This window comes from Sphaeramia orbicularis, chromosome 9, assembly GCF_902148855.1.
Source record: "Sphaeramia orbicularis chromosome 9, fSphaOr1.1, whole genome shotgun sequence".
Taxonomy (NCBI): domain Eukaryota; kingdom Metazoa; phylum Chordata; class Actinopteri; order Kurtiformes; family Apogonidae; genus Sphaeramia; species Sphaeramia orbicularis.
The window spans coordinates 39,712,224-39,767,827 of NC_043965.1; the positions used below are offsets into that span (position 1 = coordinate 39,712,224).

The 55,604-nt window shown below is 37.3% G+C and overlaps 1 pseudogene; it reads left to right on the forward strand.

The window, feature by feature from the left end:
- The first annotated feature begins 15,500 nt into the window (after positions 1-15,500).
- On the forward strand, positions 15,501-54,938 carry LOC115426223 (putative nuclease HARBI1; annotated as a pseudogene).
- The last annotated feature ends 666 nt before the right edge of the window (positions 54,939-55,604 follow it).

Here is a 55,604-nt window from a genome sequence, read left to right on the forward strand (position 1 = left end):
GCTTAGCATTACCCAGAAAGCATGGGGAATTTTCATGGAAGGAGATGTATGCATGCCACGAGTTGTGAAAAGTTGTATGTGTTTCAAGTTGCCGCACGCAGTAAAAATGAATGCGTATTTTTAAACCGAGAGTCTCGCTTCGTTATTTTTTGGACGTAATTTGGATAATTACAGCATGTATACCGGGTTATTCAAAAAGAATGAACCGATTTCATTTCACAATATTTTAATAAGGAAAAGTAATAGAAAACTCCAGCCAAGTCACAAGTATTCTACTCAATCAGCTTTTATTTCCTGTCTTACAACAGCTCAGTGTGACCACCACCTGCAGCATGGTCATGAATGCGATAAGAGAATTCCTCCTAGACACGTATCAGCATAACACGATCCACTGAGTTGATCGTTTTTGTTATTCGATGTTTAAAGTCATCGAGATTAGTGGGTAACGGTGGAACATAAATGCGATCTTTTACATATTCTTGCAAGAAAAAACAACAAACAAACAAAAAAAAAAATCACACGGTGAGGTTTGGGGATCTCACAGGCCAAGCACAAAGAGCAAGCTCTTGGGCCCCCTTCCAACCAGTCCATCGCCCCTGTGGCGGCCATTCAAAACTTAGAAAACTCCTCTTTCAAATGGTCACTGACTCATTCCATGACGATGCTTGAGAGCTGAAGCAATGCGTCATGAAATCAGTTCAGTCTTTTGGAATAACCCTGTATATTAGTTATAGAACTGAAGAAGTCTCTTGGATAGTGAAACGCTTTCAAAAGAACTAAACCTGTCCAGCTGAACCTAGAAGAACTATGACATGGGCAAATGAGAACCTACACAGACACCCCATTTATACAGTACATAAATAAATACAACAAGAGATGCACAAAAATACTTTAAAACTATTAATTGTATTATCGGGCTCTGTATCAACATACTATCCAAGGAACCAGACCAGAGTTTAGACCAAATCGAAGTGTTTCCTCTATGGATAAAAGTTTTGCTCAGTGAAATGTTTCAATAATGATATAAATGAAACACTTTTTAAATCACTTGGAGTCTGTTTTTTTTATGTGGACATCGTGGTTTGTTTTACAGGTACAGTTTGAGAATACAAAGGTTAGGGGGCAGCAATAGATCTGAGTTCAGCTGTTTTTTATTCTTGTACTGATCGGTTATTTATTTGCAGAACTTATTTTCATAGTATAGAGGTGAACAGCTATTGACTGGAAATACAGTTGGCAACCAGTCCTCTGCTCATGTTCTTCTGGCTCACTGGCAATAACATCAACTAACAATGCAAGAAAAATTGGAGTACACACTGTAGTCTGAGTATAAAACCTACAGCACAGGTGACTGATGCACTAGTTATGTGGGTGGGAAAGGGAACAGAAAGCTCAATGAAACATATTTTATTGTGTTTTATTATAGAGAAGTTTCATGTGACGTATGCACACAGTAAGTCTTGCTGTGCGCACATCTTGGAGGCAGAAGCCACGCCGAGTTCATAGTGTGGCTGCCTCCATATTCCTTTCGCTGACTGAACAAAGCAGTGATTGCCAGTGTGAATAATGCCGTCGTCTTGCTGTGCCATGGGTTGTCAGAATAGAAAGAGCACACAGAAAGATTGAATCTTCTATAGAATTCCTGCTGGTAAACATCCCTTCCACGAAAAAAAAAAAAAAAAAAAAATCGGTGAAAGTTATGGTTGTGTAACGGAGTTAAGGTATGTGGTGTAGGATTCCACTTGCCATTGCAGACTTTTGTTGTGTTAATTACAATTTTATTTTGGGGACATGAACGCCACACCCCTGCAAACTGGGGTTGTGCACCCCGGGACATAGCAGCAGTTTTGCTGTCCTTTTCTCCTGTTGAGTAAACACATGTTGGTCCTATCTTTATTTTACTTTTTTTTTTTTAAATTTTCTTTATGTCATATTTGAATGAGTGTTATGTACTGTTGTGTTAGTGTCATGATTGGCTTTCTGTGGGTTGAGTATGATTTTTTAAAATTGCAATGTTCTTTATGTATGTTCGTGGTATGATTGTGGAGTTAGCTAACTGTGATTTTTTTTTTTATTATTATTATTTTTAGCCTCATAAGATGGACTGCATAATTTTCATGACATATCATTTTTGTGTGTGCCAGATTAAACGGAAAAGGAAGGAAAAAAAAAAAAAGATTGTGTGGAAAGTCTTTCACAACATATATGTACAGCCGCTACAGTTGCAAGCATTATGACGCGAGAACTGGTCTGAGGAGGAAATTAAGAATGCTCATCTGTGCAGTGCACACTTTATATCTGGTAAGTACTTTTTGCCTCCAAGTTTCGTGCGCATCTTAATGACGTCACTGTTGTTCGCAAACATTGAAACTCATCTATTAGTGCTACATATTTCAGTGTTTGGAATCCATTTATTTTTTGGGTGGTTTTTAATCTAAAGCTTCAGTGCTTGACAGTTTTTCAGTGTCAGTATGTTTGACTTTCATAATTACCTTTCAGTTTATTGTAATTCAAGATGACACAAAAAACACCTGAGTCTATTCCTTGCTTGTGTTTTCAGGCTGTAGAAATCAGCTGTGATAATTACATTTCAGCTCATCACAGGAGTATGGGAGATAAAAATGGAATTGACAGCTATAATTACTGATCAGATACAACCTGGATGAGATTATTCGCCCCTCCTTGACTCACAGATGTTTGGTAAAGTGGTTTCACTTTTCTATAACAGTGTCAAACATGTTCATCTGTATTTGTATTTAGACAGAGTTGACAGAGCTGCAGATGGAACGGGCTTTCCCTCCTCATTCTAGCTTCTGCTGCTTTCACTCCTATCCAGGGTCACCATCTTACATTTTTCTGCCAAAGAGGTCAAGAGAAAATATTGTCAACTTTAATTTTGCACTTTAAAATATTTCTTTTTTTTAACATATGGTTAATTTGCGGCAGAAAATCTATATAAATGCAGTGTGTAAATGCAGTTTGGCAAGTATTAACCATAACAGACTCAAACGTTCACCATCAACCAAGACCAATTTAAAATGTTTAATACCTTTTAATCCACTAACCTTATCAATCCATGTAAATAATTGGTGTAAAATACAGTTTGCCATCTTTTAATAGTCATCAGATATGACCCATTTGGACATTCAGAGGCTCCATAGTGAATGTGGAAACAGTCATCTTCTACAACATTGAGTCACCAATAAAACCCTTGGAGTTGGATCAATGACAGTGGATGGAGACTTTTGATTCAGTATTTAGTTAATTATATTTTTGCTAAAAGTGGGATGGGTGGTGGAGAATGGAGGACCCAAATGCTACACACTTCTTCGGGTGTGGAGATTAGCAAACATTATTTGCAAAATAGTTCAGTTACAAATAGGCAGGCAACAGCATGGATAATAATCAAAGTGTTTGATAACTCACTAGGTGCAGAGAATATCTAAGATTGAGTGTAAAGCATGGACTCAAACCTGGGGTTGTAATGTGGGAGACACAAATGCTGCCACTTGGCCAGACTGGAATGCAGAGTCTTTGGCTCACTCTTGACGATGACTGACGTGGGTCTAGGATGATGACTCCTGGCAGAACAAGTGTTCAGGAACAGCGGAGGTTTGGGGAGTCTGAACCACAAGGAGGGTGGGTGGATCTCTCCCCAACCAGGACAAAGCTGGTGAACGATGACACTGGGTTGGCAAACGTCACAGGCAGGCAAAAAGCAGACTATCCAGAAAGCTGATGTTGTGATCACAGAGATAAAGCAGGTGGGGTTACCAGGGCTGAGGTGAGGAGAGGGGGTCAAAACAGACACGGTCAGAAACAGGAACACAGGCATGAGAAAAACACTGGAAAGTCTGGTAGGATCCAAAGACCAGAGCCCTATGAAGAGAGTTATGACACGCTTTGACTTTGTCACTCCAGTGATCATGTGGTTCACATAAGCCTGAATAGGTCCAAACAAACTAAGCAATCCCATGTTATTTAATGGGACAAACAGCAGTGAGCATGATAAATGTGAAAATAAACCACACACAACCGTTGTGTCACTATCGTATGTATTGTGTGTGTTATACTTCTGAGTGGTGGGGTTGACCACTGAAAGGAGTGCATTTATTACTTTGAAAACTTAAATTTTGGGGGGAAAGGTTGGTGTTAGCTTGGATAGGCTACGTACACGAGTGGTGCTAATTTTACAAGTTCATTCATTCTGCAGTTGTACTGTACTCGTAAAGAGATAGACAAATTATCATGTTTAAGTTTTGCCATTATAGGACTGTGGTACAAGCAGAAAACAGTGGTTAGCTGTGAACACTGTGTGTCTGCCAAGCTCTGCTCTGATAACACATACATTAAGGCATTAACCAGTGGAGAGCATAGCGGCTAACTTAGCATGTTAGCATTAGCACAAATGCTAAACTCATTAAAAACTCAACATTAGCAAACTCAACAGAATCCTTATAGGATGAGTTGGATCTTACAAACGCCATGTGACAGAAGTTTTGCTTTCTTTAACTCATGAATAATAACTTTAAGGAACTTTTATTAGCAGAGCTCAGCTCTACACCAACTCTCCTCCTAATTAGCACATGACCTCAGCTGACAAACTGAACCAAACACCACCAGGTTCAGCAAAACAACTCAAATAAAACCCACCGATAACAACATTTGTACTAACATTACCTTATCGTAAAAACTCCATAATTTGTGGTTATAGTGGTTAAATTTCAACAGCTGGACAAGTCACGCCAGCAAACAATAGGGCTACAGCTGAAAATCCAACACCCAAACAGTTGTTTAAGATATAAATTTGTACAAGCTGTAACCCTAACCAAAGACAACTGAATTTACAACATGAATGTCTGCTAATACAGGGTGGGGAAGCAAAATTTACAATGTTTTGAGGCAGGGATTGAAAGACAGTGTATGACCAATTAGTTTATTGAAAGTCATGAGAATTTATTTGCCACAAGAAAATTGACATAATAGAAAATGTTTTTATTCTATGTGTCCTCCTTCTTTCTCAATAACTGCCTTCACACGCTTCCTGAAACTTGCGCAAGTGTTCCTCAAATATTCGGGTGACAACTTCTCCCATTCTTCTTTAATAGTATCTTCCAGACTTTCTCGTAATAGTTTTGCTCATAGTCATTCTCTTCTTTCCATTATAAACAGTCTTTATGGACACTCCAACTATTTTTGAAATCTCCTTTGGTGTGACGAGTGCATTCAGCAAATCACACACTCTTTGACGTTTGCTTTCCTGATTACTCATATGGGCAAAAGTTTCTGAAAAGGTATGGATAATAGTGTTAGGTATGATTATGACATCAATATATGTTTGGTTTCAAAACAATTGACGTAGTGCCTGCTGAGAAAAAACAACTAAATGTTCATTGTAAGTTTTGCTTCCCCACCCTGTACAGAAAATACACTTGATAACTTCAAAGATGAAGATATCTTATTAACTTACCGCTGGAGTTGCTAGATCAGCTGCAATAGAAATGAATGTGTTCTGACAGCGTTACACTCAATGTTTGGAACTACTGGCCCCTCCATGACACGGAAGAAGGTGCATATTTCTTTGACAACAGGAGTCTGTGGAAGTGTCACTACTCTGATATATTGAGAACTCTGCCAAAGACAATCTGGCAATGGGTGGATGACTCTGCCCTGCTTATATTCTGACCAGCTGATTGGGGACAGCTGAGTGCACCAGGTGAAACAGATGTAGTTGATGAGGTGAGGTAAGGTGAGACCACAGCAGGACACACTGTGACACACAGTCACTGTCCTCATGCCTGTCCTGATTTGATCAAGGAAAAAAGAAACGCACCATTTTCATTTTCTCGATTTTTTCAGAAACATGACAGTTATTGCAAAATTGCAAACTACAGTGAGTTCAGTACTATTCTGAGTCAAAATGAAATGATTGTTTTCCTAGTTCCGGTTGATTGATTTTGATTAGCAATAAGAACTGCATTTTTGTATTCCTCACCCATGTCTGCTCATGAGTGAAACTCAAAGATGAATTGGACCTCTCCTCAATTGTGCACAACCATTCCCTATAAAAAGACACCAAAATGGAGCAAAAACACATTTGTCCACAATGCCACGACTACTGCAACCGGAGAGAGATCGAGCCGAAACCTGTCACGGAGATGTGACAGCCGATTGGTACGGTCCTGTGCAGCGGTTGTAACACGCAGTCAACCAGATCTGGGACGGTCGTTGGAGGAGCCGGTGGTGTGGTAACGCTCAGCAAGGCGTCTAACGGTAGAGTGGTGGACTCCAAACACCCTGGCTATGGCCCATCTGCTCCGTCCAGCTTGAAACATGCCAATGGCCCGATCTCTCTCTGGCTGCAGTAGTCGTGACATTGTGGACAAATGCTATTTAAGTTATATTAAATGTGTTTACTTAAATTTTGTCTAAATATGTGTTGTTCCTGGCCTCAGAGCACCGAACAAATTAAACTTCTGGTGACCAGGTCTTGTGGAGGACACTCCCTTTCATAGACAAGTTGGAATTGCTTTTTACCCTCAGCCACAATGGCTGCAGGGTATCGTCATCAGTTGGTTGTCCGCCTGTCTGTCCAAAAACTTTGGCAATGCACTGATAAGTCAAGACACTGGGTGGCAGCAGTGAATCTGATAAGTTTGGCCAAGAGTTTTCAAGTGCATGCACAATATATACTTTTTTTTTCATTGTGTGATTTGGTCATTTTGCCTGGGTTAAGTGACCTTTAGAAATAGACATTTTAACAGCTGCAGAAAATATACATAATTCAAGCATCACAGATATTAATTTCATTTTTCACTCAGAAAACAACAACATCTGGCGGTATTTAGTCACACATTAACCCTTTATCAGGCAAGTGACTGTTTTTGGTAATTTCCGCATACATTACAAGACAGTGACAGCAACAGTTACAGTGAGGACAGTGAGTCAACAATCTCAGGTCCAATGTGGTCTACCAGGGTCTGTAAGGTCCACCTCTGCATGAACAGTGAGTGTACCTGCTTTGTTAGGTACCATGAAGTTATGGTACTAATGTAAGGAATGATGTTCAAAGGATAATGTGGATGTGGAGAGGGGTCTTGATCAGCACTTATGTTGGTCCAATGTTCTAAAAGTGATGTTCTAATGTTCTAAAATACATGTTCCTTTCACCTTACAAGTTTTTTTCGTGTAGTTTTTATTTATACTTCTTGTCTTGTTTTGTTTTTGTTTATAGGTCACTAATGGGTAAGGAAACAAATATGATAACTCCATTAACCTTAATTTTCTACATAACGATACAACATTTCAAAATATTTCACAAAACTAATGAAGTCTTATACCCTCCAATAACACACTAAGGTTGAAATTCTGAATTTCAGAGTATCTCTTTGAGTGACCTATAAAGGGTTAAAAAAGAGACACAATATAAAGTGACTGATATTGTAACATCAAAATTGGGCTCTGCTCAAAACAGTGTGAACAGTTATGAAGGTCAGGAAAGGAACTCACTTCAGATAATACTGAAGGTTATCAAAGTAACAAACCATAGAATTTTTTTTTTTACTGTGTTTTATTATTATTAGAAATATTCCAATTTTGGATCATCACATAACATGGGAATCTATGAAACTATTGGAAAAAACTGAGTGTTGAGTGTTTTTTTTTTTTAATTGCGTGTGTAACTACAGAGCTTTGGTCACATGAAATCATTACACCAGACTCTTCAAAAGAATCATTTTAGACTCTGGAACAGAACAGGCTGGGATAAAAGTCATCAACCTGTAATAATAATGGATTTGATTTCTTTAGTGCTTTCCAAGGCACCCAAAGCGCTTTCCATTATTCATTCGCTCTCACATTCACATTCTGGTAGGCAGCTCCATCTACGCCCTGGGACAGACTGACAGAAGCGTGGCTGCCTATTCACACCAAACGCCCCTTCGACCACCACCAAACATTCACATGCATTCATACACCGTACAACAGCACATGACTAGGACAGAGTGGGATTCGACGACCCACTCTAGTTCCTGACCCACAGCCGCCTGTAGCCAATCAGTGGCTGGAGAGAGCCAGAGCCCTATAAAGAGAGTTACGACACGCTTTGATGTCACTGCTGCGGTGATCATGTGGTTCATGTTAGCCTGAATAGGTCCAAACAAACTAAGCGCTCCCATGTTATTCAATGAGAGAAACAGCAGTGAGCATGGTAAATCTCAAAATAAACCACACACAACCATCGTGTCACTACTGTATGTACTGCTGCATGTGTTATAATTCTGACTGGTGGGGTTGACCACTGAAAGGACTGCATTTAATACTTTGAAACCTAAATTTTGGGGGGAAAGGTCGGTGTTAGCTTGGATAGGGTACTTACGTGAGAGGTGCTAACTTTACAAGTTCATTCATTCTGCAGTTGTACTGTACTCGTAAGCAGATATGACAGTTTATTTTGTTTAAGTTTTGCTATTATAGAACTTTGGTACAAGCAGAAAACAGTGGTTAGCTGTGAACACTGTGTGTCTGCCAAGCTCTGCTCTAATAACACATACAATAAGACATTAACCAGTGGAGAGCATAGCGGCTAACTTAGCATGTTAGCATTAGCTTGGACGCTAAACTCATTAACCCTTTCATGCACGAATTTAGAGAACCTTAATCAAAAATTTTTCCTGAGTGTTTTTATTCCTCTTTAGGCATGAAAAAAATGCAATTGAAAGTTTTCTTCTGAAAAATAAATAAATAAATAAATAAAAAATATTATAATGATTAAAAAAAATTTAAAAATACATTTAAAAAAATAATAATGAAAATAAAAAAAGTGTTATGAACCTATTTTTCATGAAGTTGCAAAAATGTCCACTTAGCTGAAAACCACATGTTTAATTTTTGATGCACAGAAACATGTATTTACAAATAAATTGTGTGAAAACGATGGGGAGGGCTTGTGATTCTGGGGGTTTATGCTCAGGGGAGATTTACATAATGTTACCAGTTCATGTCAGAAAAGATATGTAGTGTCTTAAAACTTTAATGTGTAAACAAAAAAAAAAAAACAAAAAATGAAAAGAACAACAAAATCCGTGAATATACAGGACGGGGAAGCAAAATTTACAATGAACATTTAGTTGTTTTTTCTCAGCAGGCACTACGTCAATTGTTTTGAAACCAAACATATATTGATGTCATAATCATACCTAACACTATTATCCTTACCTTTTCAGAAACTTTTGCCCATATGAGTAATCAGGAAAGCAAACGTCAAAGAGTGTGTGATTTGCTGAATGCACTCGTCACACCAAAGGAGATTTCAAAAATAGTTGGAGTGTCCATAAAGACTGTTTATAATGGAAAGAAGAGAATGACTATGAGCAAAACTATTACGAGAAAGTCTGGAAGATACTATTAAAGAAGAATGGGAGAAGTTGTCACCTGAATATTTGAGGAACATTTGTGCAAGTTTCAGGAAGCGTGTGAAGGCAGTTATTGAGAAAGAAGGAGGACACATAGAATAAAAACATTTTCTATTATGTCAATTTTCTTGTGGCAAATAAATTCTCATGACTTTCAATAAATTAATTGGTCATACACTGTCTTTCAATCCCTGCCTCAAAATATTGTACATTTTGCTTCCCCACCCTGTACAAGGGAACAGCTGTAGAATAGCTGTCCACTCTAGTGACCTGTATGCATGAAAGGGTTAAAAACTCAACATTAGTAAACTCAAACTCAACAGAATCCTTGTAGGATGAGTCAGATCTTACAAATGCCAAGTTACAGAAGTTTTGCTTCCTTTAACTCATGAATAATAACTTTAATGAACTTTTATTGGCAGAGCTCAGCTCTACAGCAATTCTCCTCCTAATTAGCACATTACCTCAGCTGACAAACTGAACCAAACACCACCAGGTTCAGCAAAACAACTAAAATAAAACCCAACGATAAGAACATTTGTACTAACATTGCCTTATTGTTAAAAACTCCATAATTTGTGGTTATAGTGGTTAAATCTCCACAGCTAGACAAGTCATCTAGCAAACTATAGGGCTACAGCTGAAAATGGAACATAACAGTTGTTTAAGATATAACTTTGTACAAACCCTAACCCTAAGCAAAGACAACTGCTTTTACAACGTGAATATTCGCTAATACAGGAAATACACTCAATAATTTGAAAGATGACGTTATCTTATTAACTTACCGCTGGAGTTGCTAGATCAGCTACAATAGAAATGAATGTGTTCTGACGGCGTTACACTCAATGTTTGGAACTACTGGCCCCTCCATGACCCGGAAGAAGGTGTATATTTCTTGGCTACTCTGAAATATATCGAGGACTCTGGAGAAAGCTTGAATATTGAACAACAAAACACAACTATGACAAGCAAAAGGACTGTAAAATGTATAATTTTCTGTGGTGTCAAACAGCTCCTTTAGTTGTCAGGAGCTTCAGTCAAGTGCACAGAGATGCAACAGGTCCAGGTAAAAGGAAGATGCTTTTGAGAATGGAGTGAAAAGGCCTCACGTGTTGAATCACTTGAATGACGATACGACTTGTGTGACTTGTCAGGTTAACGAGTATTGTTGTTGTGGTGTGTGCTGTGATAAACGTCACAGATAAGACACAGGGCTCGAACACTCAAACACTGTCATAGCCGTCAAACCACCCAATCTGACAATAGCTGCACCCTTTGAGAGATGCATCCCCCCACAGACTCTATAATTTATCACTGAAGAGTTCTTCAGAGGGTTGGGGGCGGGGGGGCAGCTGCAGTGCACAGCCTGAGAGCACTTCATGTACGACAAACACAAAAACTAGGGTGCCACTACAGGGAAATGCAAGGGGAATGTGGATCCTCTTAATCCCATCTTAATGTCATGCATGATGCAAAATAATATTGTAACAGATAAATACAAATGTGATGTAAAATTGTACATTGTTGATATTATAAGACCACCCCAAAATTCTACATATCGTTAGAGTCACAGCATAATTGCCTAAGTCACACATTATATGGACAAAAGTACTGGGACACGTTGAATTCAGGTTTTTCTTTTCTAACAGGGGTCTGGGATACAAAACAATGACAAATGTCATAATATAGTTTTATATTGGGATAAATATCATTATATTGCATTGGTTAGTTTGGTTTATATTGTCATCTTTGCTTCCAAAGTGCCTCAGATGGTGTTTATCTCATTTTTCTGAAGTTTTTTTTTTTTTTTTTTTTTTTTTCCATGACTATGATTTTAAATGATCTACCGTCAAATTACAAAAAAAAATGTTCATGTTCTGACTATAAATAATAATTTTCTACCACAACTATCCATCTACTTTTTCATATCTCATTTTGGAAGAAAAATCTCCCATTTAACTTCAAAGAAATACTGTTTATAAACTATATGGACAAAAATATTGGGACACAACATGTCTACAGCTGTAAGATGTCCTGTTCATGATGATTTGATATATAAACATCAATATAAATAATCAATATGATACTGATCACAATATAAAACTATATTATGACACTTGTCATTATTGTTTTCTATCCCAGATCCCTGTTAGAAAAGAAACACCCGAATTAAATGTCTCCCAACACTTTTGTACATATAGTGTATGACCTAGGCAATTATGCTATAAGGCTAATGATATGTAAGATTTTGGGGTGGTCTTATAATATCAACAATATACAATTTTTACATCACATTTCTATTTTTTGTTAGAATATTATTAGCATCATGCATAAAATTTAGATGTTTTGATCTATTATATATGCATGTAATTGATTGGTGATTTAGTAATTCTCTTGAATAAAGATAGTTTTTTATTGATGTTATTACTAATAAGGTAATTAACCCTTTATAGTTCACTCATAGAAATACTCTGAAATTCAAAATATCAAACTTAGTGTGTTATTGGAGGACATAAGAATTTATTACTTTTGTGAAAATTATTATTTTTTTTTAATTTTCATGCAGAAAATCAGGGTCAAGTTACTATATGTAGTTCCTTACCCATAAGTGGCAAAAAAGAAAAAAAAAAAAATTCCAAGAAGTAAATATTAAAATATACAAAAAAAAACACATGTAAGGTGAAAGGTGAACATGTATTGTAGAACATTAGGCCAACATAAGTCCTGATCCAGACACCTGTCCACATCCACATTATCCCTTTCCTTACATTAGTACCATTACTTCATGGTCCCTAACAAAGCAGGTACGCTCACTGTTCATGCAGAGGTATGTGTGTATTTTTATTTAGGTGGGACAGTGCACATTAATGAACACATTTATACATTCCATTTCAGTATAAACATGTAAATATACCGGATATAGCACCAATGCTAATTTTCATTGGCAGTCCCCACTTAATAAATAACAGAGATCTGTGCAATACAAAACAAAAATGAAACAACATAGTGTAATAAGTGCAGTTCAGAGCATGACAGTGCAATACATTGCAAAACAGTACCGTTCAATACACTACAATATAGTACATGTCAAGAACTAAAATAAACATTACTACTTAAAAGACAATACAGTACAATACCTTACATTACAGTACAAAATGACAATGTAAGGTGGACCTTACAGACCCTGTAGACCACACTGGACCTGAGTTTGTTGACTCACTATAACTGTTGCTGTCACTGTCTTGTAATGTATGCAAAAATTACCAAAAATAGTCACTTGTCCAATAAAGGCTTAAAAGTTCTTTACAAATTTATACTTCAGGATTTTTCATAAACTGCTGACTGAATCAGACTGTTTTCAGAAGGAATTACAATGACTGAAAATATCCACAAAGAAAAACACAATTTCCTGGTTAGATACAGAATATCACCCATGAAAAACAGAAAATTATGTATATATATTTTACTGAACACAGGACATTCTGGGAAACACAGAATGGACTACTGGGCTAGAACCGGCAGCTACTTTTCATCTTAAAAAGTGAAAAAAAAACCCAACAGTGTTACAGAAAAGATTACATGTCCTGGATGATGACCAAGACAGTGATGTATTTGGTGTGAAGGTGGATAATTAAGGAGTCTGTTTAGAAGCAGTGTCTGTCAGCAGAAATAACCAACAGACAAGTGCATACAACTATAGTGATTATAAGTGATTACAGGCTACTGACTGCAAAATCAGCTGCTTTGAATCAGTTTGCAGGTGCATGTGGTTCAATGTCCTATATCTGGATCTACACAATAAACACTGCTGTGAGGCATCATAATTACTCTTAGTTCATATCGAGCAGCGTCATAAAGGAAAAAGGGAAAAGGGGAAGAAAACTCACAGTACGTCAAGGACACAAGAGTTATTGTTGGTAAGACCAAAAACAGGTGGAAAATTTCTTCAACTAAACTGAAATGACAAAGAAATCTATTCTGAAAACTTGAAAATGTAGCAGGATTGCAGGAACAATCAGGAAGGTGTACAAGATTGAAATGATTTTGCACAAAGTGAGACCCTGAAATGAAAAAATACCACTAATCGTGATACCTTTCTATCATAGTAAAACTCAAATAAAGTTCAAACTAAACTAATCAGTCCTCAAAATAAAACTAGTTATGAATTTAGAGAAGTATGACTAACTGAAATCTGAAAAAATGAATAAATAACATAAAATGATTGGAAGTTTCTAAATAAAGGTGTGATCATTCATTTGAAAGGGGGTTTAGAGGTTAACACAACAGAGCAGATAGTCCCCTTCAGGTGAGTTTTTCCATGTATAAATGTAATATTAATTGGTTTTTCTGCAAAAGTTAGAAGTATTCATAGCAAGAACACCAATGATAAGGTTTGTTTTAGTCAGAGAAAAATTACAGAGAGAATATAACACAATAAGCCTGGAAAAATAATATTCAACTAGCATACTGACCCATGGGGATCCACGGGTTCTAGATGTGGTAGTTTATATGCTGTTGTGTATTCATGCATGCTGTACCACATTTGTCCAGCAGTCACCGCCAAAGCGCTCGGGCCGTAGCAACATAATTGTGAGGCTATTGTATTCCAAAATGACTAATATCTCCCAAAATATTGATCCTATCAACTTGCTGTTTTCACTGGTCTGTTCTTTGACCAAAAATACATAAATACGCCAAACTGCAGTAGTTATCTCTGTACGGATGTTGTGTGATTCCCGAAACACACACACACACACACACATGCATGCACACAGAGGCAGGATTGGCATTGATGGGTCCAGGGTTGGTCTAGTTCTGGTTCTGGTGGGTGGATGTGCTGCTCTGGCAGTAGGATGACGTGCCAGTGAGTTCATTGTTACCTCCGCCAGGAGGTATTGTGATCGCTTTGCTTTGTGTGTTTGTGTGTTTGTTTGTTTGCATGTTTGTTTGTTTGTTAGCAAGATAACTCAAAAAGTTATGGACGGATTTTCAGGAAATTTTCAGGAAATGTTGATACTGGCACAAGGAAGAAATGATTAAATTTTGGTGGTGATCAGGGAGGGGGCGGGGGGCAGATCTGTCTTGGCGGAGGTCTGCGCTCTCCAAGTGCTTTTCTTGTTCATTTGTGCATCCCCAGTGTGCACATCAATCAGAGGAATGACCTTTTTCACATTATTAACAATTTCCCAGTATCACCTCTAAGTGTCACCAAAGGTTCCAAAGCACTAGAAACGTGTGTATGCCAGCTATGGACTTGGCGTGGAGGACCGTGCTTTTCCACGGTCATTTGACTCTTTATACATCTGAACGTGAGCGTGGAAAAGGGCGTACGCCAGGTTTTTGTGCGTACACACGCTTTATACATGAGGCCCCTGATCTTTTATCCTTGACATGTTCTTAAGGTGATTGTAGGCTGATTTTGTGACTGCCTTGATATGTTTTTCAAAATTTAGGTCTGAGTCCATCACTACACCCAGATTTCTGTCGTGGTTGGTGGTTTTTAGGTCTATAGACTGAAGCTCTGCGGTGACCTGCAGTCGTTTCTCTTTGGCTCCAAAGACAATTACCTCAGTTTTGTTTTTGTTCAGCTGATAGATAGATAGATAGATAGATAGAGAGAGAGAGAGAGAGAGAGAGAGAGAGAGAGAGAGAGAGAGAGAGAGAGAGAGATAGATAGATAGATAGATAGATAGATAGATGTACTTTATTTATCCCAAACTGTCATCTCACGATACTAATTAAACAAATCATTGCATTTGTGATTTAATGGAAAAATCAACATTACACACTTCAGTTTTTTCGATATTTAGTAAATATCGGTAAAGTTTGGCGCAGATGTCCAATGGAAAAGCGACTACTGACTGTCACTCATTCAGATATGATATGAGCAGTGAATGGTCTATTATAGAAGACAATAATAGTGTGAAGTACCGTGACACAGCTGTACTCACATGGAAACTTATCGTTCACTGATTCACTAGTCAAGGGCTATCCCTCCACCAATCAGATTGGTCCGACTGAACGACTGGTAGTGGCCGATTACACATGTTGAATCGGCTGAAAAGACTGGCGACAGCATTATCGATGGCCAATCACTCAGAACACACCAGCCAGATTTATGTCACCGACCTCGCCAGACTGCCCGACGACGTTCGACCGCTGAAAATCAGGTTGGTGTATCTTCGCTGTTACATTCAGTTATTTATATCTTTGCTGAAAAACTCACTTTTTCTTCAGTTTTCTCTGTTTCTGATGTAATAACCCTCAACTTTAATCTGATCTTTCATGAACATCTACATCACAGGTGTCAAACATACGGCCCATGGGCCAAAACCGGCCCGCCAAAGGGTCCTATCCAGCCCACAATATGAATTTGCAAAGTGTAAAACTTACACTAAAGATATTAACAGTCAGTGGTGTCAAACTGGTTTTAGTTTAGGAACTACATACAGACCAATGTGATCTAAAGTAAAATAATAGCATAATAACCTTTAGATAATAACTCCAAATTTTCTTCCAGGTTTAATGTGAAAAAAAAAAAAAATTACATTATACCTTTTTTTTTCTCTTTGTTTTAGTGCAAAAATATAACATTAAAATATGAAAACATTTACATTGACAAACTATCCTTTAACAATAAAATGTCATCAACCTGAACAACCTAAAATGTCTAAAGAACAAAAAAAATAAGTACAATTTTAACAATATTTTTCTTGTTACTAAATGTTGGGTGTCATACACATGTATAAATGATAAGTTGGGGCATAATATTGTTAAAATTGCACTTATTTTTCTTCAGAAATGTCTTTTTTTACCCCTGGTTATTCACATCTTTTTTTGTTTGGATAGTTTGTAAATGTAAATATTTTTATTAATATTTTAGTTATAGACTGTTATGTTATTATTTTACTGGTTCAGCCCATTTGAGATCATATTGGGCTGAATGTGGCCCCCCAAACCAAAATGAGTTCGACACCCCTGAGCTTCATGATCAGTGAATTAAATATAGGAAAATACATGATTTTCATAGAAAAAAAATGCAAAATAGAGATGATAATAAAATAACTGGTGATAAATAACTTCAGAAATGTTAAATAGAGAGCAAAGTTAATTTGGGAACTGCCACAAAAGTAGCAGTGGGTCTTTATGGATTAACACTGAGCTAATGTCAACTACATCAACGGGTGATACATTGCATGAGTAGAATGCCATGTATCAGATGTTTTTACGACAGCTGTTTTACGACGTTACATCGCTTCATACTCCCAACAGGCAGTGAGAATGTAACCAGACAAAAGATGACAGTCTGTTGTACTCTGGACCTGTCCCCTGTGAGATTTTCCCCCACAACATCCACAGGACTGTTTGGTCAGAAAACAACTAATTGGTAATTTCTTCTATTTGTTTCTTTTCAGTTACTTCACTCTGGAGCAGTGTCACATTGGAAGAAAGGAGAGCAAAACCTGGATATGTTGACAGACAGATTGGAAATATACTCTCAGTATATGCAACCATAGCATCACCACCGCCATATCATTAATTGAACGTAAACCCAGTGTGTCCATCCACTTTCACTGATCCAAGTCAAGGTTATAATAGTTTTGGATTTTTCATTATAGTTTAGTTTTATTTTGTTTTGACTTGTTTTTTCTCTAATTCAGTTACTTTTAATTCGTTTTTAAAGCAGGTTTGGTAGTTTTTATTAGTTTTCATTTTTTTCTAAATGCTTAGTTTTAATTTAGTTTCAGTATCAGTTTTAGTTTTGTCGTGTCTTTTATCTTCCTCGCTATTGTATTCAAATAAATCCCAGACAGGACACTGACAGATGAAAACGAAAGGAATTTTATCCATAATTTTTATACGTTTTAGTTAGTTTTGTAAGCACACAATACTGTTTCAGTTAGTTATCATCTTTTCTTTTAATTATAGAAAATGTGGAAAATGTTTTTTCAATTCTAGTTTTCGTCATTTCGTTAGTTTTCGTTAACTATAATAACCTTGATCCAACTCCATGGGTTTTACTGGTGAATCAATGTTGTAGAAGATGACAGTGTTTCCATGGTAACTACAGAGCCTCTGAACGTGCAAAGGGGTCATATCTGATGACCATGAAAAGATGACAAACTGTAATTTACACCAATTATTTACATGTATTAGTAGGTTTAGTGGTTCAGACGTTATTAAACATTTTAGATCAGTGGATGGTTTTGGTCATCGGTGGCTGTTTTGGTTCTTTATGGGTTAAGTTAAAATGAAGTTAAAAATGTAACAGAACTGGATAATTGATATGGCTGAGGGGAGTAAAATATGAGTGTTATTTTTGAAATGTGTTAATTTACAGATTATTAACAATCTTTTGCATAATCTGACTCTTTTCATTTTACCTGTATTATTTCAATTTATTGATAGGATTAGTGGATCACAAGTTATTAAGCATTTGATTAAACAGATGCTTTTGGTTGCCAGTAGCTGTTTGGGTTTTTATGGGTTAAATAACATTAATTAATTAACACAAGTGGTGTGAATACAACTCCAGCTTTTGACTGACTGTTACTTCTCCGAGCACTATCCTGATAAAGCCTAACTTTGCCTTGTGCTCATTTTTGAATGTCATCTGTTTTTCTATTTCAGTGACAGCTTCTTATTTGCATAATATCATTAGATCGAAACAGCATTAATGAGCTGTCATTTCTTACTCTTAGTTTGTTTCCATAATTGTCTGGACGCCTCTTGGACAGGACCCAAATGCAGACTTGGGCAGGCAGCCAGGTTTAAAATTAATTTATTCACAAAAGAAAAATCTTACAGGGACAAAAGCTGTCCTCATCATGAATAGTCCCAATCAAAACAGAGTTCATCAACAGAGAAAAGGTTAACGCGATGATGGCCTGGCAGGAAACGAAGCGGTGAGCGGAAAGGAAGCTCAATAGTATGGGTTGAGACTGTCTGAACCGAAGGAAAGTACAGGTGAATAGAGGTGTAGAAAAGAGGAAGAAAAGTCAGGGAAGATGGAGGACAAAACATAAATGGACCAGGAGTATATGCATTTGCTTATGAAAAACCTCTCTCAGCTTTGTTAATAATCAGAAAACCTCAATACTGACACATGAGTTAACCTTCAAAGACCATACAAATATCTCATGGCTTTTGAACCTCTAATCCAATTAATACAGTGAAATAATTCAAGTAAAAATGCAGTTTCTCTGCCTTTCAGTAATATCACATATAACCCATTTGGACATTCAGAGGCTCTTCAATGCAACGTCGTTTTCCGCAACACTGATTGACCAATGAAACCCATGTAGCTTGGCAAATGACCGTGTATAGATACATGTTTTTATGATCAGTTAATGATATATTTTGCTGAAAAAGTCACTTCTTCAGTTTTCTCTTTATTTATTTAATAACTTGAATTCACTCTGAGCTTTTTTGAATATAGAATAGAATAGAATAGAATAGAATAGAATAGAATAGAATAGAATAGAATAGAATAGAATAGAATAGAATAGAATAGGCTTTATTGTCAATACACTAGTTGTGCTACAAATTACTGGTGTTCTCTGCCAGTGACAGTGCACTTACATCTAAATAACAACACAATAAGATACAGACATATATTAGAAAACAAAACAAAAAAAACATTAAGTAGTGTGCAATCAAATTATGTACAATTTAGATATGTGCTGTATGAAAGGGTAGAATTTAAAAATGGGTGCTTCTGTGAAACTGGGTACATACATTTTGGTACCTGGCACTTTACCAGCTTTTTAGACTCAATAATAAGAGAGAAATTAAGACGTATTTTCCCCCAGGATGGACCTAATGATGACCTCAGATAAATGCAAAAAAAACAAAAAAACAAAAAACTATACTCTTGCTCTGAGCCATCCCAAAATTAATGAATTTTAATAAAATATTGGGGCCAAAACTAGGACCAAAATTGGGACATGAAAAGCGACCTAGGTGTCAGTGCATTCGATCCGGAAAACATGGCTGTAAATGTTCTTATATGCCACTATAAATAAAGATATTGTGTTAAATTTGTCGATCCTAGGAGTTTTTCTAATTCAGACATGCAGGTTTTTCATGAATCTCAGTCTCATTCCAGGTTTCGTACGTAACCCATCGCGTCCACTTGTGTTACATGCAGAACCTGCCCAGTTAAACACATAAATCGCGAATGACTTTGCAACAGCGGTCATTTTTGTGAAACACTCTCGATTGCATAATTAGTTCAATTCCCAAAATGTACCTGTGAGAGAGTAAAAAGACATTTGAAAAATTAGTAGTGCATAATTTTTGTGTCCTTTTGGCCATGCTACATGAAGATTTTTGTATTAAATATAATGTAGAATAATACAAAAATGGGTTTTATCTGAAAAATAGTTTCTCTTTTATCTCAGTAAGTATTTATTTTCAAAATAGACCCAAAGTTCTTCCAAACTTCATAACATTAGTCTACATGTGGTTTGAAGTTTTAGCCCCTCTGTCCTGTTTTTAGGGACCAGTTTCATAGAAGCACCCAAATATAAAAGTAGTATAAAAATGTGCAAATGTAACATTGTAAACAAAGTAAACATACATGTAACAGTGCAAATGCAAATGTAATCATCTGCCTGATCAGTAAATGAAATAACGTTAGGCTCATAGCAAGCCATATTTTTGCCAAAATGTGACATCTACATAACTAAACTTTTCTAAGACTGGTGCTTCATTTTATGCTATATTTGATATCTCAGCTTGGCCAAAAATATGGCTAATGATATAAGAAAATACCTGATTTCACTGAAAAATACTGAATCCATAGAATAATATTTTAATAAATGGTAATTAATCACTAAAGAAAGAATAAATGAAAAGAGAACTTCATTTTTAACAAACATAGTTCTAGGTCTTTAAGGGTTAAGTGCTGATCTAATATAAACTGGCTGTGGCTATCTTTAGATTAGCCTTGAGTTTACTTCTGAAAGATTATCCACCAGTAATATTTTGGTTTTATTTGTCCTAGATGCCCTCTTGGTCCCTGACACATTCTCATGCATAATTTGTAGTGAAATGAATGGACACTGACCTTTCACACAGTGTCTAATTTGATCTGGATGTCGACTTTTACATGAAGTATTTAAGAGGATCCATTAAGATTCAGGACGGTGATATAATTGTGGGTGTTTTTATATTTCACCGTTTTTAAATAAAGGTTGTGAAACATGCAAGGGTCACTTTGGCTTGAAAAATACTACAGCAGCAGCAGATTGTGAGAGAATAAAGGGACATTAAAGTGGGTGAGAGAAAATGTTATCAGCTTGCTTCTGCTGAATCTAAATGGTGGCAAACAAAGGAGTGGGTGTGCCACAGTAACAGTCCACTGCAGCTGCATAAACCTATATGGTAAAAAAATAAATATACCTCTAAACAAAAAGCAAATATCTGTTGGGCTTATGTTTACACCCCTTCAAACCACCATAATACTGGGTGTGTTTAACTTTAAGTAACAATGTTTTCAGTGTCTGTCATTTCTGCATTCATTCTCCTACATTCAGAGCAGTTTTCCTCAGGGTTGTGATCAAAGGTGTCAAGTGATGAAGTACAAATACTTTGCTACCTTACTTTAGTAGAAATTTTGGTAATCTATATTTTACTGGAGTAATTATTTTTCAGCTGACTTTTTACTTGTACTTCTTACATTTTCATACAATTATCTGTACTTTTTAATCCTTACATGTTAAAAATAGCCTTGTTGCTCATATTTCATTTGGGCTTGTCATCATTCAAATAAAAAAAAATCTATCCAGATAAATCGCATCATCCGGATAGAGTGAATGTGATTGTGGTTGGATGAGAAGTATAAACATATACCATTCCGACACCCTATTGCAGGGGTGACCAATCCTGGTCCTCGAGGGCCAGTATCCTGCATGTTTTAGATGTATCCCTCTTCCAACACACCTGATTCAAATGATAAGCCTATTGTCAAGCTCTGCAGAAGCCTGATAAGGACTGTCAGGTGTGCTGGAAGAGGGAAACATCTAAAACATGCAGGATACCAGCCCTCGAGGACCAGGATTGGACACCCCTGCCCTATTGGTTTGTGTGCGATCCATAACACTTGACTTTTTGCACCATTCCAATGCTTATTTTCAACTAGTCCTCATATCTTCCACTCCTTGAAACACATGTTAATGCTCAGTAGGACACATATATGGTTCTTTAATACATTTGCATTGGACTAAAATGTGTTAATTTTCAATGGGTAGTATACGCAGCTGAAACAGGTAGACTAGTGCATCCCAAATGTTTCAACATAAACATTTTGATTAGTGCTGGGCAACAATTGAAATTCTTAATTGCGATTAATCACGTAGCTTTCTGTGATTAATCATGATTAATCACATAGTTATATGCAGGGGGGGTTGCCGGCATCAACAGCGTGTATTGCCTTTAAGTGATATTTCAGACTGGAAGTACTCCGGTGATAAAAAATAATTCCACATTGCAGTGCTTCCAAACATCTGAAGACATTTAAAATGAAAATGTCCAAGGAAAAGACTGGTACTTTTCTCCATGTTTATGTCCCCACCAGTTTATTTCCAGTTGTGAGTGACTGACAGGAGTCTTGAGCCCACCCCAAATGCTGTCATTGGTTGAAACGCATGATGATGCCGATTGGCAAACCAACCCTGATCAACATCCCCCTCTTCCTGTGACCCATGGTTTACCTACGTGTATTCACAGAGTGAGAGCAACGGACTTTCAAAATAATATGTGATGTTCAGTTGTTAAAAGCAAGCAAAGGGGGCCCTCTAGTGGTCAGAATGAGTTGCACTAACGTATTTTTTGTACTTGCGGTGTTCCCGTAGCCAGTTCGGACATAAGAAGGAACTAACAGACATGTTTCTTTCACTCTCTTTGTATGGTGTAAAATGTTTGCCCATGAGTATTTTATGTTCAGTTGTTGTCAGAATGAATAGTATAAAATATCTCTGATGTGAACCTTTGTTGCTGGATAAAAAGATGTTGTAAATCTTAAATTAATCTGTAAATACTAATCGTTAGTGTGTCTATGGATTTTCCTATTCAAGTTAGCATCCAACTAGCAGTCTTTTTCCCATTCAGTTAAATGTATAATGCCATGTAAATGTACTAAGGCAATGAACAGAACTGAGACATATTTTGTATGTATGTTGCGGTTTTACAGTGAGTCTCAAGTAAAAGATTTGGAGAGAAATTTTTGGCGTCCGGCTTTTCTTGGGAAACCTGTTGTCTATCTGCCGAGCTAATCGCCACATGCACACAAGCAGAGGCAGAAGAATATGAGTTAGAATAAAATGGCATTAACGTGAGATAAAAAAAAAAAAAAAAATTGTCGGCATTATTTAATGAATGCGTTAATGCGGTAATATTGCATTAACTTGCCCAGCCCTAATTTTAATATAACATTATAGTCATTATGGCCTTCAGAAATATGTTTTTTGGGGAGGTGGGGGGGTGCACTATCGGCCCCTGTGGCACCACCTAAACTTTTGTCCTAATGGCATTTTTTCCCCTTACATTTACTTTTATACTTTAAGTAGTTTTGAAACCAGTACTTTTACACTTTTACTTGAATAAAAAGCTTGAGTTGATACTTCAACTTCTACAGAAGTCTTTGTAAACCCTAGTATCTATACATCTACCTGAGGAATGAATGGGAATACTTTTGACACCTCTGGTTGTGGTTGACCATAAACTAACATAGTGACAACATATTGATTACATCAGAGGTGAACTTTCTAAATCTATAGGAATCCTTTATAAAACTGGAGAAGTTTTACATTATAAAGCCCTCCGTACCATTTGTTGTTCAATTATTCAACCTTACCTGTCTTACTGTGTGGACAAAAGAATAAAATATCCAATTGCTGTACTGCAGAAATGAGCCGATCATCCATAAAAGTGATCGTTACACACACACACACACACACACAGCTCAATTGTTTCTCAGTTCCCTTGTTATGAAATTCAATGACTTGTTTTATTATTAAACTATGCAAATAATGTTCCGAGCCAAACAAAAGTCACTGCCAGACTCTGTTCAAAAGTTATTTTCGATATGGGAAAGCAGGTATGATTTCAGAGGTGTGTGTATGTTTATTGTACTAAAAGCCATTAAATATATAAAAAGATGTGTTTCTGTTATTGGGGTTAAATTATGGAATGACATAAATATAAAGAATGCTATTCATAAATGGGTTTCAAAATATTGGTTTGGAAATAGCACGAATGATTTTTGCTGTTTTGATTGGTGCCTAAAGCTGATTTTGATTTAAATGTAGACCAGACTTATATAAGCATTTAGCTTCTGCCTGAGCCTTTTCAGTCTCAATATAATTCACAGTCGGTTGATTTTAAATTAGACTGATTGTTTGTATTTTCTGTGTTATGGATGATGACTGGATAAACCTTAACCTAAACCTAAACCTGTTTTTGTAAACAGTTTTTGTTGTTTTTCTCATTTCTTAAATATCTGTTTGTTGGAGAGCATAAAGACTGGACAATATCAGGATTCCTCTGAAAGAGTGGTTCATGGATCATTAGACATTATTTTCACACATGGATTGGCGTCCACAGAGTTCAGACCTGAACCACACTGAGAATCTTTGTGATGAAGACCTGATGCAGCCGACCGACTCCCATCATCAATACAGGATTTTGGCGAGAAAGTTAATGCAACTATGGATTGTGACCCTGAAAAGGGATTGTGTGGTGTAAAGGATCCCAAGGCAAATGTGTCCTGTGTTCAAATCTAAGCCTTGTCCGTCAAAATTTTTGGTATATGCACCACATTTAACAATATGTGTGCATGTTTGTGGACATGCATAACCTTACTGTTAGAAAAATCACATCTTATCCTCAGGAGTGTTTTTTTTAGATGGTGTTCTTTCATGTGTAATTCTTGGCACATCTGATATAGTTTGGGACAGTTTCAGAGGGTTGGTGCAGAAACCACAAAAGCACGGTCACCTTTTGTAAATAGATTGGAGTGGGGAATAGATAGGGGACCTGTGTTTGAGAAGTGGAATTTTCAAGAAGTAAAATACAATGTGAGACGGTCAGAAATGTGATTGGGGCGAGATTGTGTCGTGCTTTAAAAGTGAATAACAGGACGTTAAAATGCATTCTAAATTTTACTGGAAGCCAATGAAGGCATGCAAATCCAGCCATTGGTTCCAGTTTTGGGCCTAGTCCCAGTTCTAATTCTGATGCCAGTTCTGAGCCAGGGTAAATGAAGAGGGTTACATCAGGAAAAACATATGGAGTAAAACGTCAGCCAAATTAACTTTACAAATCACAAATATGATTAGCAGAAGGACAGTGAAGGTGTTCTCTGGCAGGCAGAAGGTAAAGAGGAAGACCAAAGAGGAGATTTATGATGTGGTGAAGGAGGACATGCAGGTAGAAAATGTAGGAGACAGGGTCAGATGGAGCAGATGATTTACTGTGGTGACCTCTAAAGGAAACAGCTGAAAGCAGTAGAAGTAGGAGTAGTAGGAGTAGTAGTAGGAGTAATAGTGGTAGTAATAGTTATAGTAGTAATAGTGGTAGTAGATGTTGTAGTAGTAGTAGTTGCAGTGGTAGTAGTAGTAATAGTGGTAGTAGTTGTAGTAGTAGTAATTGTAGTAGTAGTTGTAGTAGTAGCAGTGGGAGGACTTGTAGTAATAATAGTAGTAGTAGTAATAGTATACAGAGGGGCAAAAAAGTATTTAGTCAGTCACTGATTTTGCAAGTTCTCCTACTTAGAAAGATGAGAGGTCTGTAATTTTCATCAGAGGTACACTTCAACTATGAGAGACAAAATGAGAAAAAAAATCCAGGAAATCACATTGTAGGATTTTTAAAGAATTTATTTGTAAATTATGGTGGAAAATAAGTATTTGGTCACCCACAAACAAGCCAGATTTCTGGCTCTCACAGACCTGTAACTTCTTCTTTAAGAAGCTCTTCTGTCCTCCACTCATTACCTGTATTAATGGCATCTGTTTGGACTGGTTATCTGTATAAAAGACACCTGTCCACAGCCTCGAACAGTCAGACTCCAAACTCAACCATGGCCAAGACCAAGCTGTCGAAGGACACCAGGAAGAAAATTGTAGACCTGCACCAGGCTGGGAAGAGTGAATCTACAATAGGCAAGCAGGTTGGTGTGAATAAGGGTACGTTTACACGGCAACACTAGGATCTAATTCCGCAAAGATTTCTCCTTTGCGTTATAAAATCATTCCGCGTTAAGACGAAGCCGCTATGATAACGATCTGCGTTAACATGAGTCCGCGAGGACGGCTGAATACGCTGTAGTGGCCATGCCAGACCAGTAGCTGGCGATCTCCTAACTGTCCTCCTTCGATGGTACGTTAGGGATTGACTCAGGCATTGGCGAATATAAGAAATGCGTCTCCGCTGGTAAGAGTGTAGACGCAGTAAGTCTAACTTTTGGTGGAGAAGCGACAGCAAACTGAGCACAGTTAGCAGCACGTATGTTGTTCTGAAACCGGCTGTTGTTGTTGTGGTTGTTCCTTCTTTTTCTGCAACTTTATTGTGTCATAGAGGCTGGCAAACCAGCTTGGAGGTGCATTACCGCCACCAACTGGCCTGGAGTGGGTGAACTGGTGGTTCTTGGCTGTGCGCGCATGCGGTGATATAATATTTTACCCCGGAATGCTCCGATTCACTTTAACACGTAGTTGAAATGCGGAGCGTATCGATAACATTCCACCCTGGACCCTGGTATCAAAAGTTTCCGGATTCAGGCACTCTAGGCACCGTTTCCATGTTAACAGAAGGCTAATCCACGATGAAATCTTCCCGGAGTCGACAGAATCCTACGCCGTGTAAACGGCCCCTAAATCAACTGTGGGAGCAATTGTAAGAAAATGGAAGACATACAAGACCATTGATAATCTCCCTTGATCTGGGGCCCCACACAAGATCTCATCCCGTGGGGTCAAAATGATCATGGGCACGGTGAGCAAAAATCCCAGAACTACACAGAGGGACCTGATGAATGACCTGCAGAGAGCTGGGACCAAAGTAACAAAGGCTATCAGTAACACACTACGCCCAGAGGGACTCAAATCCTGCAGCGCCAGGCGTGTTCCCCTGCTTAAGCCAGTACATGTCCAGGCCCGTCTGAAGTTTACTAGAGAGCATATGGATGATCCAGAAGAGGAGTGGGAGAATATCATGTGGTCAGATGAAACCAAAATAGAACTTTTGGTAAAAACTCAACTCGTCGTGTTTGGAGGAAGAAGAATGCTGAGTTGCATCCCAAGAACACCATACCTACTGTGAAGCATGGGGGTGGAAACCTCATGCTTTGGAGCTGTTTTTCTGCAAAGGGGACAGGACGACTGATCTATGTTAAAGGAAGAATGAATGGGGCCATGTATCGTGAGATTTTAAGCCAAAACCTCCTCCCATCAGTGAGAGCATTGAAGATGGAACATCGCTGGGTCTTCCAGCATGACAATGATCCCAAACACACCGCTCGGGCAACGAAGGAGTGGCTCCGTTAAAAAGTATTTCAAGGTCCTGGAGTGGCCTAGCCAGACCTCTCTCATCTTTCTAAGAAGGAGAACTTGCAAAATCAGCGGCTGACTAAATACTTTTTTGCCCCACTGTATGTAAAGTGTCGTGAACTTTTGTTATGATTTGGGACTATATAAATAAAATTTGATTTGAATTGATCTGAGTAGTAGTAGTAATAGTAGTAGTAGTAGTATTTGTAAGTATGTGTTTGTGTTCCTTTTCTTCAGTGGTTTTGTTTTACTGTGTTTTAGGGTCAAAACAGGTGGAATAACAGAAAAAGACAAAGAGAGGAATTGAAGTTTGACAGGTTTTTACTAAATAAGGCACTCAATATGTACATCAATAAGAGATTTAGGATGTTGAACATGAACTGTGAACTGGAACAAACTGAACAACAAGGATTTGAATTTTGTCCCAGTAGTTTTGGTTTTGTGGCTCTTTTTTTCTAAATCAGCCCAGTTGCTTTTTGACACCAGGTTGAATTCTAAAAAGCAGTTACGCAGTCAAAACTCAGGAAAAACACGGTAAAAGAAAAATAGAGGAAAATTGTGATAACACTGCAAACACACATAAAAACAAAAAAGAAAAGAAAAAATCATTGTAAGAAAAAGCCCAAACCATCTATTTTTATAGAGTCAGTCTCATTCACCGCTCTGTTTTGCCCCCAATTCCTCAGGCAATGGGGGGTATACTGAGCATGCTCAGATATCTATGTAAAGAACAAGGTCTATTCTATCAGAATGTTTGTGACATTTTTGCTATAGAACAAACGGTTGAATTTTGATGAATATTTAAAGTAAATCCTACATTCAGAACGCTCACCACAAACACATTAAGGGTTAAAGGGTTAAGCAGACACAGTATGGAAAGGTGATTGTTTATATCATGGCTGAACTACTTATTACCTGTTTATGGCTTTGCACTAGTTCTTCTATTCTGATCTGCAAATAGTAAAAGGCAGAGCAAAAACAATAAGGTTGAATTGAATCGAATGTAATTAAATCCAAATTTACAATATTGACTGATTTGAGAATTACTGCTGACTATAGTAAACTACATTTATACTAAGTTGTGATGCCTCTTTTGTTGCACATTTAAACTTTTCTCCTTAATTAGCTTAATGAACATGTTTATGGCTGAGGAGAACATTTGGCTTTCATAAATTAACTTAATTCTTCAAAAACAAGTCAAGCATGTAGAGATGTACACATTCAACACGGCACAGGAAATAGTCAATACTAATTTTGTTGTCTAATTAAACTGATTCTAATTACACTGTGAAATAAGATGAACTGACTCATTTTGATAGATTTTTGTTGAAAAGATGGAGAAAGTGTTGAGACATGACATAGTTTATTAACCTCAAAGATTGTGTTAAGTGAAGGTTTGGTTAATCACTTCAACTTTCAACGACTCTAAATCTAAAAGTACTTACAATTTCCAATGACGTCAAATCAGTCCTATTAATCTGAGTCTATTGATTTAATTCATCTCCTGTTTCACAAGTTCGATTGTCAGAATTTGGCTGTTTATGCAAGGCACAAAATCCCCAACTCATTTTCTGATCATACGATAAGTGTGTGCTGAAGCGCAATAACACCTGATGTGTGGCTGATAAAATGGAAATAACAGCCACATAGACAAAAGGTATTTCAGTGTCTGTGGAATCATTAATTCTTATTTGATTTGGCAGGTTAAAGAGTACTCGTTCTCTTTTCTGACACATAAAGAAGGCAGGCTGAGGTGGAGGGAGGCCTGCTTAGATCCATAAATTAACACAAATCATAACACTGAATATTACATGTGTGTTTGCTCTGCTTCTATAACAGTCAACCTGTTCTCTGATGGAAAAAGGTCAGTCAGTTTTAATTCCACTTTAAGTCCGACACTAACATCTTTATTTCTAAAGCATCGAGGAATCATGATCGTTGTATTAGTGGCGAGACAGTTCACTTTTACTTCAGACCACTTTGATGGAAAGAGACTGGTCTTATTTCAATTCACTTCATTCAATTAAAAAAAAACAAAACTATTCGTCCCCAAGGAGCGAGTAAACCCTTTAACCCCTGACGAGTCTGTGGTGAGCATTCTGAACATAGACTATGATTAATAGACATAGATAGTCATCAGAGGTGATTTCTCATAGACTGCAAGCGAAGCTCGGCTTCCCCTAAAATTACAAAAATTAAATGGTCAAATATGTACAGTTGTGTTGACATTTCATTGACTACAAATGTGTTAGAACATGTTCATCTCACAGATGAGTTCGTTCGACTCGATGTTGTTAACTTCTCATATATTCCTGTTGCGCTGTTTTCTCATTCGATCTCTGCTCAGTGCATTTGCCCGTAGATGCTCAGTGTCCATGCACTTCAATGGGACTGAGTGGAACAGTTTTTTTCATTGCCTCAAAACTGGACGGTAATTGGATAAATGCCATGATGTTGTCCCGCCCCCGGACGCTTGGCGTCTCTGGGGGTGAATGGAGCTGTGGGTGGACCTCAGCTGGGCTGGACACCGGGCTTCCACGTGCTGATTGGAGGATCAGTCAAAAGACTGAATCCCGTTTGATTGACAGCTATTTTGAGATCTACTCCTTCACTTGACAGAGTTCAGTTTAATACCGTCGCACATTCTGCTTTGAAATTGAGAGAGAAACCACTATGACATTACTTGTTCATTTCTTGCATTGTAAATAAAACAGTCATTGTACTTCCTTGTTTCAATTTAACATAATTTCAACATTTTCTTGTTTCAGTTATATAATTCAATCATTTCTTGTTCGAGTTTAATATTGTTAACTGTTGTCACTAGTGGGAACAATTGGAGCTACATCAGCAGGTGTAGAAAGGAGCTTCTCATGTTTAAAAAGGCTGAAATCTTACACCCACAGCACAGTGGGCCAAGGCCGTCTAAGCAGCCCAGCTCTGCTGGCCATTGAGAGGACACTGGTCAAATCCCTGGAAAAGATGCCTACTTGGTACGATAAGGTCACTGACCATTTTCTTACAAAGGAACAGAGGGCCGAATTTATGTTTAAATAACTTGACAATTTTTTTGATGTAAGCCGACAATGAGCTTCCCCTCTCTGAAGGACGAGCAGCCGCCACTGATAGACATACTTTGTCATTAAGATTTGCATCAAAATGAAATTACGATGCAACAGCTCAGTGCACAACAGGAACAATGACAACAATGTCTTTATATAGAGGGATAAAAATACATATGAAAAATGAAAACAGAAAAACTTTTGAATAAAGGATAAATAAGAATAAATATCTAAATATATTCTAAAATATTGCACAGTCCAAAAACCGTGAGACAGTGTCTCATGGCAGTAAGGCACAGAGGTCATGGTGTAGCAGTCCTGTGTAGGGGCATGTGGTGAGGAAATGGAAAGGTTATGATGAGTTGAGCAGTCTTATGGCATACGGGAAGAAACTGTTTTTGAACCTGGTTGTGGACAAGAATTTCACAGCTTCACTTTGGTAAAAAAAAAAAAAAAAAAATATCCCACCAAGGAATCTATTTAATGTAAAAAAAAAAATCTATAAACCTAACTTGTTCTTTGTTGGAAAATGACCTAAATCTCTGTATGATGGCTTTATTTTATAATTTATAAAGCATAATGATGACTTTGTAGATATTTCATTTGTTTTATGAGTATTTTAATGGCCAATTAAAACACACACACACACACACACACATATGAGACCTCTTAAATACGCCAAGTGTTATAATAATTTTGGCCTCCACTATACATAAATTTGATCATGTATTTTACCATTTAAAAAAAGCCCTTCTGTATTATCTGTATCATCCAGATGTTTGTCCTCTCTTTTACACTTCATGGTCTGATTGCCATAGACTTCCACAAAGCTCTGATTGAGGTTATGTGTGTGCATCATCCGTCCAGCCTCAGTTCCTGATGTAGACTTCAGGGAACTGAGACACCCTTCGAGGTGTTGTGAGCTGAGCCTGATTTCTGGGTCACAATCAAGCATCGAGGTATCAAAATATGGAAGTGGGAAAAGTTTTGCAATCGCCTCATGTAACCCAATGCCCACTGCAACAGACAAAAGTGTTGTGTCGTCAGAACCTGGCATTCAAAGCAATAAAGTCCATAATAGTTTTTTTTGTTTTTTTGGTGTTATTCTTGTTATTCAAGTGGCCTGAAAGGAAATAAGAATTCTATAAACTTCTGCCGATGTGTTTGGGCATTTGAAAGACTACCATGTGACTTTTTCAAATCCGTGACATGATTGAGAGGCAAGGGATGTTGTTTTTGGTTCAGTTTGTTTGATTGTTAATTCTCTAGCAGCAAAACTATTGGTTGAATTCATACCAAATTGGGTTTATTTATTTATTTATTTATTTATTAGGGACAGTGCATATTAATGAACATCTACAACAATTGCAGCTGTAAATATGCCAGATTGTAGCAGTGGTGCTAGTGTTTATAGATTGCCAGTGATCCAGAATAGATGTCATTACATTTTGGGAAAAATAAGTCAAAGTTCAAATTTTTCATGAATTCTGAAAATCTTTTTTTTTTTTCCCCTATTTACTTATAATTGGCAAAGTTTCAAATGTCTGTTGCAGCAAAACTATTAGTTGAATTTATACCAAATTGGGATTATAGATTGCCAGTGACATATGTCATTACATTTCAGGAACAGTAGGTCACAGTTCAAATTCTGTATGATTTAAAAAAAAAAAATTCCCATTTACTTACAATGGGCAAAATATGTGAGGGGGCCACTTATTTATTCCTTTTTTTGTTTTTTCTGTTTTAAAACACATGGCTTTCAACAAGGTGAGAGAGAAACAGTGTCTTAATTCTCTGTATGTAATGTACATTTAGTGAACTGACAATAAAGAATCTTTGAACCCTGAATCTCTGACATTGTGACTGACAGCTGTAACTACAAATGGGTGATCTATTCAGTCTGGTGTAACTCCTGTTCTCTATGGTTTTACGTGGAACTGTAGAAACATGTCATCCCTTCTCACCAACAGCATAGAACGTTGTCAGGTCATCTATCTCCTGCAGTTTTCACCAGTCATGTTTAGCTTTTCCTGATTAGAATAGAACTCCTCTAACTTCATATCATCTACTGTATTTCCACAGTTTACCCCATGGGAGCTTAATAAAGCATCAATTGATTCCACTGTCAAAATAATGACCTACAGAGCAGTGCTTCTGCCAAGGCAAGGCTTCTTTTATTCAAAACTATGTGATTTAGAGATAAAATATATTACATTTGCTCTCGCGTAACATTTTAACATCACTAAGTATTTCTTTGTTATGAAAGGTTGGGCTGGAAGGAGCCAGACGTCAGCATGCATTTGTAAGCAGATGTGATCTCCTTCCAATATCTTTGTGTATGTGTGTGTGTGTGTGTGTGTGTGTGTGTGATAGAATGATTGTGTATTCTGAATGACTTACAGAGGTATTTGCTGCCAATCTGCAAAAAGGATGTAAACAACAGTGCAGCTTTGTAGACACCACTGAATCTAAAACTTGTTACAAAAAAAGCACAGCCACCAGTGATCAATGCTGATGCCTGCTCCCATGTGTAAAGCCTACATGAATAATAAATGTAGTGTGCATGATATGTGAATAATAAACATTAATCTGCAGTAATGACTTGAGCCAATTATGTGTTAGTATGTCACATAAACATGTATGTGTGTGAGTTAGATGATTATTATCTGTAAACTGAATAACTATTTCCAACTTTTTTCTAGTGGCTTCTTTTTATTTTAATGTATAATGCATGTTACTGTGCCATATGGCCTAGTGTGTAATATAATAAATAACCTTGACATACAGTTTAAAGGCGGACGCTCATCGGCTGCGACAAAAATCAGCAACAAAGAGACAAAAGAAACACAGAGACAATGAAAAGCTGATGTTTTGACAGCATTTCCAGGACGGCTTTGACTTACACTGCAGCAGCCCAGACCATTGGGTTTTTCAAAACTTACTCTTTGAAATCTGAAATGGTGGAAATATCTGAAAAAGGAGCACAAAAGGCAAGAGACATTGAGCAAAGAAGGAAAAAGGAAAAGACAGTGAAGAAACCATCACATCTGTCAAATCAGGACGGAGGAGGATGTTTTACCGATGTCTAAAGAGGAAAACAAAGATGACAGCACAATGTATGATGGGTATTAGTCAGCAGCCATGTGGTTCTTGTCTTGGTTGTTTTAAAGTTTGGTGTTTGGCCTGGTGCCCATGACCACTGCCTGCACTATTACACCTCTGTGAATGCAGAAAATCAAGGCTTTCCTCTTGTTAACTCTTTATAAGGCACTCATAGAAATACTCTGAAATTCACTGTGTTATTGGAGGACCTAACAAGACTTTAGTGGTTTTCTGAAAATTAAAAAAAAAAAGAAAAAAAAAAAAGAAAGTATTGTTAGGTAGAAAATCAAGGTCACTGAAGTTACCATATCTGGTTCCTTAAGTGGCAAATAAATAAATAAATCCCAGAAGTAAATATAAACAAGTGGTTCCAGGCACAACAAACCCCACCCCTCACATGTATTGTAGCTTATTTTGGCATCGATCCAGCTGATGTCATCATGTCTATGCATGTGCTGATGTCAGCATATCAATGGCCTCTATATATGTGCAAAGTTTGAAGTAAATTGAAACAAAATTGATGTTTTTATAGACATTTCAAATTTTGCCCATTATAAGTAAATGGGAGAAAATGAGAGAAATTTTTTTTTAAAATTTTTTACAAAATTTTTAATTTGACCCACTTTTTCCAAAATGTAATGACATCTATTCTGGGTCACTAGCAATCTACAGGGGTTGGACAAAATAATGGAAACACCTTAAAAAATCAACAAAATATAATTTAATATGGTGTAGGTCCGCCTTTTGCGGCAATTACAGCCTCAATTCTCCGAGGTATTGATTCATACAACTTGTGAATTGTTTCTAAAGGAATTTTAAGCCATTCTTCAGTTAGAATACCCTCCAACTCTTTTAGAGACGATGGCGGTGGAAATCGACGTCTTACTTGAATCTCTAAAACTGACCATAAATGCTCAATAATGTTGAGGTCTGGGGACTGTGCCGGCCATACGAGATGCTCAACTTCATTAGAATGTTCCTCATGCCATTCTTTAACAATTCTAGCTGTATGGATTGGGGCATTATCATCTTGAGGTGAAGGTGTTTCCATTATTTTGTCCAACCCCTGTATAAACCCAATATGGTATGAATTCAACCAATAGTTTTGCTGCTACAGACACTTTAAAATTTCACCCATTATACGTAAATGGGGGGGGGGTTTGAAAATTCATAAAAAATTTGAACTTTGATTAACAAACAAACAAACAAATAAACAGAACCAAAACCAGTACCTCTTGCCTCTCCTTTGGGGGTGGGGTAAAAATACAAGAAAAACACATGGTGAAAGGAACATATATTTTAGGACTGTTGCTGTCACTGTCTTGTGATGTATGCAGAAATGACCAAAAATAGTCACTTGCCTGATAAAGCTTTAAACAATCTCTCTGCAAAAATACTGTAAATCACGGGTGTAAAACATATGGCCTGTGGGTCAAAACTGGCCCACCAAACGTTCCAATCCAGCCTGTGGGAGTAATTTTCAAAATGCACATTTTTTATTGAAAACAATGTCAACAGTCAATGCTGTCAAACTCATTTTTGCTCCATTTGATCACAAGTGGGTCAGACCAGTAAAATAATAAAAGGATAACCTGTAAATAATGACGACTCCAAATTCCATACTGCAATATTTTAAAAATATTATGCCTGTTACTAAATATCTTATGTATTTGTAGATCCACTGTCATCTGTGATGCACATATACAAATGAGAAGTTGATACATAATATTATTAAAATTGCATGTATTTTCTTGAGAAGTGTCAGATTGTTGAAATTATGCATTACTTTTTGCGAAAAAAGTGTTTGTAAATGTAAACACTTTAACATTTTTATAATTTAATTTGATTTTTTTTGCACTAAAACAAGGGAAACAAATTGAAATTGTCAATATTTCTAGGCTATTTTTCTATTATTTTACTGCTCTGGCCTATTTGAGGTCATATTGGGCTGTATGTGGCCCCTGAAGGAAAATGAGTTCTACACATTTGCTGTATATTCTGTTATTGGAAAGAACTTTGAGAGGATGGAGGAGTTAAGATGCAGTCATCAGTACACACTGTATGAGAAATGCTTTTTTTTTTTTCGTCTCTTAACCCATAAAGACCCTAACAGCCACAATGACCTTAAGCATCTACTGATCTAAAATGTTTAATAACTCATGATCCACTAATCCTATCAGTACATACAAATAATAGGTGTAAAATACAGTTTGTCATCTTTTCATGGTCATCAGATATGACCCATTTGGACATTCAGAGGCTCCGTAGTTACCATGGAAACACCGTCATCTTCAACAACATTGATTCAACAGTAAAACCCATGGAGTTGGATCAATGACAGTTGATTGAAACACTTGGTTTATGCTCGGTTAATGATAGATTTTGCTGAAAAAGTCACTTTTTCTTCAGTTTTCTTTGTTTCTGATATGATACCCCTCAACTTTAATCTGAACTTTTATGAACATCTACATGATCAGTAAATTAAATATGGGAATTTACCTAATCTTCATTTAAAAAAAAAAAAAAAAAAATACAGAGGATTATGTCATAATAAATTGTGATAAATCACTTCAGAAATGTTAAATATAGAGGAAAAAAAATATGTTGGAACTGCCACAAAAGTAACACTGGGTCTTTATGGGTTAAACTCAAACTGATGATACTTTATTGAAGGATAAGTGTTTGGCTCCGGTGGTTCTCTTTAATACAGGTGAAAAGTCTCACATATCAAGTGGCAAACATGCACAAAAACCTTGTTCGCAGTAGTGCATCTCAGCAGTGGAATCAAGTACTTGCTCAAAAGCCGATATGAAAATGTTTATTACAGAGGGATTAGTGGTATAATGTCTGTTTGTTGCTGAAGCCTCGCTGACAAATCACCTGTTTCAGAAATATAATTAAACAGCAATGAGAGTTATGATTTCATGTGTCAAACATAGTGATGAAGCTTCACCCTCACCTTGTTCTACGACGAGATGACTTCTTTTTCCTGCTGGTTTTGTGCATGATTGAGTCGCAACAGGAAGCAGAGGTGCAGGTGGAGGGCGCCTACATGATTATAAAATAGAATTGGATCTCTTTCTGAGTCTGAATGGGGCTTATCACAAGAGTAGTAGAGAGGAGAGTTGAGTGGAGAGAGTGAAATTAATATATAGCAGCTGCAATAGGAGGAATTTTTTCAGCTGTAAATGTCTGAATCTAGGAGACTAAACTTTACCATTTAGTTCATCCTATATTGTGGTGGAATGTACGTATGAGTTTATTCACCCCTTATTCACAAGGAGGACCCCTCATGTACGAAAAGCACAAGGCTAAAGTGTAGGAATAAAAGACAGTGAGTGTTACATAAAATAATGACATGACGGACAATGACATGATTCTACAGAAATGAGAACAAGGTTAACCCTTTATCCAGCAAGTGACTATTTTTGGTCATTTCCGCAAACATTAACCCATAAAGAACCAGTGCTACTTTTCTGTCACTTCAAAAATTAATTATTTTTGTGTGATTTATCATCATTTATAATAATATCATCCTCTGTATTTTGCATTTTTCTCTGTAAATCATGTATTTTCCTTATTTAATTTACTATATTTAATTTAGATGTTCATGAAAACTCACAGTAAATTCAAAGGTTGTTATATCCAAACTGAGAAAACGGAAGAAAAAGTGACTTTTTCAGCAAATATAACATTAACTGAGTATAAAACAAGTGTCTCCATCCACTGCCACTGATCCAACTCCATGGGTTTTTCTGGTGAATCAGTCTTGTAGAAGATGACGGTGTTTCCGTGGTAACTATGGAACCTCTGAATGTCCAAATGGGTTATATCTGATGACCATGAAAAGATGACAAATTGAATTTTACACCTTCTGATTTCAACATCCATATTAGCAACACTACTGATGATGTGTCCCAAAATGTACATCCTTCCCGTGTCTAAGATACAGCTCCCAACGTCATGTCTCGTGTTTCATGATTCGTTAGTGGTACATCCACTGTTGGTGCTTATATTTGTAGTGATAGTACGTCATGTAGTGATAGTATGTCCACTGTTAATACATGTATTTGTTGTAGTAGTATTAACTGTCATGGACATTTGTTCTGGTTGTTGGTGGTTGTGTCAGCACCAGTGTAACAGTCAATTATTTCGCAGCAATTTGGGTATGTATATGATATTGTGTATTATTATAATTACACAAAATCTGTTCATTTTATTTTCATTTCTTTTGGTTGGTACCTGACATTGTGGGCCTCCAGGTCAGTGTGTGGAACTTTTGGTTTGCGTCTGTTCCCCAGTGAGCAATTTACAGTGTGACACTGCACGCTATAACCAGAGTTTTCGCGCCTTTGCCTCTTCCCTTTTGTTCTGGATTTCCATGGGAGAGGTAAGCAGCCGTACAGTCTGAGAAGTTTTTTTGGTTTAGCCTCTGTTAATTTTTTTTTTTTTTTAAATGAACTGGCCAGTTCAGGCTGTATGAGGTGCTTATAATGTACTTAAACACATTTCTTTATCATTTGGTTTGTGCAGGAGTATGTTTTACGGGGGTCACTGACTGGAGGTTTTTGTGTTTTGTCGCTTTTGTCAGGAAAAACAATAAACGGAGACTGCCTCCAAAGTTATACGTGTGGGTCTCGTCATTAAAAAAACAGAACACAACACAGAGTCCGACACCACTGGTTACACCAGCTGATCTACTTTTTGATAGTTCTGGGTCAGTTATCTTTGCATCTACTGCATCCAACACTCTCTCTCTCTCTCTCTCCCTCCTCCTTTACCCTCTATCTCTAACCCCAACTGGTCCTGTCTGACGTCCATCCTCCAGGAGTCAGGGTCTGCTCCAGGTTTCTGCCTGTTAAAAGAAAGCTTTTCCTTCCACTGTCACCACTCACAAGTGTTTGCTTCTGGAGGATTCTGTTGGGTTTCTGTAAATTGGCTTCAGAGTCTGGTTCCACCTGGCTCTATATGTAAAGTGTCATGAGATAACTTTTGTTATGATTTGGAGCTATATAAACTAGAAGCACTCGGAGAGCGCAGACCTCCGCCAAGGCTGATCAGTGCCCCCCCCCCCCCCCGTGGGCCCCCCCACGCCAAGGAGGTTATGTTTTTGCCAGGGTTTGTTTGTCTGTCTGTCTGTTTGTCTGTCCGTTAGTGTGCAACATAACTCAAAAAGTTATGGACAGATTTTGATGAAATTTTCTGGTCTGCGCCCCCCCTGTGGGCTCCCCCACCCCCGATCACCACCAAAATTTAATCATTTCTTCCTTATCCCATTTCCAACAAACCCTGAAAATTTCATCAAAATCTGTCCATAACTTTTTGAGTTATGTTGCACACTAACGGACAGACAAACAGACAAACAAACAAACCCTGGCAAAAACATAACCTCCTTGGCGGAGGTAATAAAATTTGATTTGATTTGATTTGGATGTTTGGCTCTTTATGGGTTAAATATGGGGCCAATTCCATACCTCACTGAGGTCCAGAAGCATGTTGGTTGTTATAACACTATACAGTGATTTAAAGAGATTTTATAGACATTTTGAAGCGTTAAATAGTGAATATGGGTGATTTTTGTCAGTTTATGACCTAATAACAGTTGTTTTATTGCATGTGTTTACTTTTTAGCAAGTGCTGCTCAGTTGTTTTATGGCAAGAGGAGGGGGACTGTTGCCACAGCAACCAATGAGGAGGTAGATGACGATGTCCAATAACACACTAAGGTTGAAATTTTGAATTTCAGAGTATTTCAATGAGTGGCCTGTAAAGGGTTAAAATCAGCTGACAAGTGGTCAAAACATTCTGAGATAAGGAAGGAGATGTCTAGAGTCCCTTTCTATCAAAAGGGGGAAAAAAATCACAACATGTAAGGTGGGGGGTGGGGGGGTGTTCTGGTCATGTGCACCAGTGTGAGACAAAACACTTCTCGGATGCATGTGGTTCGATAGCCAAAGGGTGGACTGTGACACTAGATCTAGATAGTGAAGGATGTTCTGTGTGTTGTGTCTGTGTGACCACATTAAAACAAGCAGTTTAAAGTGAGGTAAGAAGTACATAAGTTATATAGTGATATAAACTTGCCTAGTTAGATAGGAATTACAGAAGATTAGAATTAGAGTTAAAATTAAACAAATGTCAGATATGAATTGCGAAAGTGATCTGGTTTTGACAGTTACACAAGTAATATAATTTTGATGCCATAGGAACTGTGTTAAAAAAATTTTAAGAAACAGAAGATTCCTAAGATAATACTGGTTTACAATTTATTTGTTTATTTATTTTCTTAAATTATCTGCCTCAGAGATTAAATGTGCTAAACCTCACATAGTTTATTAAGATGAATTGGAAAACAAATGACAAAAGTACTAGTTGGTCGATGCTTTCAATGTAAACTACCATTATTATTATTACCTCGCCCCCCGAAGGGGATACAAGGGGTATTGTTTTTGATTTGGTTTGTTACCTCCACCAAGGAGGTTATGTTTTTGCTGGCATTGGTTTGTCTGTCTGTCTGTCTGTCTGTCTGTCCGTGCGCAAGATAACTCGAAAAGTTATGGACGGATTGGGATGAAAATTTCAGGAAATGTTGATACTGGTCAGGGAACAAATGATTAAATTTTGGTGATGATCGGGTGGGGGTCGGGGGGGCACTGATCTGCCTTGGCGGAGGTCTGCGCTCTACGAGTGCTTTTCTAGTTTGTTTCTTTGTTTGTTTGTTAACACTTTAGCAGCAAAACTATTGATTGAATTCATACCAAATCGGGTTTATAGATTGCCAGTGACCCAGAATAGATGTCATTACATTTTGGGAAAAGTAGGTCAGAGTTCAAATTTTTTATGATTTTTTAAAAAAAATCTTCCCCATTTACTCATAATGGGAAAAATAATGTGCAAGGGGTGGGGTTTGTTGTGCCTGGCACCACTTGCTTTTTATTGTCCTTTGCACTACGTTTATGCATGCACATTTGTCTTGCACTGTATTCTGTTGCTGCCTTGACCAGTGAATTTCCCTGTTGTCAGATCAATAAAGTCTCATCTCATCTAATCTATGTGATAAAGCGTTTTTCCACATATATATTGATTTATGTCAATTTATACAATACATTTATAAATCTTCCTGTATAAAGAACCTGAAAAGTGAATGCATTGTAATGTGCTGACAGTGTTTTGAAACCCCTTCTCGCATTAATTCACACAATTTTGCATTTTAACCCCAGACTGTATCTTGGATGCTACAGCCAACCATCATTTTTTACCTATTTTTCTTTATTTGTGACTCTAACTTGGTAAAGTTTCAGTACTTCTACTCTGGAAGCATTTTACTGGTCTACCAGTGTTATATTTTACTGTATACAAGGAAAGATTTTTATTTCTTATGTAATTGTTGTAAACATAATATGCTAATTTTGTGGAGGCAGAATTGGTGGACTGTGCCACTAAAAGCAATACAGATGATGAGGAGGAAGCATATGAGGGAAGAAAGAAAGGTAAAGAAAGTGAAATATACTTCCATCGAAAAAGTAAAACTATATTTTATTTATATTTGTATGTATTAACCATGTAAAAAATGTAATATTTTTATCATTAAAAATATTATTAAAATGTAAACGATGGCTTGCACCTTACTCATTAATCTTGCACAAAATCTATTTTCATCAAAATATGAATTCATGCCTGCACAGTGTTATATTGCTGACGGGCATGAAGAGACTGGGAAATGTGTGAATGGAGAACAGGTGAGTACAAGTGGAAACAGGCCAAAGGAGTGAAAGTGCAAGGAGGAGGTGTGTTTAGGAGGATAGAAAAGACGACAGATGAGACACAAAGACACACAAGGAGGCAAATAATGCAGACCTTTTAGGGAATATCCATACTATTTCATGACATGAACATCCTGAATTACCATCCAGAACACAGTTTTAAAACTCATTTATCATCACCAATGTAACCTCTATAGTTTGTGGTTGAATAAATACTTTTGGGAAACAAAAAATCCAACAAATTCACAGAGATGTTAATTAGTTCAGGACTAATGTTAATCAAAAGACCTCTGCATTTTCTGAAATAGGTGGAATTTTAGTTTACAAATTACAAACATGGTTCAGTTGAATGAGTTTAAGGTAACAGACAACCCATGCAATTATTACAAATGACCTGGAAACCACAGTAGTCCAGTGCAAACAGGGCTTTAAGCAACTCTGATTTAATTTATAATCTCCTGCCCCCTTACCCCATCCTCTCGCCCCCTTACCCCTTCCTTAAACCGACCCTAAATTCCTGCACAAAACACAAAATTGCCGTACATATCAAGAATAGAAGATCCATTTTGCAGCAGCGTTTCAGCAGCAGCGTTACTCCCAAAACTGTCTATATCCTCCTGTAAAAGTCACCTCTGGAGACAAATAAACAGATAAATTACACCTTTACAAACAGGTAGAGGGTTATGTTTTTGCTGGCCTTGATCATCTATTGGATCTTTTTCACAGTTTATTCCAAGGCCTTCATGGTGTCAGCATCACCCTGTCTAGGACCCTGAGGTGTCATTTCTCCTGTCTTTGAGAATATGACACAGTCCAGCCGTCAGGGCAGCTTCGATCGACACACACAGTCACAGATGTCAGCGGTAACTGGAACCCAAAAACACAGAAAATATATTTTGTCATCAGTCTAACTTCACTTCTGCTGACATTAAACCCTTGCGGATTCCTTTACTTCCCTCTGGGGGCCCTCGGACCAAAATTGTGCATGTAAACAACTGCTACAAAATCATCAAGATGTTTCTGCTTTTTTACCTCCACCAGGAGGTATTGTGATCGCTTTGCTTTGTGTGTTTGCGTGCGTGTTTGTTTGTTTGTTTGTTAGCAAGATAACTGAAAAGTTATGGATGGATTCTCATGAAATTTTCAGGAAATGTTGATACTGGCACAAGGAAGAAATGATTAAATTTTGGTGGTGATCGGGGTGGGGGTGGGGGGCACAGGGGCCCACTGATCTGCCTTGGCAGAGGTCTGCGCTCTCCGAGTGCTTTTCTTGTTTCTCCATAAATCTCCAAAACCACTTCATCTCTACTCCAAACAACCAAAAACAAAAAAACTAGAAGCACTCGGACAGCACAGACCTCCGCCAAGGCAGATCAGTGCCCCGGATTTGGATGAAAATTTGAGGAAATGTTGATACTGGCCCAAAGAACAAATGATTCAATTTTGGTGGTGATCGGGGGTGGGGGGGGTGGGGGCACTGATCTGCCTTGGCGGAGGTCTGCGCTGTCTTTTGTGGAAAAGCACTCGTAGAGCACAGACCTCTGCCAAGGCAGATCATTGCACCCCCGATCACCACCAAAATTTAGTCATTTGTTCCTTGTGCCAGTATCAACATGTCCTGAAATTTTCATCCAAATCCGTCCATAACTTTTTGAGTTATCTTGCACACAAACAGACAGACGAACAGACACACCAATGCCGGCAAAAACATAACCTCCTTGGTGGAGGTTAAAATACTGATTTATGATGATTTTTACAAGTTTTTTTTCTGGAGATTTCTGCCTTAAAACCCCTTTAGCCCTATCAGCCCGCGGGCGGACCAATAGGGCTAAAATATTATATTAATATTCATCTACTATAAAAATATAATAAATCAAGACAATGGATGTTTTTTTCAACTTTTGCTCAAAGTTTAGACCCTAATGTTAATAAAAGTACATCAAAAGTGTATTTTAGTGCAAACTTTAATGTTCAAGCATGGTTTTTAATCTTTGTGGGGTGAAATATACGCTATTAAAAATCTCCAACACGAACAATTAATTTATGCATATCATCGTCAATCCAGCCGAAAAAAAACAGGCGAGGATAAAAAATTCTATTTTCTCTTTTAGTTTGTTACAGTTTACTCAGGCATAGTAATAGATACAATATTTCAGACAATGGGAATAGATTCTGTGAGGTCTCTAAATGTCCATAGACACCAAGAACATCCATATGAACCTTATTATTATAAGTATTATAAGTAATTCTTCATTTACTTTGGGTATGTCTTTTTTGGTGTTTTTCCCCTGAAAATATGGTCAGGGTTAAACAGGTTAAGACTTTCCAGAGGGTGCAAAAAGTCACATGAGACTAACCCATAAAGACCCACATAAACAGTCACCAAAACAGTAATAATTTCTCAACCACTAATCCTATCAATACATATAAATAACTGGTGTAAAATGCAGTTTGTCATCTTTTCATGGTCATCAGATCAGAAGTTCAGAGGCTCCATAGTGAATGTGGAAACACCATCATCTTCTACAACACTGCAACAAACCCATGGAGTTTGAAAAAGGACAGTGGATGGAGACTAGTTTCTACATTCAGTTAGAGATATCTTTGCTGAAAAACTAACTTTTTCTTCAGTTTTCTCTGTTTCTGATGTAATTAATGTCAACTTTAATCTGAGGATTTATGAATGTCTACCTCAAGGGTGTCCAACCCTAGTCCTTGAGGGCTGGTATCCTGCATAATGTAGATCAGGGGTATTCAGATCTGGTCCTTGAGGGCCAGTATCCTGCATGTTGTAGATATTTCCCTCTTCCAGCACACCTGGAGGCCATTACATCATTTTCAGGCTTCTGCAGATCGAGCATGATGATGAGCTGATCATTAATTGAACCAGGTGTGCTGGAAGAGGGAAATATCTACAACATGCAGGATACCGGCCCTCGAGGACTGGATTTGAATATCCCGGTTTTAGAAGTTTCCCTCTTCCAACACACATGACAGTCGTTATCAGGCTTCTGCAGAGCCTGATGATAGGATTATCATTTGAATCAGGTGTGTTGGAAGAGGGATACATCTAAAACGTGCAGGATAGTAGCTCTCGAGAACCAGGACTGGACATCCCTGGTCTACATGATCAGTAAATTAAATGTAGGGAAATGCATGATTTTCACTGTAAATACGCAAAATACAGAGGAAAATGTTATTATCACCTAAATATACCACAATCCGTGTGGTTAATAAACTATTTTATGTCTCAACATTTTCTCCATCTTTCCAACGAAAATCTATCAAAATGAGTCAGTTCATTTTATTTCACAGTGTAATTAGAATCAATTTAATTAGTAAAGTAATTAGTATTGACTGTTTTCTGTGCCGTGTTGAATGTGTACATCTCTACATGCTTGACTTGTTTTTGAAGAATAAAGTTAATATATGAAAGCCAAATGTTCTCCTCAGTCATAAACATGTTCATTAAGCTAATTAAGGAGAAAAGTTTAAATGTGCAGTGAAGGAGGCATCACAAATTAGTGTAAAGGTAGTTTACTATAGTCAACAGTAATTCTCAAGTCAGTCAATATTGTAAATTTGGATTAAATTACATTCGATTCAATTCAGTCTTGTTTTTGCTCTGCCTTTTACTATTTGCAGATCAGAATAGAATAAAAACTAATGTCAAGCCATAAACGGGTAATAGGTAGTTCAGGCATGGTGTAAACCAGGGGTGTCAAACTCATTTTAATTCAGGGGCCACATTCGGCTAAATCTGATCTGAAGTGAGCTGAACCAGAAAAATAATAATATAATATAGAAATAATGTCAACTCCAAACTTTCTCTATATTTTACAGTGAAAAAAGTAAAATTACATTATGAAAATGTTTACATCTACAGACTATCCTTTCAGACAATGTGAATAACATGAACAATCTGATTTTTTTTTTTTTTTTTAATTTTAACACTATTATGCTTTGGTTAATCATTTCCACATGTACACTATAACTTACAGATCACAGTGGATCTACAAATACACATAATATTAAGTAACAGGTGGAATATTATTAAAATTGCACTTCTCTTAAGATATTTCAGGTTGTTCATATTTGTTCAGGTTATTCAGATATTTTGCAAAATTATACTTTGTTTTAATCTAACTCAGGGGTGTCAAACTCATTTTAGTTCAGTTCCACATACAGACTAATATGAAGTAAAGTGGGCCGGACCAGTAAAATACTATAAATAATAGGATAAGAACTGATAAATGATGTAACTCCAAAGTTTTTTTCTATGTTTTTGAGTGAAAAAAGTAAAATTCCATATTGAAAATGTTTACATCTATGAACGTACTTGAACATAACATGAACAAATATGAACCTGAAAATTCTTAAGAAAAATAAGTGCAATTTTAACAATATTACACCTTAGTTTATCATTTATACATGTGCATCACAACTTAGAGATCACAGTGGATCTACAAATACACAAAACATTTAGTAACAGGCAGAATATTGGTAGAATTCCACATACTTCTCCTAAGAAATTTCACGTTGTTCACATTTTTTGTAAAAGGCTAGCCTGTAAATGTAAATATATTTGTGTAATTTTACTTTTTTTTTAACACTACAACAAAGAGAAAAATTTGTAGTTGTCATTATTTATAGGTTATTATGATAGTATTGTACTGGTCTGACCCACTTGAGATTGAATTGACCTAAAATGATTCTAACATCCTCGATTGTTAATATCTTCAGTGTAATTTTTGCATTTCACAGATTTATCCCAAGGGCCGGATTAGACCCCTTGGCGGGCCGGATTTGGCCCCCGGGCCGCATGTTTGACACCTGTGGTGTAAACAATCACCTTTCCATACTGTGTTTGCTTAACCCTTTACATGATCAGTAAATCAAATGTAGGAAAATACATGATTTTCACTGTAAATATGCAAAATACAGAGGGAAATTTTATAATAAATGGAAATAAATTAAGAAAGGTTGAAAGGTTAACTAGAGAGAAAAATTCATTTAGGAACTGCAACAAAAGTAGCACTGGGTCTTTATGGGTTAAAAAAAAAAGCTTTAACAGTCAGAAAATCAAAAGAAAATGACAAAAATGTACAAAATGGACCTGAGAAGTCCCTAAATGAAAATGAAAAGAATAAAATCAGTACTTTTACTTTTCCCTAAGTATGTTTTACATTCATGTCTGTACTTGTACTTGAATAAAACACTTGTGACCTCTGATAAAACCTGCGCTGGTACTATATGGGGGAGGTCCAGTGGGGCCAGTTGACAATGTGACACATTAACTGTTATTAGGGTTTGCTGTGCGGGGGGAATCAAAATCTAAACTCTTCATTACAGGCCTGTTGTTCAGACTGATGACCACTGATTACTATATTTAACAAGATTGTAACAGAAGTGCCTCAAATAACAGTTATTTCCCACAGACATACAAATGACTTCAGCTCAAATTGGACTCCAAAGAAACAGGAGGGTATTGAAAATGTAATCATGTCCTGAATTAGCTTTTGCCTTTTGTACTTGTATATATTTTCAGCTCATTTTCAGCCTGTCATGGGTGGAAATAGGAGAAAACTGAGGAAATTACTTTCTATTCTGTTCTTTTCTGTTCTGTTCTGTCAAAATAGGCAGTTTCAACCTTAGACACTTTTGATTAGTGTGAAACCTTTTTTTGGTTTAGGGACCACATACAGCCCAATAAGATCTGTATGGGCCAGAGCAGTGAAATAAGAACATAATAAGATATAAATAATAATAATATTTTAGACTGAAAAAGTTTATTCCTCAAAAAATGTGAAAAATCATGAACAAACTGAAATTTCTCATGAAAAATGAACATTTGTAAAATATTATGCCTGTTTATCATTTATTTACGCTGTGCATTTACAGATCACAGTGGATCTACAAACACACACAGGGGTGGACTGGGACAAAAAACAAAACAAAACAATCAATCCTAGCATTTTGGACCAGACCAGCCCACCACATTCGATAATACACACCTTTTCAGTCTTTTTGGTCTCTTGAATGTGTACACCAACTGTGCAACTCTTTAAAACCACGTACCTTAAGACATGTAATGAGTTAATGGGAATCAGTGAGAGTGAACACATCCAATAGTTCCAAGTGTCATTTATTAACACTACAACAATGTACAGGGTGTCCCATAAGTCTCCATACATAGGAGACATAATACATTCCATACATATATGGTTCTAACATGTATTTCTTTATATTTCTTCTTTATAGTTCCTCAGCAGTGGAGGACACGCATTGAAATGTGTTCCCGACAAAATGGCAGTCATATAGAGCATATTATATAAATAAAAGTGGTTTATGTCAAGAAACGTTTATTTTTCCTATGTATGGAGACTTATGGGACACCCTGTATACTCCATCACAATAATGAATCTTAAAGCAACATTCATCCTAGAGAGAGAGAGAGAGAGAGAGAGAAAAGGCAGAATATTGTTAGAATTGCACTTCTCTTGATAAATTTCAGGTTGATCATGTTATTCATGATTTTGTGAATGGATAGTTTGTAAATGTAAATATTTTCATGTAATTTTACTCTTTTACACTAAATCAGACAAAAGATAAAAATTTGGAGTTGGGTGCTTCTATGAAACTGGCTACATTTTGGTACTTGGCACTTTACCAGCTTTTTAGAACCAATAATAAAAGAGAAATGTAGACATATTTTCCCCCAGGATGTACCTAATGATGACCTCAAATAAATGCAATAAATAAATAAATACTCTTGCTCTGAGCCATCCCAAAATTACTGTATTTTTAATAAAATATTGGGGCCAACAATAGGACCAAAATTGGGACATGAAAAACTACCTTGGTGTCTGTGCATTTGATCTGGACCACATGGCTGGACATGGTCTTATATATCGCTATAAATAAAGACACTTAAATTTGACAATCCCAGTGGTTTTTCTAATCCAGACATGCAAGTTTTTCATGAATCTCAGTCTCATTCCAGGTTTTGCATGTAACCCATCGTGTCCACTTGTGTTACATGCAGAACCTGCCCAGTTAAATGCATATAAATCACGAATGATTTTGCAACAGCGGTCATTTTTGTGAAACACCCTGCCTTACATAATTAGTTCAATTCCCAAAATGTACTTGTGAGAGAATAAATAGATATTCAAAAAAATAATAGCGTGTGATTTTCGTGTCCTTTTTATTGTTACATGTGGATTTTTGTATTAAATATAATGTAAAAAAATATATATAAAAATGTGTTTTATCTGAAAAAATAGTTTGTTTTATCTCACTAAGTGCTTATTTTTAAAATAGACCAAAGTGCTTCCAAACTTGCTTCATAACATTAGTCTACATCTGGTTTGAATTTTTAGCCCCCATGTCGTATTTTTAGGGACCAGTTTCATAGAAGCACCCAGTTGTCATTATCTCTACATAACTGTGATAATATTTTACTCGTCCAACCTACTTGAGATTATATTGGGCTGAATGTGGCCCCTGAACAAAAATGATTTTGACACCCTCGACTCCTAATATTATCAGTGTAAGTTTTATATTTCACAGCTTCATCCTGCGGACCAGATTGGACCTGTTGTCGGGCCAGTTTTGGCCCATGAGCCATATGTTTGACACCCCTGCTAATGATAAAATGTGGCTATTTACCTATATTGACGAGCAGAAATAATTTGGATTAAAAAAATAACTTAACTGGTTTTAAGCAGCTATGGAAACTTAATAAAGACAAAATTATGTTCAAGAACTTAAAGTAGTAAAGTAGAAATGATAAAAAGGTAAAACTATATAGTTTGCCGGACAGATTTTGTATAAATTACATGTTTTCTTGTAGTCGACCACATTTTTAAGAACAGCACTCTTCAGTTCATATCTGCATCTATAAAATGATGTATTTTATAGTTTCTATCCATTCTGTACATACATTCATTAATTCATCCAGCCCTTATTGTGTCTTAAAGTACAGTGACATGACTCAGTTAAACAATGGTGACAATAAAAAAAAACCCAGTAAAAAGGCAATTCATTAAAACAATAAAAACCTTGCGGAATAATTGAAGCAATTAAAATGTAAAGCAAATGAATCATTAAAATGAATATTAAATTGCCCCAGAGATAAGAATGAAGGGTGTTATTCCAGGTTGCAGCTGCACAAAGAATAAAGCGTAATTTTCTAAGTGCAGTATAAATAGCTGGCACTTGCAATGTAAAGTAATCATAGGAGGGCGTTCAATACATTTAAAGGCAGGAGGGGTAAATTATGTTAAAGTCTACAACACATAAAGTACATAAATATACATTCATATATATAGAAGACCAGCTGAACACACTGAGTGTTCATCACACACAACAGACACTCATCACAATGTGGCAGAAAGGAAGAAGAATCAAATAATCATGCATCCAATGGAAATGAAAGTGGGATTATTGGAATTGTGTGTTTTTCCCCAAATCAATCATGGCTGAATCGAATTGGAATTTTCAGTCACACTCAAAACAATGCACGTTCTTGAATGATTACCTTTAATTAATCAACACTCTAGTGGTAAAAAGAATAAGAACTACAAAAAATACTCAGACATACATACATACACACATACATACATAGATTACATTATAAATGCTTTAAATCACATACAACTGTATTTTTTTTTTTATTATCATACACTAATAAAATGAATACAATTTAACCACACTAATGTGACCACTGTTGGAACCAAAGCAAAGAGTTCACTTTCATAAACTTGTCCTGTGTAGCTTTTTTTTTTTTTAATACTATTTCTCATATATAAATAGAAAATAACACATTAATAAGAAGTTTATAAGATAACATAATCAAGAAATAATTATCTTTTTTGTATTATGAAGATAGATAGATAGATAGATAGATAGATAGATAGATAGATAGATAGATAGATAGATAGATAGATAGATAGATAGATAGATAGATAGATAGATAGATAGATAGATAGATAGATAGATAGATACATAGATAGATATTGTCTCCAGCATGTCAGGATTATGAGTTATTGTGTATTTGCACAATAATGGTAAAATTCACTAATAGGTTTGACATCAAGCCTAATGAAGAATAAACCAAAGTAGCAGAGTCCATCAGCTTGACTCCAAAATATGTCAGATAGTTTGGTTGTGACAGTTTTACAGCTGAACAGTAATCACCTCTGTATTTGGGTTGAAGCTGTCACGTCTGCTTCCTGATCTGAGGCCATATCTTGTTCATTTTTACACCACGTATTGTAATGACCCATGTGTGTATTTCAGCTATTTTTCTTTTTTTTAACTCTTATGCCCTCCTTAAATTTACTACCCTCAAGTTACGTTCATGGCAAATATGTTGTTATGCCCCGGCCTAGGGGTTTACCAGGACGTACATAATACGTTGTCCCCTCCCAGCTCCCAAACACACAAATCAGTCAAAACTAAAGTTCACAGTATTTATTTTTAACTAATGAAGGGTTAGGGGTGGGTGCGGCTAAAACAACAAACAAAAGTCTTCTTCAAAGTTCAAAACTAAATTTCCTAATCCAAAATAAATGCAAGAAATAAAATACAGCAAACTAACCTAAACTCCCTATAAAAAATAGGAGAAAACGTGAAAATAAAAGAGCCGTCCTCCCCTACCAGACAGAGGATCGAATTACAAAAACTCTATTTACAACTATCTACAAATACGAATTCTCACACGAAGGCACGAAGACTGACGACCACACACAGGAACACAGTTGGGAGCTGGCAGCAGACAGAGAGAGAGCAGTTGGATCCAGGGCCATTTTTAAAGGGGCCGGGCAATCACGCTCCACCAATCCGCAGCTTCACCTACATGAAACAAGACAGACACAGAAAGGGCACAGCACCCCTACAGGACTGGGGGGAGAACACACACACTATACAGAGAACATATATATGTAAGGGTAGAGACTGCGATCTGGTAGGATCGGCGATTCTACCAGTAGAGACTCCGATCGTAGTCTCTACCAGTAGAAACTCCGATCAGAGTCTCTACTGGTAGAAACTCCAATCCTGCCAGTAGAAGGGTTAGGGTTAGGGTTTGGACAATAAACAATAAAGCACATTTACAAAAGGAACTAAGAACTGGAATGAGATTATTAAGTACTCATATTGGTACTCGGTATCAGCAAGTACTCAAATGTAAGTACTCGTACTTGTTCGCGGTCTGGAAAAAAGTGGTATCGGTGCATCCCTAGTTTTCAGGATTTTAACCCTTTAAATGCCAGTTTAATCATTTGAATTTTGAGTGATTTATTGTCAAAAAAAACAAAAACAAAACACACAGACAAAAAATGTAATATTTTTCAAATAATATATAGTAGGCAGATGGAACATTGGTGGTGATTAGAGCCTTGAACATGTCAAAGATTAGCAAAAAAAAAATTGATTTGATTGCATTAGTATTTTTCCTGTAGTGTCAGATACTCCCTTCGGTCACCCTTGTGGACAAAAATGCCCCACTGACTTCCATTAGAACCACGTGTTTTTTTTTTAATCTCACTGCCATTACACTTCATAACCATGCATTCTCCAATATCAACATTTTACTTAGAAGAAAACAAGTAATATTTGACATTTTTACTGTATTTCATCACTTTCAATAATCAGTCTGTCCATCAACAAGATGTGTAAAAGTGGCGACAGAAATATTATAAATGTGTACGAGTGATGGACTGTTTATGATGCAAATATGAGATTTATATCAGAGTTTGCCAGTTAATTAATGAGCTGTGCTTAGTGTGAATCAGTGCTACACCTTGCGTCAGTTATTCACTGATATAGTCAGAATTGTATCCACTGTTGTCCTGCTAAAATGTCAGTTGTGAACCGTTATTTTGTGAATGATGGATGATGAAGATTGACTGTTAACATGAGTGTTAGTCAGTGAATGGACCACCTGCAGCTAAGTAATTGGTGAGTGTGTGTGTGTGTATGTGTGTGTGTGTGTGCGTGCGCATGTGTGTGTGTTTTAAATGGCCATTAAAATACTCATAAAACAAATGAAATATCTACAAAGCCATCATTATGCTTTACAAACCAAGAAATAAAGCCATCATACAGAGATTTAGGTCATTTTCCAACAAAAAACAAGTTAGGTTTATTGATTTTTTTTTTTACATTAAATAGATTCCTTGGTGGGATTTTTTTTTTTTTTCAAAGTGAAGCTGTGAAATTCTTGTCCACAACCAGGTTCAAAAACAGTTTCTTCCCGTATGTTGTTCTGATCTGTTTTGCAGCACAGAAGACAGTAAAAGTCTTTTAAATAAACTCATGCTTGGCTGGAAGTCCTCTGTGTGCAACAGTTAGTTAAGGTAGGGCAATGACAGCTACTTTTAGGTTTGGGCATTTTTTTTTCTCTTCTGAACAAAAAATAAACTGCTACCTACAGAATTCCATTTCTGTAACAGGACCCAGATTGTGTCCAGGGAGAAAGCCGTCCTGGCAACATATTAAGTATTAATGGAAGAACATTCCTATTATGTAAGTTTCCCACTGTGCCAGTTGTCATGTTTTACAGAACTCACAAGCTATCAGACAGCTGTATGCCGATCACCTACGGCGGCAAAAACAACTGTCAGATCTGGACATACAGTTAAAAAAAAAAAAAAAAAAAGATGGAAGACCTCACACTGGAGTCTGAAATAAAGAGGAGAACACTGAGAAAACTGGACCTCAAAATAAAAAAAACTTGAATGGGAGGTTAGTTATACCCAGGGTGTGATTTGTTGGGGGGGACGGGGGGATCAACACCCCCACTGGTTTTTACATCCCCACTTCTGCTCAAGGAATTTCATCCTCGGGGGGGGGGGGACAAGTGTCCAACTGAAAAAACAGGCAGGTTGTGACAGTTTTCTTCCACCTATATCCTCCATTACTGGCACTGACGTTCATCTGAACCAAACTGTCAGCAGTCTCAGAATTCGCAAACGTCCTCATGCACTGGGGCGCCATAACGGGGGGGTAAACGTGACAAATTCATGGGGCCCAGCATTTCTGGGGGGCCCATAGAGCAGTGGAGGGGGTCCAGTGGATACAGGTTAGAAGTTGTGAAAATTTTGTGTAAGATCTGTTGTGTAATAGAGGAATAGAACCCAGGAGTTGGACGTTGAAAGTATGGAAAGTTTCACTTTTGTTTCATGCCAGCGTTAGTTACGTTAGTTATGGGCTGCACCCCCATGTATAAGACTGCCCCCCCCCCCCACACACACACACACACACACACTCCAACAAAAAAAAATACAAGTAGACTCACTCGGAGAGCGCAGACCTCCGCCAAGGCTGATCAGTGGGCCCCCCGTGGACTCTCCCACCCCCCACCCCCGATCACCACCAGAATTTAATCATTTGTTCCTTGTGCCAGTATCAACATTTCCTGAAATTTTCATCCAAATCCGTCCATAACTTTTTGAGTTATCTTGCACACAAACAGACAGACAAACAAACCAACACCGACAAAAACATAACCTCCTTAGCGGAGGTAAAAACATCCCCCTATGTTTTTTTTGACAAATCGCGCCCTGGTTATGCCTTCAATGCACTGTATGCTGACTGTAACACAAATAACACCTTAATCATTATTCTCCTTTCCTCCCCCAGCTCCAAGACGTTGTGATATCTTTGTGACATAAAAATTAAAATCCAAGGTCAAATGTAATTTTGGTGATGTCAGTCCGCTCCAGTGTGACCGCTGGCTCCTCCCTCTCCATCCATCCTCCACCTTCTGACTCACCTGTGGTGCATTGCAGTCAAGCCTATTTAAGGCTTGGTCCTACAGCTGTGCAGCGCTGGATCATTGTCGTTTTCACCCTCTCCATAACATTGACTCCTTCATCCTGCTGCGGACTCGGACTGTCATCTCCTTCCTCAGGTTTTGTGTTTTGTCATCACCATTATTGTTCTTGTGTTAATAAATCCATCTTTCTCCCTTCAGCATCAAGCACTTGAATCCAATCATTCACACCCCTCATGAAAGGTGGTGTCTGTTTGTTTAATATATGCACAGTTAGGGCCACCATAGAGATGACACTAGGCACAGAGTCTGGAATTTCCATCTGTCATCCTACCTAAGTGCTATGATTGGTTGGAAGTTGAAAGACTGGCTAGAAGAAAGGCACCTACTGTACCCTAAAGTGCAATTTCCCAGATATATCAAAAGACCTTATAATAAAAAGTGAGTAGAGGGAACAGTTTAAGTAATTATCTATTCTTTAAGGTAGTAGGTATCATGATGACTTAAAAAAAAGGTATCATGAAAACTAAATAACCTTTTGCAGCTTGTGAGGTGTGAGGGTGCGAAGGTGTTCTTCATAAAGTCAAGTGAGCCAGTAGCCTAAATAAAGGGCCAAAATGGTGTGCCCCATCCTGCTCTAACAGTGGTTTGCCCATTCCTGCAAGATGTTATGGAAGAAAAAGCGGTCCTGCTCAGGAGAACCTTCAGGCGAGAGAGGGTCTTAAGGGACCGGTTGGACCCACTGGCCTTCCCTGATGACCACGTATATGAACGATACAGGTTTTCAGCAGATTTCATCAGGTATCTGTGCAGACTGATGGGTCCCAGGATCCAACACCACACAGCAAGGAGCCATGCGCTGAGTGTCACAGATGGTTTGTGTGGCCTTGTACTTTTTTGCAAGTGGAGGCTTCCTGTACTCAGTGGGGGATGCAGAACTACTAAAAAAGGCCACAATATAGAGTGTGTGTCTGGCTATTAAAGCACTCTCAGATATCTTCTTGTCCTTCCCTGGCCACAGAAGACTCCACAGCATCAAAGAGGAGTTTTATAGGATTGCAGGTAACAGAAACTACAAATTACAGGACAACTGTTAACAGTCATTGTAGGATCCTCATTGCTTTGTTACAGGTTTCCCCAGTGTCATTGGTGCATTGGACTGCACACACATCAAGATAAGTCCCCCCTCAGGTGCCCATGAGGCCGATTTTGTGAGTAGGAAATCCTTTCACAGCATTAATGTTCAGGTGAAAATGACTTGTTGATATTGTCAGATAGTAAGAAAAATAGTATAGTATAAATAAGTAGTGTTTGCTGACCATGCTACTGATTTTTAAACATGGTTTTGTATCTGTCTGATCAATTCTTCATTTGTTTGTTTCAATAAACCATTTGTGAAACTCGACCCCTGTGCTCTCTGACATCTGGGCCAAGTCGAGAAGGATGTTGGATGTTTCAGGAGCAGGACCACTGCAAAGGTAGGTTCTATGAATTGATTAGTTTCTTTAAAGATGCTAGTGTTGTTTGTGGTTCTGCTGCTTTGACAATTTAATGAATGCTTATTTAGTTTTTTTTTTTTTGAAGGAGAGGCTTGCGGGGGTACAAGAATAATTGCGGAAGCCCAAACTCAAGCTTGTCCAGGAAGTAGAAACACGCTGGAACAGCACATACAATACGCTGACTGTACGAGCAAAGAGAGCCAGTGGGTGCTGCTTTGGCGAGTCTGACAACAGACATCTCTCCTATCACCTCTGAGGACTATGACATCATTGCAGAGTGTCTGATGGTTCTAGGACCATTTAATAATGCCACTGTCGAGCTCTCAGAAGAAAAAAGGGTTTCTGGCTTAAAGGTGATACTTTTACTGTCCATTGTGGATCATTGCTTATGGATGAAATGGCCAAACCACCATCGACTGAACCTTCTTTAGC